Source organism: Sus scrofa, chromosome 14, assembly GCF_054392235.1.
Source record: "Sus scrofa isolate SSC_HxYL_T2T_F1_AM1 chromosome 14, Sscrofa_HxYL_maternal_Yorkshire_Landrace_v2.0, whole genome shotgun sequence".
NCBI classification, from domain to species: domain Eukaryota; kingdom Metazoa; phylum Chordata; class Mammalia; order Artiodactyla; family Suidae; genus Sus; species Sus scrofa.
In genome coordinates this window covers 8,188,394-8,260,482 of record NC_139396.1, presented here as the reverse complement: position 1 = coordinate 8,260,482, position 72,089 = coordinate 8,188,394, and the positions used below count along the sequence as shown (strand labels likewise).

The 72,089-nt window shown below is 46.2% G+C and overlaps 1 protein-coding gene across 12 annotated transcripts; it reads left to right on the top strand.

Annotated features, from left to right (window-relative positions):
- Positions 1 to 38,132: 38,132 nt before the first annotated feature.
- Positions 38,133 to 52,795, top strand: LOC146396281 (cyclin-dependent kinase 20-like). 12 transcript variants are annotated; one of them, XM_084995959.1, is made up of 6 exons: positions 38,133 to 38,171; positions 38,855 to 39,009; positions 41,728 to 41,850; positions 42,046 to 42,108; positions 43,287 to 43,429; positions 44,791 to 46,044. In XM_084995959.1, exons 3-6 carry the CDS (start codon positions 41,814 to 41,816, stop codon positions 44,986 to 44,988), a joined length of 441 nt encoding a protein of 146 aa, XP_084852085.1. In that variant the 5' UTR covers positions 38,133 to 38,171; positions 38,855 to 39,009; positions 41,728 to 41,813; the 3' UTR covers positions 44,989 to 46,044. The 12 variants fall into 12 exon arrangements, with proteins under 12 accessions (XP_084852085.1, XP_084852084.1, XP_084852075.1 ...); XM_084995958.1 differs by having other exon boundaries at positions 38,133 to 38,526; XM_084995949.1 differs by lacking the exon at positions 42,046 to 42,108 and adding an exon at positions 41,294 to 41,483 and having other exon boundaries at positions 38,133 to 38,526; positions 38,896 to 39,009; positions 44,791 to 45,127.
- The last annotated feature ends 19,294 nt before the right edge of the window (positions 52,796 to 72,089 follow it).

The following is a 72,089-nucleotide window of genomic DNA, read 5'->3' as shown; positions in this document are numbered from 1 at the left end:
TGTTGGGCTTGATAAAGAGGTCTTACACAGGACAAAAAAAATTACCCAAAAAAAGAAAAAAATGGAAAATCATATTTCATCAAAATCAAACATTTCCCTCTACTGAAATGTCCTTCAAAAGGCACATGCACCTCAAATGTCCCTGAAGCACTGTTTACAAAAGCTATTGACCATGAGAAGTAGGTTGTGAGACCTCCCTCTACAGGCCTTCACAACTTGAAGTTTGATGAAGATTTCATTTTCTTAATTGGCACAGTTCTCCTTGATCTGGAATGATCCAGATCTTTCTCTGAAAGCATCGCTGATCAAGAGTCAGGTTTTCCAAATTTAGAAGTCTTCACCTCTCAGTTCCAGGAAGGCTCTTTCTCATGCACTGTGTCCCACATAGAAGGGAAAGTAGACAGACCAGAAATCACTTGAGGTCACATTTGAGTAACAGGAAGAATAGTAGGGAGAACCCTCAGGTATGAGAGTCTACAACCCTATTGTTTGCAAAAAGGAGATCACACTCAAAAGCTCTACAAAAGGACAAGGCATAGAATTATGACTCAGATAAAGGAAGAAGAAAAAAAAACAGAAAAGCAATTAAACGATCTGAAGATTATCAACTTCCACAAAAAAGACCTTAGACTAATGATAGTCAAGATGGCTCAAGAACATGGAAATAAACTGGAGGCAAAGAGAGACAAGTTACAAGAAAACCCAACAAATAGAAGATTTTAAGATTAAGCAAGCAGAGACGAAAAACACAATAGCTGAAATAAAAAAATTCACATCAAAGGAAACAGTAACAGAATGCAGAAGGCAGAAAAATGAATAAGTGAGATGGAAGACAGCCTGGTGGAAATCACTGACGAGGAACAGAAGAGAAAAAAAGATTGAAAAGAAATGGAGGCAGTCCATGAGAACTCTGGAACAACATGACATGCACCAACATCTGCATTATAGGGGTACCAGAAGCAGAAGAGAGAGAGAAAGGGCCAGAGCACATAACAAAAACTTCCTTAACATGGGAAAGGAACCACTCACTCAAATCCAGGAAGCACAACGAGTACAATAGAAAACAAACCCAAGGAGGAACACCCCAAGACACATATTCATGAAACTGACCAAAATTAAAGACAAACAGAAAATGTTGAAAGCAGCTAGGGAAAAGAAACACATAACATACAAGCGAAGCCCAGGAAGGTTTTCAACACTACCAAACCAGCTTTACAACAAATACTACAGGAACTTCAAGAGGTGGACATGAAAAGGCCACCACTAAAATAAAAAATACTAAAAACGACACGGCTTACCGGTAAACATATACATATACATATAGTAAAGGCAGGAAATCATCCACACATAAATATGCTGAAAAATCCAGAAATCATCCAAAGAGGGTAAAAATGCAGCATACCAGAGTTGCATTTGCAACTAAGAGACCAACAACTTAAAACAATCTGTATATAGATAGAATCCTATATCAAAACTTCATGGGAACTGTGACCAACAATCTACAATCAATACACACAAAAATAATAAAAAGCCGTCCAAACACAACACTATATAGAGTCATCAAACCACAAGAGAAGAGAAGGGAAGGAAAAGAGGCCAACAAAAACAAATACAAATCAGTTCATAAAATGGTAATGTCATTGGACTAAATGCCCCAACCAAAAGATATAGACAGGCTGAATGGATACTAAAGACCCACATATATGCTGTCTCCAAGAGACTCACGTCAGTTCTAGGGACATATGAAAATTGAAAGCGAGGGGATGGAAGAAAATATTCCATGCATATGGAGTCAAAAGAAAGCTGGAGCAGCAATACTCTTTTCAGACAAATTAAACCTTAAAATAAAGAATATTATAAGAGACAAACAAGGTCATTACATAATGATCAAAGGATCAATCCAAGAAGCATGCATAGGGATGGTAAATACATATGCACCCGAAAGAGGGTTACCTCAAAACATAAGGCAACAGCTGTTAACCTGACCAAGGAGGTGAAAGACTTCCATGCTGAGAACTCTACAACTTCACTCAAGACAGTTAAAGAGGATTCAAAGAAACAGAAAGATGTTCCACACTCCTGGATTGGAAGAATTAATATCATTTACATGACCCTCCTACCCAAATCAATCAACAGATTCAAAGCAATCCCTATCAAATTACCCATGCCATTTTTCACAGAACTAGAACAAACAATCCAAAAATTGATATGGATCCATAAAAGACTCAGAATTGCCAAAGCAATCCTGAGGAACACAAACCAAGCAGGAGGCATAACTCTCTCAGACTTCAGACAATATTACAAAGCTACAATCATCAAGACAGTGTGGTACTGGTACCAAAACGACATACACTCCAATGGAACAGAATACAGAACCCAGAAATAACCCCAGACAACTATGGCCAAACAATCTTTCACAAACGAGGCAAGAATACAAAATCAGGGAAAGATTGACCCCTCCCCAAGTGGTATGGACAAAGCAGAACAATTCCACGTAAATCACACTCTCATACTAGAACTAGAACACACTCTCATACCATACACAAAAATAAACTCAAAATGGCTTAAAAATTTAACATAAGATAAGACATCATAAAACTCCTGGAGGAGATCATAGGCGAAACATTCCCTGACATCAAACATTGAAAGGTTTTCTTAGGTCAGTCCCCCAAAGCAATAGAATGAAAAAACAAAAATAAACCAATGGGAGCTAATCAAGCCCACAAGCATTTGCACAGCAATGGAAAACTTTAAAAAAAGCAAAAAGACAATCTATGCAATGGGAGAAAAGAGTTTCAAATAATGTAACTGACAAGAGCTTAATTTCCAAAACATACAAACAACTTATACAACGCAACAGCAAAAACAAAACAAACAAACAAACAAAACCCAGTTGAAAAATGAGGAGAAGGGGACTGGATTAAGATGGCAGGACAGAAGGAATGGAGTTCACCTGCTCTCTTCAAAACAACAAAATTACCACCAAATGCTGAACAACCTTCAACAAAATGGATTGGAAACTTTCAAAAAAGATATCCTACTCCAAGAAACAAAGAGGAGACCACATCAAGATGGTAGGAAGGCCTATTATGTGATATACACAAGCCCATGAGCATCATGTGGGCAGCACACAGACTGGAAAGGAACTGTGTCACAGAGACCCACCTACAGGAGCGAGAGTTCTGAGTCCCACATTGGATCCCCATACCTGGGGGTATGGCATTGGGAGAAAGAGCCCCCAGAGCATCTGGCATTGAGGGTAGTAGGGCTTCGGTGCTAAAGCTCCATGGGACTGGGGGAGACAGAAACCCCATTCTTGAAAGGTACACACAGGCTTTCATATCCACGGGGTCCCAGACAAAGTAGAGACTCCATGGGAATCTGGGGCAGGCCTGACTGCAGTTCTTGGAGGATCTCCTGGGAAAACAGGGAGTGACTGTGGATCACTGCTGGGGAAGGACACTGGAAGCAAAAGTCTCAGGAGTGCTCACTGGCATGTGTTCCTCTAGAGGTGGCCATTTTGGGGAAATCCGGCCCCACCTATCAGCGCTGAGAAGCCCCAGGTCAAACACGAATCCAGGTGAGATCACAGCCCCACCCATCAGTAAACAGGCTGCCTAAAGACACCCTAATCACACAACTGCCTCTAATCTCACCCAGAGCAAAGACCCATCCTCCAGAGGGATAAGAAGCAGCTCCACCTACCAGTGGGCAGGCACCAGTCCTTTCCATCAGGAAGCCTATAGCAAGCCCCCACACCAACTTCAGCCACAAAGGGTGCGGACTTCAGAAGAAAGAGGGGCTACCACATTGTTTTCTGGAAAAAGGAGACCACACCAAAAACCTATAAAAATGTAAAGGCAGAGAACCATAACCCAGATGAAGGAGAGAGAAAAACCCCAGAAAAACAGCTAAGTGATCTGCAGAGTATCAGCCTCCAGGAAAAAGACTTTAGACTGATGATCATGAATGTGATGCAGGGCATTGGAAACAGATGGGAGGCAAAGACTGATAATTTACAGGAAACACTGAGCAAAGAAATACGAAATTTAAGACTGAAGCAAGCAGAGATGAAAAATACAATACCTGAAATATAAAATTCATTAGAAGCAGCCAACAACAGAATACATGAGGCAGAAGAATGAACAAGTGAGGTGGAGGACACACTATTGGAAATCACTGATGTGGAACAGAAAAAGAAAAAAGATTGAATAGATTGGAAGACAGTCTAAGAGAACTCTAGGACAACATTACATGCACCAACATCTGCATTATAGGGGTGCCAAAAGAAGAAGAGAGAGAGAAAAGGCCAGAGAACCTATTTGAAGAGATAATAGGCCAAAACTTCCCTACCATGGGGAAGGAATCACTCACTGAAATCTAGGAAGCACACTGAGTACCATATGAAATAAACCCAAGGAGGAACACCCCAAGACACATATTCACGAAACTGGACAAAATTAAAGACAAAGAGAACATATGGAAAGCATCTAGGGAAAACAAACACATAACATCCATGGGAATCCTGAAAAGCTTTTCAGCTGATTTTTCAGCAGAAGCTCTGCAGGCCAGAAGGGAGTGGCACAATATACTTAATGAGATGAAAGGAAAAATCTCCAACCAAGATTGCTCTACCCAGCAAGGCTTTCATTCTGATTTGAAGGAGAAAGCAAAAGCTTTACAGACAAACAACAGTTAAGAGGCTTCAGCACCACTAACCCAGATTTACAACAAATACTGAAAGAACTTCCTGAGGCAAAGAAAAGGCCACAACTAGAAACCAAAACACTACAAATGACAAGGATCACCAGTAAAGACATATACCCAGTAAAGGCATAGACACAGTAAATGTAGGAAATCATCCACGCTTCAATATGCTACCAAATCCAGAAATTGGGAGAAGAGGAGGGTACAAATGCAGGACACTGGAGATGCACTTCCAATTAAGAGACCAACAACTTAAAACAATCAGAGAGAGAGAGACACCTATCTCAAAACTTCAGGGTAACTACAGGCCAAAAACCTACAATAGATACACACACAAATAAGAGCAATCAACTCAAATACAACGCTAAAGGTAGTCATCAATCCACAAAAGGAGAGAACAAGAGAAGAAGGGAAGAAAAAAGAGCAACAGCAACAAATCCAAAACAGTTAATGAAATGGCAATAAGAACATACAAATCAGTAAATAGCTTACATGTAAACGGACTAAATGCCCCAACCAAAAGATCTAGACTGGCTGAATGGATACAAAAGCAAGACCCATACATATGCTGTCTTCAAGAGACCCACTTCACTTTCTAGGGACACATACAAATTGAAAATGAGAGGATGGAAGAAAATATTCCATGCAAATGGCAATCAAAAACGCTGGAGTAATGATACTCATATCAGACAAAATAGGCCTGAAAATAAAGAATATGATAAGAGAAAAAGATGGGCATTACATAATGATCAAAGGACCAATCCAGGATCACTTCAATATATAAGGCAACTGCTAACAACCTTAAAAGGAGAAATTAACAACAACACCATAGAGCAGGGGACTTTAACACCCCACTTACTGCAATGGACAGATCATCCGGACAGAAAATCAACAAGAAAACTCAGGCCCTAAATGAAGCATTAGACCAGATGGATTGAATAGAGAGTTATAGGACATTCCATCCAAAAGCAGCAGAATACACTTCTTCTCAAGTGCACATGGAATTTGCTCTAGGAATGATCACTTTCTGGGCCACAAATCAAGCCTTGGTAACTTTAAGAAAATGGAAATCATATCCAGCATCTTTTTCCAAACACAACGCTATTCAACTTGAAATCAACAAGAAAAAAATTGCCAAAAACCACACACACACAAAGACATGAAGGCTAAACAACATGCTACCAAACAACCAATGGATCATCGAAGAGATCAAAGAGGAAAACTATAGCAAAAGCAGTTCTAAGAGGGAAGTTTATAGCAATACAAGCATACCTCAGGAAACAAGAGAAAGCTCAAATAAACAACCTAACTTCACATCTAAAGCAGCCTGAGAGAGTGTAACAGACAAGACCTAAAGATATAAGAAGGAAAGAAATAATAAAGATCAGAGCAGAAATGAATGAAATAGAAATGAAGAAAACCATAGAAAAGAGCAATAAAAATAAAAACTGGTTCTTTGAAAAGATCAACAAAATTGAAAAACCCTTAGTCAGACTTATCAAAAAAAAAAAAGAGGACTCAAATCCATAAAATTAGAGATGAAAAAGGAGAAGTTACAAAGGACATCACAGAAATACAGAGGATCCTACGAGACTACTACATACCAATAAATCTATACCAATAAAAGGGAAATCCTAGAAGAAATGGACAAATTCTTAGAAAACTACTATCTTCTAAGACTAAACCAAGATGAACTAGAAAAGATGAATGGACCAATCACAAGCACAGAAATTGAAACTGTGATTTAAAAAATTCCAAAAAATAAAAGTCTAGGACCAGATGGCTTCACAGGGAATTCGATTCAAACATTTAGAGAAGAGATAACACCTATTCCTCTGAAACTATCCCAAAAACTTTCAGAGGAATGAATGCTTCCAAACTCATTCTAGAAGTCCACCATCACCCTGATATCAAAACCAGACAAAGATGCCACAAAAAAAGAAAACTACTGGCCAATATCTCCAATGAATCTAGATGCAAAAATCCTCACCAAAATACTAGCAAACCAAATCCAACAGTACATTGAAAGGTTTGTACATTATGATCAAGTGGGATCTGTCCCAGCAATGCAAGGATTCTTCAATATCCACAAATCAAACAGTATGATACACCACATTAACAAACTGAGGAATAAAAACCATATCATCCTCTCCATAGGTGCAGAGAAAGACTTTCACAAAATGCAACACCCATAAAATCCCTTCAGACATGGGTACGGAAGGAACATACCTCAACATTCTAAAGGGCATATATGACAAACACACAGCTAACATCATTGTGCATGGTAAAAAGCTGAAAGAATTCCCTCTGTGGTGAAGGATGTCTGCTCTCACCACTAATATTCAACATAGTTTTGGAAGTCTTGGGCATGGCAATCAGAGAAGAAAGTGAAATAAAAGGAATCCAAATTGGAAAGGAAGAGGTACAACTCTATTTGCGGAGGCATGATACTATACCTAGAAAATCCTAAAGATGCTACCTGAAAACTGTTAGCATTCATTGATGAATTTGGAAAAGTCACAGAATACAAAATTAATACACAGAAATTCATGGCATTTCTATATACTAAGAATGAACGATCAGAAAGAGAAATTCAGGAAACAATCCCATCAACCATCACATCAATGAGAATGAAATTCATAGGAATAAACCTACCTAAAGAGACAAGAGACCTGTACTCTGAAGACTATAAGACACTGATGAAAGACATCAAAGGTCACACAAACAGATGGAAATACCATCTTTTTGGATTGGAAGAATCAATATTATCAAAATTACTGTACTACCCAAGGCAATCTGCAGATTCCATGCAATCCCTATCAAACTACCAAGGACAGTTTTTGTAGAACTAGAAGAAAATATCTAAAAGTTTGTTTGAAAACATGAAAGGCTTCAGAATAGCCAGACATCCTGAGAAAGCAAAACAGAGCTGGAAGAATCAAGTTCCCTGACTTCAGATTATTCTACTAAGCATCAAAACCATATGGTACTGGCACAAAGACAGAAATGTACATCAGTGGAACAGGATAGAAAGCCCAGAATTAAACCCACACGCCTACAGTCAACTAATCTATGGCAATAGAAGCGAGAACATACAATAGAGAAAAGACTGTACCTTCAATAAATGATGCCATGAAACCTGGACAGCCACATGGAAAAGAATGAAATCAGAACACTTCCTAACACCACACACAACAATAAATGCAAAATGGATGAAAGACCTAAATAGAAGACCAGATAACATAAAACTCTTGAAGGAAAACCTAGGCCAAACACTCTCTGATATAAACCAAAGCAATATCTTCTCAGATCCACCTCCTAGAGTAATAACTATAAGAACAAAAAAAATCAATGGGACTTAATTAAATTTAAAACTTTCTGCACAGCAAAGGAAACCCTAAACAGAACAAAAAGACAACCCAAAGAATGGGAGAACATATTTGCAAATGAAGAGGCTGACAAGGGGTTCATCTCCAAAATTTATAGCTACCCCTGCAGCTCAATTACAAACAAGAAAATAACCACATCAAAGAATGGGCAGAAGACCTAAACCGACAATTCTCCAAAGAAGACATAACAGATGGCCAAAAAACACATGAAAAGATGTTCAACAGCACTAATTATTAGAGAAATGCAAATCAAAACTACTAGGAGGAACTACCTTACACCACCCAGCATGGCCATCATTAAAAAGTTTACAAACTGGAAATGCTGAAGAGGGGTGGAGAAAATGGAACCCTTATCATACTTTTGGTGGGAATGCAAATTGGTGCAATACTATGGAAAAGAGTGTGGAGATTCCTCAGAACACTAAAAATAGAATTACCCTTGATCCAGCAATCCTACTCCTGGGCATCTCTCCAGAGAAAACATGACTTGAAAAGATACCTGTACTCCCATGTTCATTGCAGTACTAGGTACAATACCCAAGCCATGCAAACAACCTAAATGTCCATCGGCAGTGGAGGAGATAAAGAAGATGTCGTCCATATACACAATGGAATATCACCCAATCATACAAATGAATGATGGGAGTTCCCACAGTGGCCCAGTGGTCATGAATCTGGCTGGTATCCATGTGGATGCAGGTTTGAACCCAAGCCTTCTTCCGTGAGTCAGGGAGCTGGCATTGCTGTCAAATGTGGTGTAGGTCATAGATGTGGCTGATGCCATGTTGCTTGGACTGTGGTGTAGACCAGCAGCTGCAGCTGGGATTCAGTCCCTAAATGGAAACTTCCATATGCCCTAGGTTTGTCCCTAAAATGCAAAAGAATAAAATAAAATAAATCATAAAGAATGAAATAATGCCATTTCCAGCAGCATGGATGGACCTAGAAATTATTGTCCTAAGTGAAGTTAGACAGTGAAAGACAAACATCATATGATATCACTTATAGGTGGAATCTAAAAAAGGGATACAATGAACATCTTTGCAGAGCAGAAATAGACTAACAGACTTTGGAAAACTAATGGTTTCCAAAGGAGACAAGTTGGGGAGTAGGTGGGGTAGGCTGGGTGTTTGGGATGGAAATGCCGTAAAATCAGGTTGTTATGTTTGCTGAACAACTATAAATGTAATAAAATTCAATATAGCCCTGGGAACTATGTCTAGACACTTATGATGGAGAATAATGTGAGAAAAAAGATATATATGTAGGTGAGACTGGGCCACCATGCCATAGAGTAAAAAATTGACAGAATCCTGAAAAACAGCTATAATGGAAAAAAACATTATAATCTAAAATCAATGAATTAAAAATAATAAAAAAAACAAACAAATGAATACATACATACATACATACATAAACTTAGAAGGTTTTGCACAGGAAAGGAGACCCTAAACAACAAAAAAAAGACAACCCATGGAATGGGAGAAAATATTTGCAAATGAAGCAACTGACAAGGGATTCATCTCCAAAATTTATAATCACCTCCAAAAAAATGGGCAGAAGACTTAGACAATTCTCCAAAGGAGACAGACAGATGGTCATAAAGCACAAGAAAAGATGTTTAACATCACTACTTATTAAAAAAAATACAAATCAAGATACAATGAGATACTCCCTCATACCCACCAGAATGGCCATCATCAAATAGTCTGCAATAAATAAGTGCTGTAGAGGATGTGGAGAAATGGGGACCCTCTTAACAGTGTTGGTGGGAATGAAAATTGATACAGCCACTGTGGAAAACACTATGATCATGTCTCAAAAAAACTAAAAACAGAATTATCATATGATCCAGAAATCCCACTCCTGGGCATCTATCCAGAGAAATCCATGACTTGAAAAGACCTAGGCACCCAAGTGTCCACTGAAGCACTTTACAATAGCCAAGATCTGGAAGCAACCTAAATGTCCATCAACAGAAGAATGGATAAAGAAGAGGTGGTACATAAACACCATGGGATATTAGCCATTAAAACGAAAGAACTAATGGCACTTGCAGCAACATGGATGGATATAGACAGTATCATGCTAAGTGAAGTTAGTAAGACGTGAGACACCAATATCATATGCTATCACTTATATGTGGGATCTAAAAAAATATGGATACAACTTCTGTGTAGAACAGAAAATGACTTTGAAAAACTTTCCGTTACCAGGTGGGATTCACCCCAGGTTCACAAGGATGGTTCAACACACTCAAATCAAACAATGCCATGCACCACATTAACAAAAAAGTCAGAAACCACATGATCATCTCAAAAGATGCAGAAAAAGCATTTGACAAAGTCCAACATATATTCATGATCAAAACTCTTAATAAAGTGGGTCTAAGAGGGAACAATCCTTAACATAAATAAAGCCATTTATGACAAACCCGCAGAAAATATAATACTCAATGGAGAAAAGCTGAAAGCCTTCCCATGAAAATATGGAGCAAGACACAGATGCCCACTCTCAGCACCAATGTTATTCAACATATTACTAGAAGTTCTATCCACAGCAAACACACAAATAAAAGAAATAAAAGCCATCCAAATAGGAAGAGTAGTGGCTAAAACTGTCAGTGTAAAATGATCACAGTAAACCTAGTTAATAGCCATTACCACAAAGAGTTACACATTTTCTTTCTGTGATAAGAACTTTTTTTTTTCCTTTTGGCTGTGCCTGTGACATGCAGAAGTTTCTGAGCCAGGTATTGAACCTGCGCCACAGCAGTGACCTGAGCCACAGCAATGATATCACTGGATCCTTAACCCACTCTCCACTAGGGCATCCAAGGACTCTTGAGATCCATTCTCTCAGCTACGCTCCAACACACAACGTGGTATTAACTGCAGTCACCATGCTGTACATTACCGCCCATGATTTATTTTATTTTATTTTATTTTATTTTACTATCATTATTTATTACTCATCTGTAATTGCACAATGACCATAATAATCCAATTTCACAGGATTTCCATCCACAGCCCAAGCACATCCCCCCACCCCCCAAACTGTCTCCTCTGGAGACCATTATTTTCTGTCTTTTATTTATCAATCTGCTAAAAGGGAAGCTGAAGTAGGCTGAGTGACCTTTTAAATGTATGGAACCCCAAATGCTACAAAACGAGATTCCACAGGCTCCAAAGGCTGCCACAGATTCACCCTTCTTTGTGACTATGATGGAATTGTCCACCTATCAGTGTGAGCAGGGAAGATGTTAGGAATGGCTTATAAAAAGTTACTATTTTGCAAGCCCGTTCAGCTTGAGGCTCTTGAATATCATCCTAGAGGTCACTAACACTTCACTGTATGGAATCCAGGGGCTGAGTCAAAATAGAGGGGTCTATTTTGGGAAGGGAAGCAGGAGGCTGTAGGGTCAGCTGGTGGACATGGAGAGCATATGGCTCCCTGTTGGGTTGATGGCTGGATGTGGAATAAAGAAAACTAGGGTCAGGTCATCTGAGAACCAAGGACCTGAGATGAACTCGCCATTGTTAGAAGCATCCTGAACATTCAGAAAAGAACAGGGACCATGTCTAAAGGTTTGGGAATATCAGAGCCATATCTCCTCAGAGAAGGACTCCCCAGGCTCTCCAGGCCTCACTCCCCAAGCCTCCCTTAGAGACAAGGCCTCCCCACCTTTGTCCTTGTCAGCTCACTGACCCTAGAGGTCCTGCCTATCCCTGAGGACTTAGGTTTCCACAGAGATATGGTGGTGGAGAATTGCTCATACAGCTTACCAGCCTGACCAACAGTAGTTCCCACCACACTGGGGCAACTGGGCACAGGGACACATGGCTCTAGAGACTTGAACCATCTGGACCCCATGTGCACGGTGTCCTTGCCTACCAGCTGTGCCACAGAAGAGCCAGGAATACCTGTGCTTGCCCAACTGATTCTCAGGGGATTTTCCTGGGAGAACACTTGCCCACCTTACCTCTTATCCATGAATCCCCACGACTTCCTGACTGCTGCTTGTCGGCCAACCACACACCTGAGAAGGTTCTGTGCTAGAGAGTGATCTGCAATCAGCCTCACCCTTCTAGGGCCCCAGATTCTAGGACCATACAAATGCTGAAGGTGTGTCCCTGCCTAAGGTACAGATACCCTAAATCCATCCACATGATTTCCACTGGAATTCACCAGCATTTGGAGGGAGGAATTCTTGACCCTAAAGATTGAATCAACCTGAGAGGAGCAATGCTGTGATTCAGAATGAAGGGCCAAGGCACACATAAAATGGCACATCACCCAGGATGCCCCACTCACAATTCAAATATAATGTGATATACACACACACCAATGATGCCTGTATATTCTGGCTTGCCACATAATTAAGTCATAACACACAGATGAGTGATATGCTCTAAATGCATTTTTGAAGCTCTTCAAGAAACTCAGGTGACATTTCAGATGTGATATCTGCATGGTATGAACATTCCAAACATGAGCAAACTCAAATTACAAAGCTGAGGTAACCGAACACAGAGCCGATTATCCCAAGCTAGTCTGAACCAGTTCCAGTGCCCTTTCATATATGCATGTGCACACAATCCACTTACACTCTGAGGAGGACCCTCAACACCCACCAGGGGATGTAAGCAAAGGACAGCACACATACATATGTGTGTGTGTGTGTGTGTGTCTTCTGAGCACACATGTACCTTTTAATCCTCAGTGTGAATCACCATACAAACTGACCGCCTAAGTTTACATATCTCAATAGACACAAATTCTAAAGTTTTACAGACAAATTCCTACTCACCTGGAATTTTCCACTGCCTCTCCTACTGAGACAGGTTGGGACCTGGCACCCTTGGCTGCAGTGGCTGCAGTGGCTGCAGGGAATGCACCTGGACAAACATCTCCTGGGGAACAAAATACAGCAAAGTATAAACAATGAGAAAGAACTCTGCTTGCACATTGCGGACAAATCATGAGAAAAATACAACTGCCACTTCTGAAGAACAGAGAGCAAAAGCAGAGGACTATGCATGCCCCCTACATGCACCACACTAAAGGGGTGGGGTGGGCAAGCCCCCTCAGCCACCCCCCGGCCCAATCCCTGGACATGCCCCTATCCTCACCCCATAGAAGGAACTAGCTCACCGCTACTCAGTGAGAAGCTGAACGAGGGAACCTGGTGATTGCTTCAGTGCCTCTATGCTGAAGCAGGTGTCCTGAATAAAGTCTTCACTGAGTTTCTCCTCCAGCATCTTATCAACTGCTCTTGATTAAGGAAGGCCAAGAACTCTAGCTGGTAACACTCCAACTCTATACACATCCAAAACATGGGCCTGAATAAAACAGGTGCAACCTACCTACCAACCAGTTGTCCATGTTGAATACCTACATGTACAGGCTCACGAAAACCAGCAAGTCCTCAGTTGTCTCATGCATAGCCCGTATGCCATGCCATAGCCCTAAAACACAGCCAATCCAGGACTCCTGAACACACACACAGCCTACACCGTTTCTTGCTTTCCAAACACACAAACAGACTTCTCACACCTCTCAGAATACATACCACATAAGCTCCAGGAACTCAAAAACACACACAGCCACAATTAGCCTACACTGACTAAGATACATATACAAATGTCAAACACCTATGGACACACACATACAGATATTCCCAACCCTTGGACATACAGATGCCCCAAACACTAGGCATGATGCCACCTCTTCAAAATACAACCACCCTCCTCCTCCCCCAACATAGACACCAAAGGGCACTCTAAGTGTATGTGTGTCAAATGTATGTATGTTTTTGCCCTCCCCTGGATAGACACAGACAGACCATCTCTTAGTACCTATTAACAAACACATTAGCAACAAACACATAACACCTTAGCATTCTCCAAAGGCACATACTTTGCACACTCCTAACAACTCCAAGCCATGCAAACAAGACTTGGGCAGTCATGCACCTGGTGATAGACATACAAACATGGATATGCAAGTAAGACCCATGGACATATCTCCAGAAAACCACATATGAAGTGACTTCCATCTATCAAATGATAAGAGGAGCCAGCTCACACACCTGCATCTACTAACACATAACCATAGCCCATATTTCTCCTACACATCAATGCAAGTCTCCAACTCCCCTGAATAAACACAGAACCTCATCTCTCCATTAGAAACACACGTACGAACTCCTGGAAGAGCACATAGGCAAAGCATTCTCTGACATCAACCTCATGAATATGTTCACAGGTCCTTCTCCCAAGGCAACATAAAGAAGAGCAAAAATAAACCAATGGGACCTAGTCAAACTCACAAGCTTTTGCACAGCAAAGGAAACCAGCAAGAAAACACAAAGACAACTTTCACAATGGGAGAAAATAGTTTCAAACAATGCCATGGACAAGGGCTTCATCTCTAGGATATACAAGCAACATATGCAACTCAACAGCAGAAAAGCCAACCACCCAATGGACAAATGGGCAAAAGACCTGAAGAGACATTTCTCCAAGGAAGATACACAGATGGCCAACAAGCACCTGAAGCAATGCTCAACATCCCTGATTATTAGAGAAGTGCAAACCAAAACGACCATGAGATACCACCTCACACCAGTCACAATGGCCATCATTCATCAGTCCACAAATCACAAGTGCTGGAGGGGGTGTGGAGAAAAGGGAACCCTCCTGCCCTGTTGGTGGGAATGTAAGCTGGTACAGCCACTATGGAGAACCACATGGAGGTACCTTAGACACCTATACCTAGAACTACCCTATAACCCCGCAATCCCACTCTTGAGCATACATCCGGAGAAAACTTTCCTTGAAAAGGACACATGCACCTGCATGGTCATTACAGCTCTATTCACAATAGCCAAGACATGGGAACCAACCCAAATGTCCATCAACAGATGATTGGATTGGGAAGATGTGGTATACATACACAATGAAATCCTACTCAACCATAAAAAAGGACATGAGGCCATTTGTGTCACCATGAATGGCACTAGAGACTCTCATCCTCAGGGAAATAAGTCAGAAAGAGAAAAACAAAGACCATAGGACATCACTTATAACTAGAATCTAATATAAAGCACAAATGAACATTTCCACAGAAGAGAAAATAATAGACTTGGAGAATGGACTTGTGGCTGCCCAGGGAGAGAGGGAGGGAGTGGGAGGGATTGGGAGCTTGGGGTTAACAGGTGCAAACTATTGATCTTGGAATGGATGTACAATGAGATCCTGCTGTGTGGCATTAAGAATTCTGTCTAGATACTTACATTGCCACACAACAATGCGATGAAAACCTGTGCATACATGTATGTGTAACTTGGTCACCATGCTGTACAGCAAAAAAAAAAAAAAAAATGAATAAATAAATAATAAATAACAAAGAAACACACATGTGCACTTCCCCAAATATTTAGGCCTAAAATCTCCCTACTGAAAAATACAAGTGCATAGCCCCAGCAAATATTCTACCAAATGACCGTGCCCCTTGAATACACACACAAACTCATACACACAACTCCTCTCCACAAGCCCCAAATATACCCACAATTACCCAGGACACTACAAATATGGCAACGTATAACCCCTATGCATTTAGCTCCAAATACACATATAATACATGCTCTGCATATACATAAAATCACACTCCCCCCCCACCCAGCCTTCATGCAAATACAGAAGCACAGAAACACAGGACAGCCACCTATGGAATATTCACCAGTCTCATAAAAGTTTCAGACTTGCCCTAAATACATCAAAAGACACACACACAGCTCCTGAAAAACTGCTACACAGAAAAGCCAAGAAGCATACAACATGCTACAAATACACAAATAATCATCCTAAAGATAAGGATAGATTCGGATACTTAAAATACATGAAAAGTCCCACTGGGGGTGAAAGACAAGGTTTAACAGAGTTTGGGGAACTGGTGTAAGCTGAGGAGCACTCAAGGAATGGAACCCAGCTATGATCTACACTAACTTGAAGGAAGACCAGGGGCCTCTATGTGTCAGACACAAACCCCCATACTTAAAACATAGGACAACACATAGGAAGAGTAAATCCTGTTGCATGAAGTCATGGAGTTAGTAGTCCTTGAAAAGCAGCATTTTTTCACATACCCAAGACAGAAATATAGATGACAGGGGACAAAACTAGGTAAATGGGGACATTAGCTTAAAACCTGAGATGAATTGCCATATTGTACATGTTACCACACTCCTGGTAATACACACAGGACTTCAATAGCATGGTTGACTGACCTGGTTAAGCCATGTAGGGGCAAAGCGAGGGACAAAAGATGTAAGCCTTGCCATCTGCCCCCAAATGAGGAAGAAGGCAGACTTCTCCCTTCTCCTCTTTTCCTTGGATTATAGAAATGGAGCTCTCTTGGTTCTTGGGGCTGCTCTGCTCCCTTGCCAGCCTGCTTCTCTCTCTCTCACAAGTGTCTTATGCTAAAAAACTCACTCATTGCCTGCTGCTTTGTCTCAAGCTGAATTCATTCTGCAATGAGTCAGAAAAGCCTGAGCTTCATGAGTCCTGACACTGGTAGAGAGGTTTTTCCTTAAAAGACAGTGGTTTTGAGGAGTTCGAGTCATTCTTTTGTGGCACAGAAGGTTAAGGATCCAACTTTGTCACTGCAGCCATCCAGATCGCTGCTGTGGCATTCAATCCTGGGCCTGGGAACCTCCACAAGTAGCAGATAAAACCAAAAAAAGAAAAAATAATAATCATTGTGTTCCAGTCCACTCCTAACTTGGGATCTGGGTTCAAGTGCCAAACTACCGTGCAGGTTGATTCAAGTCCCACTCTCAATTTTGGCTGGGTTGAAGTACCAGCCACAGAGTTTCACTACACTCCCCACATATACAACATAAATGGATTGTACACCCAAGTGAACAGACCCCCGTAATGACCAAACATGGCCCTTATGCATAGGCAGATAATCCAAGTCCACCATTAGACACACAATCCCAAAACTCATGGGTGAAAACACCATGTGCCAAATATTCCCCTGAACACCAACTTACAAACACCTAAACACCAACTCCTTGAGAGTGCCTCTGTTACATCTCAAAACCCTTCAAATATAACACTCACCCTTAAAAAACGTTCACCAAAACACAGGCATGAACTCCCCTTATACACACATATCCATAGACCTAACCAACCCAGATATCTGACCATCCACCAGACTCCCAACAACCTATCAAATATGTCTGAACCCCATCTAGGCTTGTGCATCATTCATGATTTACATCAGACTACAAAGAGTTGGTGAGCACTACATTCAGGAAAGTTGTCCCCACCATGGACCCAAGCATGCCTTTTGAATATGAGCATTGACAGTAATTTTTATGTTCTGAAGGAGACACCAATGAAACTATGATCATGTACCTTGGCTCTTCACTGATTTTCCAGTGACCTGCGCTACTTCCTGGGAAGTGCATGAGGGTTTTCCAATTGGAAATGTTTCTGTCTAGCTTTCCTACTCTTGAGAACTGCATGCTGGAATGGCACACATTTTAATGGCCCACAAACTTTATGCACCTGCCTCTGGAGGCCCTGCAATCACTCAAGTCTTCACGCAGCCTGACCCACAGTTCTGCCAATAAACTGTGGTGAAACACTGCTCCGGACCTTAACTCCATGCTGGCATGAACCCACACAGAGGAGGGCCCAGATATCCTACAGAGTGAAAAAGAGTGCTGAGGGCTCACACCCAACACGTGAAAAGTCCCCATATGCCTTACCAGGGCCTTCACAGAATTAAGTGGAAAGGCTGCCATGTCTGGCCCACCCCCAGGCGGGCCACCCATTGGGAAACCACCCTCTGCCCTCATGCATACGCTACTGGATTCCCAAGCAGACCCACCTCAACAGATACTGGGAACAGTTGGTGGAGTGTAGTCCCTGCACCTGACAGCCCTAGCCACTAGCGGACATGTGCATGGTTGCTGGCATGGGATGTGTGAATACCTAGCCCAGGAATTCTTGCATGAGAGGAATATAATGGAGAATTGGCATCCTCTGGGGAGTTTTTTTTTTGATATGTCTTCTCATTGCGATCTTTCTGACCTTCTCCTCTTTAACCTCTCTCTTGTGAGATGATCTCCCACATTCAAATTGCAAACTTGAAAACTGTCCATTTAGATATGATCCCCATGAAAGAGTTTGGAGAGCTCCAGCCTAAGCACGGTATCCTCAATTTGGGCCAAGGGCATTCATGCCCTTTGGGCTGCAGTTCCTTAGTTTTGCTTACTGTTTTTTCTAGAAATATTAGGTCCTTTTACCTAGCAAGCCTTAGGGTTCCATTAAAAACAATTTCTAGCAATGAATTGTAGACATGGAAAACACTCTGAGAGAACTTTCTCCTGTTTCCATGCCTAGAGCTTTTCCAAATGCATTTGTTCTACTCGAATGTTTTGCTCTCAGTGTAGTTAGTTAATGCATGGAAGTTTTTCAATAAAGGTTGATTCATAGGTGTTTCCTTTGTAAGGTTTTGGTTATCCTTGTGAAGTAAACTTGACAATCTTGGCCAATTACAGCACAGCAGGTACTTTGGGAACATTTGTACTCTCCCTCCCTACTTCTTTGACTACATCACAGAATTTCCGTTGGCAATCAACCAACAAATAAATAGGAGCAGATTCAACTTACTGACCTGACATTGTCATACTTTGCAAAGAAATGTGAACCATCAGGACCGTTCTCCGGTTAGCTGCAACGTTGGAGCATTTCTTCATCAACAGGATACCTCTCATGACCCCTTACATCTAACAACACCAAGAGCTCCCAAGGGCACAGACTTGAAACCTCCACAAGACACAAACCTGGAATATCTCAGTGCCTTTAAATTTCCATCAGCAAGTGGGAGATTACCTGTCTTCTGATGCTTGTGATCCATTTCCAGAGATGTTTCTCCTCAGCTGTCAGTGCCTGCCCTGAAGCTCTCTGCAGGAATAATCAGATAAGGGTCCAAAAGACATTGAGACACCCACATGCATGACTGGTTTTCCCTAATTACATTTCAGCTAATTTGATTATCTCTGCCTCTAGGATGTAGGGTTTTGAGGTAGTAAACAAAAATTGATTGCAGAATTGGGAATGTCACTTTTCCACAATGTGATTTTCTATCAGGGTCCCTGAGAAGATGCATTCAAATACTATATCAGAGCGATGAGTGAGCATCTTGTAAATAATCGGTTGAATGGTGGAACAAGGGGAGGAGACAACAAGAAGCCTGCCCTTCTTGAGAGCCTGGGTACAATGCCTGCCTCACCAATCCTCTCATATGAAGTTATTGGTTGAAAAACATTTAAAATTTTCATTACAAGAGCTCAAATACAGAGAAATATTTCCAAATTGTTTATTTTTTCAATCCCCCATCAAGAGGTACTTGATAGAAAGCTCACCATGATATTGCTTGAAATCCTCTCACTCTCTTTTGAGTCCATTTTTCTTTGCAAGGGGTAAGAAGCTTCTGAAGCATCTTCCCAAGTCTTTTTCTCAATGTGGGACATTCCTTATAAACCTCTCTTGCCTTCCCCGACACCCTAACATCAGTAGGAATTGTAGTGGTGCTACAGCAGAGAATGAATTTCACCTCCCAAGAGATTTGGTTGCAGTCCTATTAGGTTTTCACCCCTCATCTCCCTTGATGAGTTTCCTAATTGTCCTCTCTTCTCACCACACAAAACATGAATACTCATTCATATCATTAGGAGAGTGATGAGGTGACATTAATTCCCAACATGAAAATAAGAGTCAGAGAACTGTTTCTCATTTGTGTCTCTGTTTTGTTTTCTAAGGGATGCAGATGGGACCATAGGTAATGATGAGCCTAGATTCTAAAGTGGAAGGCTATGGGATGCGGACAGGAAATTCACAACCTTATAAGCAGGGCTTGCAGACGAGGTCTTAGATGGGATTGGCTTTGTCCAAAAGGAGAGTGGACAATGGTGGATAAAATACCGGCACTCTCTCAAGGTGCACATGCATTTCATGGGTAGTTGATTTTTTAAATCCTAGAAATATAAGGAGTTCCCATTGCGGCTCAGCAGAAATGAACCTGACAAGTACACATGAGGTTGCACTTTTGACCCCTGGCCTCCCTCAGAGGAATAAGGATCTGGTGTTGCCTTGAGCTATGCTGTAGGTCACAGACACAGCTTGCATCCCACATTGCTGTGGGTGTCCATAGGCCTGTAGCCTTAGGTCCGATTTGACTCCTATTCTGGAACTCACATATGTTGCAGGTCTGGCCCTAAAAAGGAAAATAAATAAAAGACCAAAAAAAAAAAAAAAACCCAGATCTCTGGGATATTTAGTACATTAACTTGTCTTCTTGTCCCTTATTTCTGTCCTTAACCCCATGAAGCACAAACACTCAATCCTATATCCTGCCTCTTCCATTGACATTTCATCCTGCAGATTTGGGGTCCCTTTGCCATTTTATTTTGGGTTGGACCAAAATGCACATTTCAGGTTCTAGTCCAAGTTCTCATCCTCTCTAGAACTGCTCACTACTAAGCGCCTAATATGTTACCCTTTTTGGCTAGTCTTGCCAGATAAATGCTGATGCTGAGGGAAAGGTAAATTTCAGATAAATAGGGAAAGAACTTTCAGTAAAGATATGTCCAAAATGTTGCATAGGACAGAGTTAAGGCTAAAGGCAGGCACTGTGTATAGGAAATGAAAAATTCAAATGGAGCTGGATATTTACTTTTGATATTGCCTAGGTTTGAACACTCTGTTCTTTCAGTTCCTTGAATTTCAAGAAAATGTAGAAACTCCCATAATAAAGGTTAGTCCAGTAACAGAGGAGCCACAATGGCAGTATGAAGGTGACAAAAATAATATACTCAGATATACGGAGACAAGATTTAATTTTCTATTTTTCCTTTTTACTTTTTTTCAAGATGAACTCTTACCTTATAATTGTTAAGTTTTCCATTGCAGTTGATTTACAATGCTTTGTCTATTTCAACTGTACAGCAAAGGACCCTGTCATACAGACACACACACACACACACACATACATACACACATATATATACACATATATTATATATATATAATCGCTTTCTCACATTATCCTCCAACATTTTACATCCCTGTGCACATTTTAATTTTCAGAGACAAAGAAATAATTTTTGAAAAGGCAAATGGGTTGCATTCAATGTTCCTTGCCCAAAAGATCTCTGAAAAGATGTGAATGAAACAGGTAACACTGATTACCAGTGGGAACGAGGACTGAGTGGACAGGGGAAAGAGGGGGGAGGAGGACTCAACACTGCATATTCTATTTTGCACAAGTGGATTGTGAACCCTGAGAAGGGAGGTTTTGTGGAGAATATTACATTCAATCATTAAAAAGGTAAAACATACAATACTTACCAGCAATGTCATCATACGGGAAACACATCACACTGATCTCTGGTCTTGGACACGTGGGCTGTGCAGCGGCTTTTTGGATAGGCTGGGCCTTTCCAGCACAAGGGAACATGAGGAAGGTGGGTCCTGCTGGATGCTGGTTGGCACACAAGGACAGCTTCCTTAGCAAAGACGGACACACACCAATCACAAATGGTGGGTCTGCTGAGAGAAGCCAAACCATAAACATTGGGTTCCAGGTGGCCATGAAAACCCAAGTGGTTATCAGATGATAAAAGGTGAATTTTGTTCAGAAAGTCTGGCCTCTGGGGAAGGAAGCCAAGAGCCAGGACGGAAGCTGAGGGGGTTGAAAGACAACAAACAAGTTGATGAATAACGAAGGGAAAGGGAACATCAAGACAAACCTTGGTGCTGTGACTCTGAAAACCAACACATACATTGCCTGACGAGGCACTTGACAATTGTCTGGCCCCTGCATAAGGTGGAAGAAACGTCTGGTTCTTGCCTCCCTGTAGAGGCCAGCATGGAATGGCACCCCACCCCCACCCAGGCTCACCTGCCCTCAGCCCCTCCCCCACTGCAGAATGACTGGAGGCCCGCATTCTACTGTTGAGATTCAAACTTGGGCTCCTTTACTTGCGTCCTGAGCATCTGTTGGGGCAGGTCCCTCGCTGGGTCCTGCTCTTGACTGTCCACGTTGAGGCCACCAGCCCGTGGTGGTCCAGGCCCATGCCTGTGGGAATGGCTTCAGAAGGCAGTAAGCCTCTAGACAGGGGCTGTTTTCCAAGAGAAAGGGCCTCCCTCAAATCCCTGGGTTTCCATTGTGATACTTCACTGTGGACATGAAGTTGGACTGAAGGAGAGGAAGGTGAGAGCACTGCACCCCAGGGTCATCTCCCCTGGGAAGCCTGGGGGCCTATAGAAACCTGAGCCTGCCCTGGGGAGGACAGCTGCTTGGAGGTGGTTTTAGAGAACTTGCTCTGGTTGGGGAAGTAGGATGGCAGCAGGCAGGTTGGTTGTTTCTAGAAGGGAGACAAGCCACTTGGAACGTGTGTGTAGCCAGTGTCCTCTTGCTATTCAACTTTATAAAAAAACTTACTAATTTCAACCAATAGAGGAGAGTACTTTGAAATGGGGAAAAGATTAAATTTTAGAAAATTTGTAAGGAATGACATCTTGTGGAGTTCCCACTGGGGTGCAGCAGGTTAAGGATGTGGCATTTCCACAGTTCCAGCTTAGGTGGGATTCAGTCCCTGGCCTCTTTCTCTATGCAGCAGGTAGAGCCAAAAACCGCCCCCCAAAACTTGACATTTTATTCTACTCATGCCTACAGAATCTAGGCAGAGAGGCTGTTTTCACAACTAGGAAATTAATTGTTATTCTTAAGCCATTCATTCCTTAACAGTTCTAGTCTTTTATATGTATTAATCTCTTTAAAAAACATAAGAATCTTGCCAATACCTATGATTTTTATCAACGAACCCATTTTATCAACTGTCAGTGCCATGGCTATACATGTAAGAAATCTAAAATATATATGTGTGTATCTCATATACCAAGTTTGCTATTTTTCTGTCTTTTGCTTTTTACAGCTGCACTTGCAGCATGGGGGAGGTCCCAGGCTATGGGTCTAATCAGAGCTACAGCTGCTCATCACAGCCACAGCCACAGCAATGAGGTATCCAAGCCATGTCTATGAACTACAGAAGAGCTCACGGCAATGCCAGATCTCTGACCCATTTAGTGAGGCCAGGGATCAACCCTGCATCTTCATGGATACCATTCATATTTGCTTCCACTGTGCCACAAAAGGAACCCCTTGAGTTTGCTATTTCTTTTTTTTTTAATTTTTTTATTTTCCCACTGTACAGCAAGGGGGTCCGGTTATCCTTACATGTATACATTACAATTACATTTTTTCCTCCACCCTTTGTTCTGTTGCAACATGAGTTTCTAGACAAAGTTCTCAATGCTATTTAGCAGGATCTCCTTGTAAATCTATTCTAAGTTGTGTCTGATAAGCCCATGCTCCCGATCCCTCCCACTCCCTCCCCCTCCCATCAGGCAGCCTCAAGTCTATCCACGAAGTCCATGATATTCTCTTCTGAGGAGATGTTCATTTGTGCTGGATATTAGATTCCAGTTATAAGTGATATCATATGGTATTTGTCTGTCTTTCTGGCTCATTGCACTCAGGATGAGATTCTCTAGTTCCATCCATGTTGCTGCACATGGCATTATGTCATCCTTTTTTATGGCTGAGTAGTATTCCATTGTGTATATATACCACCTCTTCCGAATCCAATCATCTGTCGATGGACATTTGGGTTGTTTCCATGTCCTGGCTATTGTGAATAGTGCTGCAATGAGCGTGCGGGTGCATGTGTCTCTTTTAAGTAGAGTTTTGTCCGGATAGATGCCCAAGAGTGGGATTGTGGGGTCATATGGAAGTTCTATGTATAGATTTCTAAGGTATCTCCAAACTGTTCTCCATAGTGGTTGTACCAGTTTACATGCCCACCAACAGGGCAGGAGGGTTCCCTTTTCTCCACAGCCCCTCCAGCACTTGTTATTTGTGGATTTATTAATGAGGGCCATTCTGACTGGTGTGAGGTGGTATCTCATGGTAGTTTTGATTTGCATTTCTCTTCTAATCAGCGATGTTGAGCATTTTTTCAAGTGTTTGTTGGCCATCTGTATATCTTCTTTGGAGAAATGTCTATTCAGGTCTTTTGCCCATTTTTCCATTGATTGAATGCCTTTTTTTGCTGTTGGGTTGTATATGTTGTTTATATACTCTAGAGATTAAGCCCTTGTCAGTTGCATCATTTGAAACTATTTTCTCCCATTCTGTAAGCTGTCTTTTTGTTTTCTTTTGGGTTTCCTTTGCTGTGCAAAAGCTTTTCAGTTTGATTAGGTCCCATGGGCTTATTTTTGCTCTAATTTCTATTGCTTTGGGAGACTGACCTGAGAAAATATTCATGATGTGGATGTCAGAGAGTGTTTTGCCTGTGTTTTATTCTAGGAGATTGATGGTGTCCTGTCTCATATTTAAGTCTTTTAGCCATTTGGAGTTTATTTTTGTGCATGGTGTGAGGGTGTGTTCTAGTTTCATTGCTTTGCATGCAGCTGTCCAGGTTTCCCAGCAATGCTTGCTGAATAGACTTTCTTGTTCCCATTTTATGTTCTTGCCTCCCTTGTCAAAGATTAATTGACCACAGGTGTCAGGGTTTATTTCTGGATTCTCTCTTCTGTTCTTTTGGTCTGTCTGTCTGTTTTGATACCAGTACCATACTCTTTTGATGACTGTGGCTTTGTAGTATTTCTTGAAGTCTGGGAGAGTTACGCCCCATGCTTGGTTTTTGTCTCTCAGGATTGCTTATGATACCTTTTAAAATTGCACCTCACAAAATCAAATACCTGGAATACACCTGACCAAGGAGGTAAAGGACGTATATGCCGAGAACTATAAAAGTTTAATCAAAGAAATCAAAGAGGATGTAAAGAAATGGAAAGATATTCCATGTTCCTGGATTGGGAAAATCAATATTGTAAAAATGGCCATACTACCCAAAGCAATCTACAGATTCACTGCAATCCCTATCCAATTACCCATGACATTTTTCACAGAACTAGAGCAAACAATTCAAACATTTATATGGATCCACAAAAGACCCAGAATCGCCAAAGCAATCCTGAGTTTGCTATTTCTCATATCACACTCTCCCTCCCTCAATCAATCCAATGGTGCTGTGGGGTGATCAGTCTTGACACAGACACCTTTCCTGGGTTCCCCTCACAGAGCCCTGTTCTGGACCCCATACCCACCTTAGCGATCCCTTCCTCCACACTCCTTTCTGAACTGAGCTTCTCTAGGCCCCACTGGACAGCTGCTGACATACTCTACATGGATGAAACATCCCAGTAGGTTATGTGACAGCAGGTTATCTGGTAGAGCTGTAAGAACCAGAGGGACTCAACTCTTGGCCACGCTCAGGCTGCACACACCCCAAACACTTTGCTTCCTGATAGCAGTGACTTTCAAACAAGATTCTTACTCAAGTCCCAGAGAATAATGCAGACATGGGTGCTAGCTGCATGTACATTTCATAAGAAAGGACTTATGATCTTAGAATAAATCTAATCACAACACACATTATAAAATTCATCAACCAATAAGTGAGTCATCTGGGGGACATCTACAGTACAATACTTTCATCTCAGTCTTTCAGAGGTTTCTTAAAATAGTTTTGGAATTTATTTGACCAGGGGGAGGGGCTGGTCAGGGGATTTAGAAAGAGCCCATCACACATTCCCCATCGGACAACAATGTCCTGGAAGGCAGCAACAATGGCTTCCTGCCACCAGCACCAGAGCAGCAAGACTAGGGTCAACTCTGTACTCCCTGAAAACATGCTCAATGACTGGTAAAGAGTATTTAAGCTCCACAAACATAAGACTTCCTCCTCCAGTATGAGGACACTCCAAGAACCACTCACAGAGCCCCATCCTCTCAGATTACAATGAAGAAACAATGGCTGGAAGAAGTGGAGTCATTTGACCAAGGCCACCCAGTAGCTTGGAGTCCAAGTAAATAAATTTATTTAGCAAACAAGGGTCTGGAAACCAGTGCAGTAAAGTCCTCATCATCAGAGTGATTTTATCATTCTTCAGCCAGCCAGCCATATATTTGTTCTATTAAACTTTCACCACACAGCCTTGGCTTTAATATTGTCACATGCATTCCTCTTCTCTCCCCAGAAGAGTGATGCTCTTTGAGGCACAAGATTCCCTCCAAATTCCATGTTAACTGTCCAGGAGAGCCTGGCTCTGCTGGGTGAGGAAGGACCATCACCTGACTGAGTGCTGCTGGAGGTAGAAAGCCAGCTGAGCAATTCCTCAGGTCCTGAGTGGACTCACTGGGAAGGCTGGTCTTGTCACTTGGCAGGGGCTGTCACAGCAGCTGCATGTCTGTCATAACCACATTAGGTGTCCAGGGCTGATTGAGGGGCCAGAGTGTGGGAGGAGGCTGAGTGCTGGCTGTATAATTAAGACCTAGGAGAGGTACAGAACAACACCCACACACTCACTTCAACCCTGGGAGAAAGCCTGAGGCCAATGTGAACCATGAAGGTCAAGGGTGGATGCTGCAGGAATAAGGGGATAAAGCTCTGTCTTCCTCATTGAGCACCCTTGCTGGGTAGATCTCTCCTCTGGGACTGTGACCCTCTCTCTGTAAACCAAACTGTCACCAGTCTGAGGTCTTATGTGAAGATGGATCTTCCACATATCAAATTAGGTTCTAGGCTTAACAAGAGTCTTCTTGGCACATACTTAGTGGGATGACATTAGTGATGGGGGCCAAAACCCTGCTGTAAGCCATGGTGCTCCATGGCCTGCAGGGTCCTTCGGTGGGGGAGAACTGTGGTCCAGTGACTGCAGGGGCCTATGTCTCATGGGGAGGGACCCAGGACGTCAGTCATCACATATGTGTTTCATCAGAGGGGTCACGTGCTTCATGGTAGGCGAATCAGGAAGGAGCATGTGCCAGGAGCTAGGATGCAAGGGCAAGGCTGTCTGAGAGCCTCAGTTACTGACCGCAGCTGCATTTTCCACAGGCCACATGCTGTTGGAACTAGACTTTGGTGCAAGCAAGTTTAGAGGGGTTCTCCATGGTGGGAGCTGTGTTCTCTCCTGATGGCACTCTGCCCATGCCAGCCTTGTGGTGTGAAGACAGAATGAGGATTGGGTGGGCTCAGTTTCTCAGCTGTGAAACCTGCATAAAAGGAGCTGAAACTCAGATATTCAGGCTTATGGACTGTCAGTGAGACCATGCTCCTTGCCTCTGATCCTTTCCTGCTTCCTCATCCTATTTCTTCACCAGTGAGCCTGAAAAGTAGGCATGGATATAGGAATGGAGGATGGAGGCTCCATCCCAGCAGCACAGTGGTGCTGACCAGTGAGGCATGGAAGTCCTCATGTGTTGCCGAGGCTCATCGTCCAGCATAGATGCAGGCAAAGCCCAGTGAAGATTTCAAAGTCAAGAGGAGAGTGTACTCAGAAGGCTGTGCCTGGACATCTCTGACTCTAGAATGAAGCTTGCTCAGAGGCAGAGGGGAAACCAACCAGTCAGTTGGTTAGAGAAAAGCCTTTAGCTCTGCCACTTAAACTAACAAACTTACAAATTACCTGACAGGTTTGGGACAACACGAGGAATCCTCAGAAGACTAGGGTCAACTTCCTAGCAAGTTTTGTTCTAACAAGAGGGGGAGGAAGCCCTGTATTTTAGCAAATAGCTGGGAGAGGAGGAACGAGCCAAGTGAAAAGGCAGATGAGGCTGGCAGCCCCGGGCAATCTTCAAAAAATTACTGGGAGAAACCCAGGGGGAGCGAGGAAGCTGTTGATGGGAGGTTCTGTTCCTGGTGGGGGTGGGGGGTTGCTGTTCTGCTGCAGAACTTGGAAAGCTGAGTCAAGCCATGGTGCTTGATTTAGCTTGGCTTGGTCTTTCTCAGGTGGAGCATTTGACAGGCACCTGCAGAGCTCTCTCTGGACCCCAGAGAGCTCAGACTACAAATCGTCATTAGCAAAAGGTTCACAGCTTAGGTTAAGAAATGAGAAGGGACTAGGTCCATCTTCAGCAGATGAAGAAACAAGGAGGCACTCTTTTCTGCACAGAAGCCAAAGACAGCAGCCTTAAAATGTCTTGGGCCAGTTTGAAGAAGTATAGGGAAAAGAGCAATGGTTGTAAGGAATGCAGGACCCTCAATTTTGTTTGGAAGTTGCTTATTATAATTGCGGATTCCATCATCATCTGGGGTGTGGGAACCCTTGAGAACAGAAAAGGGGATTTCGGAAGTTTTAACGCACAGCCTATACATGGTGAAGAGACAGGAAATGCCATGAAACCTGAAGGTGCCCCCAATGCAAGTTACACACTTGTTAGCTGACAGTGGGGCTTTGGATGCCATTTTTCAGGGCGAAAGGCAGTCTGTCTAAAGGGTAGAAGGTGTCCCTAGAACATAGAAACTCTGTGTCACAACCCATTGACCGGAGACAGCTTTTAATTGACCATGGATTTTTGAGGCTAGAGTCTGGTGAAATTATGCACTTTTAATAGCAACTTGGAGGAGCTGAACCAGGACATGCGCTGCTCTTTTCTCTCTTTGATTCCTTGTCCATCGTCCTCCTCTACACACTGCAAGCCATCTGCCATAGTCTGTAACTGGTGACAACTGTGCAGATTTAAACTGCAGGAGAGGCATCAGGCTCTGCAAACTCCGCATTTCCAAAATCGCTGTTTGGACTGTAAGCTGACCAAATAGACACATTTAGGATTTGGGCTCCTGTTTCCCAGCCAGAAATGCAGGCCTGGAAAAAGATGCTTCTCTATCTTGACACAAAGCTTTGTCTTGACAATTCATTGGAGCGTTGAGAAAATGGAACACAGAAGTCTCAGAGTTGGTGCAGCCCAATTTGGAAGCACGGGGAGGCTCCACATCCATTCCGGGGAAAATGAATTATGCTGCAGGTTCCGAAGAAGATCCTGACATTATCAGGAGCCGCTCTCACTAGGGCCCTCTGGTCAGGACCAGCCAGAGGAAGAAAAAGGAGGAGAGAAGAGATGCTTTTCCGGTATCTTAGGTCTTGAGTTGATGATGGGAGGGAGCTGGGTGAGAAATTTTACAAAGTTATAACACATTGTTACGATCCCTCACCTCGTCAGCTCCTGTCTGCTTGACAAGGACAATACCCCTTCAGGAAAATATGAAATAAAATGGAAAGTGGCCTCAAGATAAAATTACCTGAAACAATGGCCTGATATGTTACAGAGTGTTGGGAGCAACATTAAAAAGGCATTTGTAACTGGCCACCTCCATGGCTCCAAGTGGAAGCTGATGCAGGCCTTCTCAGTCCCAGGGCTTTTGTGAGAGTTGGCCCCTCATGACCACTCTTGGCAAGCCAGGCCTGGGACCCTGGGGACCCCACCTGGGAAAAATTCCTTTTAAAGAGTCACAGCCCCTCTTACATGGACATTCTAGCAAGAGTCACGTCTGGGCAGAGGGTCAGAGGCATTCGCACCTGTGAGAGGACGAAGGAGGAGCCCAGCACCAAAGGGGACTGGAAGTTGGCGACTGTCACCACAATAATCTAATTATTACTCTGCTCCTGTCCCCTCCTGAATAACTTTTTTATTGAAGTAGAGTGGATTTCCAATGTTGTGTGTCAGGTGTGCAGAAAAGTGATTCCATTATACCCCTGCATGTGTATATCTAGTCTTTTCCAGATTCGTTTCCATTACAGGTTCGTACAAGATGCTGATAGGTTGTCTATTTGATATTTAGTAGCGCTGATAACGTCCTCAATCTACCATAACTGGGCCCATCTGAATGACACCCAACGCCCCTCCTTCCTGAAGGCTTTCCTCTCAAGCTGGATGCCTGTCAAGATTCCTGCGCTGTGTGACAGCCCTCTCACTGCTGGCCCTGCAGTCAGCCCCTTCTCCACTTCCTCTAGCTGTCCTCTCACCTCATCACCATCCACCCCGCCTTATTCCCACCTCATTACCGACCTCCCACTTCATCACAGCTGTCACCATCCCATCTCATCGCCATCCTCCCACCTCATCACCACCCTCCCATCTCACCACCACCCTCACATCTCATCTCCGTCTTCCCCACCGCCCCCTCACTCCCTCAGCACCACCACCTGCTCCCCACTGGCTCTTCTGGCGCCCTGGACTCCTCTGCCCCCCTCCTCAGGCCTCCTTCTCCTCAGCAGTTCAACTGTCACCTACAAAGCCCATTAACAATTCCCTGCTCATCAAAGTACAGTCTGGGAAATAAAGCAAAGTCTACCTTTTCTTTTCCTTTGTGCTTGGCCGGGTTTCAGTTGCTTGCAGGGCGCAGTGCAGAGACACCACGCCTGCACTGCAGACCCCAGTTAGGGAAGCAGCTGCGCCAGCCGTTAAAAAACGGTTCCTGAGGAAACTAAGAGCAACACCGCGATTCAAGATGGCAGCGGACTGTGAACTCGGCTGTGCCTGGGGTTGGGTGTGAGCCGTGTGCCCCCGCCTCCCGCGGCCTGCCGAGGAACCCCCCCCCCCCCCGTCAGCCCGCGGCCTGCCGAGGCCCCGCCCCCCCAGCACAGGCCCTGCCGAGGCCCAGCTCCCCTGGCACACGGCCTGGCGAGGCTCCGCCTCCCTGACACGCGGCCTGCCACGGACCCCCTGTCCGCGCGCTGCTCGTCGAAGCACCGCCTCCCCGCGCGTGGCCTGCCGAGGCCACGCCCCCCCCAGGAAACGGGCTGCCGAGGCCCCGCCTCCCCCACTCGGCCTGCCGAAGCCGCGCCCCCCAGTCTCATAGCCCGCCGAGGCCACGCCCCCCGGCAGAGGGCCTGCCGAGGCCCCGCCCACCTGGCATATGGCCTGCCCCACCTATCAGAGAGCGACCTGCCGAAGCCCCGCCTCCCCGCGCGCGGCCTGCCGAGGCCCCGCCCCCCCAGGAAACGGCCTGCCGAGGCCCCGCCTCCCCCGCTCAGCCCGCAGAAGCCGCGCCCCCCAGTCACATAGCCTACCAAGGCCCTGCCCCCCCGCCGGCAGAGGGCCTGCCGAGGCCCCGCCTCCCTGGCACGCGGCCTGCCGAGGCCCCCGCTGTCAGCGCGCGGCCTGCCGAAGTCCCGCCTCCCCGCGCGCTGCCTGCCGAGGCCCCGCCCCCCCAGGTCACGGCCTGCCGAGGCCCTGCCTCTCCGCAGGCCACCGAGGGGGGATTCCCCCCCCACCCCCCCGCACAGGGCCTGCTAAGGCCCCGTCTTCCCCCGTGTGGCCTTCCGAGGCTCTTCCCCCCCCCCCTGCCACCCCACGCCGCCTGCAGAGGCTCTGCGGCCCCCCGCCGAGCCCCAGCGCCTGCCTTGGCACCTCAACCCCCCCATGGACTGAGGAGACCCTGTGAAGCTCCCAGGCCCGCCTGGCTGCAGAGTGCGTGCTTGGAGCTCACAGCCCCCTGTCTTCGATGATGGAGAATGCTTTCCTTTCCTTCCCTGGGCAGGAGCCACAGGGGCAGTTGGACCCTTGATGCAGCCCAACTGGAAAGTGTCAGGAACACAGCCTCCACCTGGTCTCTGTGCCTACTGCTGGAAGCTACCGTGTCCAGCTCCCTTGGCCCATCCCCAGCTCTACCCACAGTGGTTACCCTCTGCTCCCCACTGCTGGCCAGGTCCCACCTAGGCCACCATCCCGGGGCCTCTGGCCGCTCACAGTCCCTCCATATACCTGCCACCTGCAGTCCCTCCCTGCACCTGCTCCCTCCAGGCCTCTTCCACCTTGTCCTCTGTCCCCCACAACCACACTGTTCCCACCCCTCCCTCACTGGTCCCCAGCTTCAGTCTCATCCACTCAGGTGTCCTTTCCTCCTCCTGGTCCCTCTCTGGAGCACACTGCCAGGTCCACCAGCAACACTCGGTCCCCGTCTCTTGTTTGTTTTCTCTTTTCTCCACTAGAATGTAAGCCCCAAGCAGGGATTTTACTCTCCTGTCCTCTTTGCTGTGTTCCCAGTACCTCGAATAGTGTCTGGCGTGAGCTGAATGCTCCATAAACACTTGGTGAGTGAAAGGTGATGTGATGTGATGTGACAAGACAGTCCTGATTGGGAGAGGAGAGAAAAGTGACCAATGGTGAGCAGTCTTCAGGGAAGTGCTGACCCTTTCATGAGTGGGATGTTGGTGACAAGGTAACCAACTTGGACAGAAGACTCAGAAAGGTAGAGAGGGTGCCCAGGAGCTGAACAGAAGGAATGATGTGTTTACATTCAGACTCTCCCTGAGGAGTAGATGGGAATGTTTTCATTGCTCACCAGAGAGTCAAAGGGCATCTAAATAAATTGCTGACAATTTTGCTAAGTACAGTGCTTTTCGCTTGGTAGATGCACAAGGCAACTAACATATATAGCATCTACCAGCTTAAAAGCAATACTACCAGAATTATATAAAACTATATTTGAAAGTTTCTTTTAATAACATCTTGGGTGTTTTCTTTAAGTCTAATTTTGTTCTGCAAAAGGGATGAGGTGTTGGTTCCTAGTAAAATAAGTCTACTTCCTCAATGTCTTTATTCCCATATACTAGATCTTGTAACTACACTGGAGCTAAAAATTGCAAAACATAATTTCCACATTTGGCCGATAAAATCTAATGTACATTTAGAGTGTTATACTTTGCAAAGCCAAAGGAAAAGAATGTAGGTTATGGGACCTGGATACTTGGATTTGAAGAGTGTATCCGACATCCTAGCCATTCTGAACCTTGGTTTCATCAACTGAAAAATGGGAATCCTGTTGTGTCTAGAACCAGTATAATTTTAGTGACTAACAGCGTGTGCTACGGGTAGTACATGCTCCAGAGTGCTGCTAACAACCTATACTTTCTCAGTTACTAAAATCCCAAACAAAACGGCCTACCTAATCTTGATGCTATTAAACAATTTTTAGGGGTTGTGATGCTATCACAACTCAAAAATTCTTTTAACTCTGAAAACCCAAAACATTCATAAAAACCATCCAAAAAGTTTTTATGCAAATGAGTCAGCTTTGAAGTGGAGAAGATATAAAGCACATATTGCATTATCTCCTGAATACTTTCATAAAGAACAGGGCTCCTGAAGTTCCCAACGTGGCTCAGTGGAAATGAATCTGACTAGCATCGCTGAGGACACAAGTTGGGTTCCTGACCTCCCTCAGTGGGTTAAGGTTCCAGCATTGCTGTGAGCTGTGGTGTAGGCTGCAGATGTGGCTTGCATCCCTCATTGCCGTGGCTGTGGTGTAGGCTGGTGGCTACAGCTCTGATGCAACCCCTAGCCTGGGAACCTCCATATGCCATGGATGCAGCCCTAAGGGGGAAAAAAAAAACACACACACACACAACAGGGTTTCTGAAATGGCATGCAAGTACCTTGTTACACAATTCCATCTGAGTTTCTCAGAATGACATTATTAATTCTTTTTTTTCAAAAAGGACTTTAGAACCATAGGATTTCCCTAAACAAATGACCTTGTTCTACAGATGAGGACATGAAGAGCAACTCCTACCTGGTTGTACAGGCAAGACCTGGCACAGTCTCTAGACTGCTAATTCATTCCTCTGTCATCTGCATGATGGCTGGGGCAGCCAGTAAACCAGACAAAAAGAAAGCCATGGAAGGGAGACAGGCCAATAATATCTTCCAGATGAGCCTTGCCCACCTCCAGTCTCCTGACGCAAGCATTTCCGTATTGCAGATCTTCTCACACGTGGCTCACCCACCAGCTGTGGATAACTGCCCTGAACATGGGGCCCTGGCTCACCCTCCACATCTGCACAGCCTAAAAGGATAACAGGTCATGCACCTGGAGAAAGCATCACTCCAACACACACTGTAGGTGCCTTGCGAGGAGGATAAAAGCCAGGGCTTGAGGAGCCAGGGAGTGGGGAGCTCATTCCCAGAGTGCTCAGAAGAAGGAAGTGCTCAAGGGACAGGAAGTGTACAGTATGTTCTGGCTGGCAGAGGTCTGCCCTGGCTTCCACATGGTTCACCACTGGATCTTCCATCTGGTGGGAAGATGTTATTGATTTTATATATATACACATACAGTTGGTTCTCATTAGTCACAGATTCCATATCAGAGAATTCACCTATTCACTAAAAATGTATTTGTCACCCCAAGTCAGGGCTTGGGGTGCTTTTGCTCACATGTGGACACACGCAGAGAAGAGAAAAATTCATCTACCTACAAATACATTTCCAGCTGAGGCTGAACAAAGCAAAACTCTGCCTTCCTGTTTCCACTCATACTGTAAGCAAATGCCCCTTCTCTGGTCTATTTAGTGCCACATTTCCCCACATTTTTGTGGTGTGTGTGTGTGTGTGATTTAACTCTTTCAAATGGCCCCCATGTTCGGTGCTGAAGTGTTGTCTAGGACTTTATGGGGGAAAATACATTGGTTAGATACATTTTGTTTACACATAGGATTACAGTGCAATTGGCTGTGAGTTCAGTGCCAATGAAACAACAGTGTATATTAAACAAGGTGTCTTTAAACAGAAACACACATAAAATAAGCTTTTGTATTTATCAAGAGACAAAAAGGTGTGACCAGAGGCTGGCAGGAACCTAACCCTGAATTTCCCATGGGCGCAGTGGTTCAGTGTTCACTGATTCCATGTTTGTGGTGACTACAGACCCCAACCACATGACAATGAGGACTGAATAGGTATGTATATACCCATGCACTCATACATAAATATGCACTCATCCATGTCCGTGTAATGATACAAACATGCATGGGGGCATATGGCATGTGGCTCCAGTCATGGTTTCATGAAGAGACTGTCATGGTTCTGTAACCTATATTGTGAAAGCAGGAAATTTCAGGAGACGAAAGTGAAAAAAGAAATGCACCAAGACTCTGTGCATTAACCATTCATCAGTGGCCTGAATCCAGGATAAGACATGAATGAGATGGGCCATTCCACATGGCTTTGCAGGGAGATTTTTATATCTTCCTGATAACAACTTGACTCCATCAGGCCTGTGAGAGTTGCAGCACACAAGCGATTTTAATGCACCTAGATGGTAATACTTTTCCCCAAATTTCAATATTCTAAGTATTTTAAGAGTCACAAATTACTTGCTCCCAAATAATTTATATGGACAAACTTTAAACAGTAATGATCTAAGCAAAATGTGCATCCCATGGGCATGACATAAAAAAAGAGGCTTTTCCAATTGTCAACCTTTTGAAGCAGCATTATCATCTTTGCAGTTCCCATAGCAACATGTTCCATTGCTTGGGTGACAGTGATCTTGTGCTAAACTAACTTGGAAAACAAATGGACATTTCCTCCTGAGTGTCCTCACATCTCACAGTTGCCTCCAAGCCATAGAGGGTTGATGTACCCAGTGCAGCTTCGTGAAGAGTTATGAGGACATTTCATAAACAAGTTTCCAGGATTTGGCCTGTTAAAGCAGTTTTCAACTTCAAGAGCTTTCCAACATGAACCACATCGCCCTTTGTGTTATGCCATGGAGATTGTCCCAGCTGCAGAACAGATGCCAAGGGAAGACATGCCATCTTGGGTGGATTTGCAGCAGTTCCACAAAGGACCTGAGGGAGAGGGTGGGATGGAAGATGCCCAGTCCTACCGTCACCAACTCAGGCAGCAGGAGCCATTCTGGGAAAAGTGGATGAGATGCAGCAACCATGAAAGGCCAGTTTCTCCTTCCACAAACCACGTGGTAGAGCCACAATGCAGGATGGTACTCCCATGTTGGTTTCATCCTATCCATATTTTCATGAGTATGGAATCTCATAAGGGAAGGTCTCATACATGCACAGGGGTGGAAGAGATAGTTATAGGAGTGGAGGGGCTATTTTAAAGTACATTTTAGCCCAGAAACCTAGAAAGGACTCCATGCTTTCTCCCAATGCCTCTCACAACTGGTTTGTTTGAATGACACATGTAGTTAGGACATTTCTTGAGAAAAAGTGAAATGTAGAGAATGGAATGTCAGTCAGTGGATTTGCAGGCACAGACACACTGTCCTAGTGCATATTTTTCTCCTGAAATAATCAAATATAATTTAGGCACTTTATAATTAACCCAAAGGGGGCTTTTAACAAAGAGCACAGAGCTCTAAGTTGAAAACGTACACTTGCAGAGTGTGTCCACAGCCAACTTTGTTTTTCAAAAGGAAAATGTGTCCTCTCACTGCTTGAATTCAACCAGAAGGATGTGAACCAGGCATAGAGAAGGAGGCCTGGCCTCTCGGGTCCCTGAGATAGTGTAAGGCTGAGTCCTATGGGAGAAGACAGGGTCTCATCTCTCAAATTGTAATGGTTAGAGAAGCCAACTGGTGGACTTTTAAATAATTATAAAGGAAAGAGAAATAATTTGAGAATAAGGCAAGAAAATATAATGAAATCCTAAAACCTGATATAGACCATACACTCCATGTGAAGGCTAGAATGAGCAGTTCCAAATCACAGAGGGCTAAAGAAGGCGGGGAGCCTTCTCACACCTGCTAGAACTTGTCACACTTCAGGCTATGTTTTCTCTGCAGAGGAGAAGTAGCAATACTACAGGACCGAGGAAGGTGGAAGGCACCTCCCCTTCCTAGTATCGAGTACTGTGACTGCCTCCTTGATTTCTGTTTCCAGTGACTCAGCCAGTTCTAAAACGCTCCTGCATACTGTGTGCCCAAGACATTGCAAATAAAATCAGAGGCCATGGTGGTGCATCACTGGGCCTCAGGGTCCAGTGTGCTAGCTTTTGCTTCCCTAAAAGCCAAGATCATTGCTATGAGCCTAGGTCATTGCCATGAGCATACTTCAAAGCTTCTTCAGCATTCTTGCCTCTTCAATACCTCGCTCAGTCTGTCTCGCTCAGACACTATTCAGCGACGCAAGATCTGAGCCATATCTTTGACATACACCACAGCTCTCGGCAACACTGGATCCTCCACCCAGTGAGCAAAGCCAAGGATAGAACCCGAATCCTCATGGATACTAGCTGGATTTGGTTCTGCTGTGCCACAATGGGAACTCCCTGAAACCCAGGTTTATATCCTGTTAGATTCTCATTCTTACTCTTTTTCCCTTGGTATGCACTCATGTTCATATTCTCCCTCTCTCTCTCTCTCAAAAAAAAAAAAAAAAAAAAAAAAAAAAAAAGGAAAAAAGAAAGAAAAAAAGGAGTTCCAATCATGGCTCAGGGTCCACAGAACAACATCCAAGAGGAGACAGGTTTGAGCCTTGAGCTTGTTCAGTGGGTTAAGGATCCAGCGTTGCCATGAGCTGTGTTGTAGGTCTCAGATGTGGCTTTGATCCTGCATTGCTGTGGCTGTGGTGTGAGCTGGCATGTATAGTTGCCATTCGACCCCTAGCCTGAGAACCTCCATATATATATATTTCCACAGCATGGCCAATGCATTGTTAGATATTGAACCAATGATAGGCGGAAAATTGTAGATTGTTTTGCATTTACCTTACTGTGTATGAGACTGAGCACTTTCTCAGAAGTTTAAAAGCTGCTTGTATTTTTTGTCAACATCTTTGGTACGTACTTCATAAAAATCACTCAGCTGCAAACTCCTCCAAATGTTCCCTCAGGAGAAGCCCTCAGACATGGACTTCCTGGGTCAGAATTTGCATTTTTAAAAATCTTTCTCCACAAATTGCCTGTTGATCCTCCTGCCAGGACACAGACCCGAGACATCTCCCTTCAGTCACCATCGGCTCTGTGTCTCATAGGTGGGAAATGACACCTCTGTGTTCTCAGAGGTGGCGGCTGGCACCTCTAAGCCTGCTCAGGGAGGGGGAGGGGCAGGCCCCGCCAGGCACCCACTCCCCCCGCAGGGCACCCCCCCATCCCCCTACCCCATCGCCTTCAGCCCCGCCCCCGTCGCCTTCAGCCCCTCCCCCATCGCCTTCAGCCCCTCCCGGTTACCTTGAGCCCCGCGCCAGCTCCCAGCCCCGCCCGCTGAGCAGCTCCACCCTCCCGCCTACGCAGCCCCGCCCCACCTGCTGTCCGGCCTTGCCCCTGGGCAGTGCGGCCCCTCCCCTTGCGTGATCTGGCGTCACTGGTCACGTGATGGCAGCGCAGGCTTGAGAAGGGGCGGCGGTGAGTGTTCCTGAGGCTGGCCCAGTCTGCAACTCGCGTGACTCCCCTTGAGTGAAGCGCCCTGAGCCGTGATGGCGAGGGCCTAAGGGAAGGCGCTGACGGGCCTAGGGCCGCCTTCCCTGGCTGCCCTCGGCCTCCCAGTCCGGAGCTCCTGCCCCTGCCGTTGCTAGGCGGCCGCCTCTGGGCGCAGAGGGCGGGGCAGGCTTATGGGGAAGGGGCTGGCTGCCTGTGCGTGGGAGGGGCTGTGACTTTGGAGCATACCTGTGCCAGGCAGAAGGCCATGGAGCAGTACTGCATCTTGGGCCGCATAGGGGAGGGCGCTCATGGCAACTTTTTCAAGGCCAAGCACGTGGAGGTGAGCACCCAGTCCTTCCTTCGGTTGGAGATCTACCCCATATTCCGACCCATGTTGGGCCATTGCTCCTGCCTCCCATCAGATTCTTGTGGCATGTGCCTATTTCTTTGGCCCCCTTGGTGGGGGTGGGGTGGGGTGCGTCCAGGTTGCGGCCAGTTACCAGCGGTGCTTTTAGATGGCAAGTGTTCCCTGTGAGCACTGTGTGGTTACCTCTGAGCTGTTTTCCCAGTACCAAGACTCCTGGGCCTGATTTCCTTCCAGAATGGGGTAGGGGGCGCGTTCCACTCTCACGAGGGCCTCAAGCCTCGCATCCCATTCCTTTTCCCAGCCCGGGATGGGGTAGCAGTGTCTGCGTCCTGTCCCAAACAGACTGGAGAGATCGTGGCCCTCAAGAAGGTGGCCCTACGGCGGCTGGAGGATGGCATCCCCAACCAGGCCCTGCGGGAGGTCAAGGCCCTGCAGGAGATTGAGGACAGTCAGTATGTGAGTAGGGCTGGTGCCCTGTGCTGGGGTTCCTGCCCTTATCCACTCACTTCCACCCTGGGGACTTGCTGTCTTTTGCTTCCTCACCCCTCACTACTCCCTTTCCTGTCCACTTGTTCACCCTTATTCCCCCCCAGTTATTTCATTCCTCACTCACTCCCTCTCTGTTCACCCACTTATTTCTTTGTGTACTTATTCATTTATTCACTAACATCCCTTTTTGCTCAAAACTTTTAATGAATTCTAATAATAAGGATAATTGCCACCCATTGAGCTCCCATTGTGTTCCGCAGGCTGGATTAGCAGCTTTATGTACATTGTCTTTCTTCTTCTTTTTTTTTTTTTTTTTTTTGGTCTTTTTAGGGCCACACCCACAGCATATGGCGGTTCCCAGGCTAGGGGTCTAATCAGAGCTGTAGCTGCCGGCCTACCACAGCCACAGCAACAGCAACGTGGGATCTGAGCCCTGTCTCTGACCTACACCACAACTCACAGCAACACCGGATCCTTAACCCACTGAGTGAGGCCAGGGATCTAACCTGCAACCTCATGGATCCTAGTTAGATTCCTTTCTGCTGACCCATAATGGGAACTCCACATTGTCCTTCTGAGTTTTCTCCTCTGATTGGGGAATCAGTACATTTTAACCTTGGGGCCCCCATAGGCTCTACCCTCTGCTGGGCACTGGTGACAAACACTGACCCTGACCTGGCTCTTGAGAACTGAAGTGAAAGTAGTAAGGAGATGGACAGAGGTGCAGGACCCTCCTGGCCTCATTTGTGCTGTGATGGGCCCAGGAGGGGCTGTGGGTACAGGAGGAGAGACACTGCACCCGCCCAGCCTCATTCTCTCTGTGCACATCTCTCTTGACCGTGTCCTGAGTAGAGAATGTGTGTAATTTCCTGGGGAATCCCAAGGGCAGGTCCACCCACCCAACAATGGGTGATACTCTGGCTTGTTGCTTATCCTCTGGAGATGTTCGTGCTATATTGGGTGCCAAAACCATATTATACAACTGCATGTGTCATCCTGGTTTTGTGCAAAAGTATTTTGTATACATCTGTGCATACATATCTGTATGTGCCATATCTGTTGCAAAGTCTGGTGGAATATACTTGTGAGGTTGACAGTAGGTGATAGGATTTTTCTTTTGTGATTTTTTTTTTATCAGTTTGTGCATTATCTGAATGTTGTGTGTTTGTTTCAATCTGTAAAATGATTGTCTCCTACTCTCAAAATCAGAAAAGCAATAATATGGCCCTTCACTTTTTTGTTTTTTTGGCTTTTAGGGCCACACCCACAGCATATGGAGGTTCCCAGGCTAAGGGTCTAATCAGAGCTACAGCTGCCAGCCCACACCACAACCACAGCAATGCCAGATCCAAGCCACTTCTGTGACCTACACCAGAGCTCATGGCAACACCGGATCCTTAACCCACTAAGCAAGGCCAGGGATCAAACCCGCAACCTCATGTTTCCTAGTCGGATTCCTTTCCCCTGCACCATGATGGAAACTCCTCCAGTCTCTTTTTCTATTCATTCAACACTTAAGTTTCTCTTGCCTGACAAGTACGTCTAGGCTCCAGGAGTACAGAGCAGCCTCCTTCCTGTTCTCGCCTCTGGAGCCCTGTGCTCACTGTCCCCCTGCCCAGAACTCCTTCCCAGATCCCTGCATAAGTGAGCCCAGCCCATCTCTTCTGTCTTCATCAGAACCTTCATCAAGATACCCAATAGATTTGTTCTTATGCCTGTCAATCATTTGTCCCCCGAACTCCTTAAAGCCCATCAGGACCCCCTCGCTCTTGCTCCTGCTCACTGCTGTGCAGCCTGGCCCTTGTGACCTGTGGGCCCTCAGGAAGTATATGTGACATATCTCCTGCTGTCCCAGCGCTGGGAGATGTGACCACCAGTGCCTTCTCTTGGTTCTGGGAGTTAATGGCTGTAGAAGAAACAGGAGGTGACCTCTGTGTGTGTGTGTGTGTGTGTGTGTGTGTTTCCAGGTGATTTTCCAGTTCGTAGGCTGGGTGGGGGACCAGACACTGCCCTAAGTGGATTTTCTTAGACGTCCTTTCTCCTGCACTTTACTGGAGCATTAGAGTAGGGTCTTGCCTTCTGTTGGGAGAGGGGAGCACATGAGAGCACCCAGCTCCCTGATTCTAAGCTCAGATCTCCTGTCACCTTTTCTGCCTGGTCTTCTGTTGGGGCAAGAGCCGAGAGTTCCACAGAGGGTGTGAGCCACATGAGTCTGGGGGCTGATGGGATGCCTCTCCCCCCTCCCCCACAGGTTGTGCAGTTGAAGGCTGTGTTCCCGCATAGTGCAGGCTTTGTGCTGGCCTTTGAGTACATGCTGTCAGATCTGGCTGAGGTGCTGCGCCATGCCCAGAGGCCACTGGCCCAGGTGCAGGTCAAGAGCTATTTGCAGATGCTGCTCAAGGGCATTGCCTTCTGCCATGCCAAAAACAATTGCGCATTGGGTCAGTTCCAGCATGGGCTGGGGTGGGACCTGGGGGTGGCTTGGCTGGAGGTAGGCCAGCCCTTGATGTAGGGCATGCTTGAGGAGGGGACAGAGGGGTCAGGGACCATGGGTGAGTGGCCAGGGGTATAGCCCTGCAGGAGGTGCGGTCCTGGGCTGACCCGGGTGCTCAGCCTGCCCAGCTCTCTTATCCTGAGGTCCCATGGGTTCTCACAGGGAACTGTTGCCTCTTTTTGTGCCCTCAGGACCTGAAACCAGCCAACTTGCTAATCAGCGCCTCACGCCAGCTCAAGATAGCAGACTTTGGCCTGGCCTGGGGCCTTTTCCCCAGATGGCTGCCGCCTCTACATGCACCAGGTGGCCACCAGGTATGGAGGACCAGTTCCCAGGCAGGACCAGGCAATGGCCAGGCCCCGACCCTCCCCCTGGGGAAGAGATGCTTCTGGATCTTCTGTCCAAACAGTGTTCCAAGAGCTGGTGTGGGGGCCAGGGTGACCTTCTGGCGCAGGCAGCTTCTTGACAGACGGGTGACTTGGCTCTGACCACCTGCCATCCACTCACAGGTGGTACCGAGCCCCTGAGCTCCTGTATGGTGCCCGCCAGTACAATCAGGGTATCGACCTGTGGTGAGCCTCCTGTGGGCTGGGCAGGTGGTGGGGTGTGGGTGCTCGAGTGTTCTGTTCCCGCTGGGCATTGAGGTCTCCAGGCTATTAGGGGCTGATTTCCTGCTGTGAGCTTAAACATACAGGGGTGCCCTGGGGGAGTCTCCCTTGGTGAGAGTATCTCTGAGGAGTTGTGGTCACTGTTCTTTTTCATGAGAATTTTGAGCTGGGTGGGGATCAGGTGGGATGGGAGTGGCTGTCCCAGGAGGAGGTCTCTGGGTGGAGGTTGGGGAGGTGGTCTGGCCATGGAACATCTCTCTGCAGGGAATGACACCCTGAGACACAGTGTCCCTGAGCCTGGGACCCTGGATAGGAAGGCCCTGAACAGTTCTCTAGGGTAGGATGGTCTGTTTCTGCCTGAAACTGTGAGACTTGGGGGCCGTTTTGGAGGTCTTCCCTGGGATGGGAGGACAGGGTGTATGTCCAGAATGGGAGGCTCTGAGAGGACTTAGAACTGCTGAGGGGTTGAGGCCTGAGAGCTGCAGAGGAAGGGGCATAAGCTCTGTGTTCTAGGCTTGAGGTCTTTCCCGGTTTGGGGGTCTGTATTCTTCACTCTGAAGCCTCTAAGCTACTTTGTGGGTGTTTTGACCCTGGTGTCAGGTGTGAGTGCTGGTGCGGGGAGATCTGTGGCTGTGCTGAGGTCTCTGAGATGTTTGTGTTCGGTATGTGCAGTGCCGTGGGCTGGATCCTGGGGGAGCTGTTGAATGGGTCTCCCCTTTTCCCAGGGGAGAATGACATCAAACAGCTTTGCTGAGTGCTTTGCCTCTTGGGCACCCCCAGCCCTCAAGTCTGACACCTGGACAGGTGTCCTCTGTCTCCCCAAGAACTAGTGACTCCCCTGGCCCACACCTTCTCTCCGGTGGCCCCACAACTCCCTGACCTTCCATTCTCTGTCCTGGCTCAGCTCAGGGGCTCCTCCTGCCCTTCTGGATGCAGGAGAGCTGATCCGTATCCCATCCCCTGTCTGTTCCGACCTGTCCCTGGCACTCACACAGCTCTTACCCAGCTGGGCACAGAGTGGGCTCCCATGAAGTAGAAGAAGGACTGAAAGACTGATTGAGTGCATGATGACAGAGTGACCTGGTGCAAGCAGGGGCTCAGCAGGGCAGGGGCCAGCCCTGACGGGCCTGCTTCTTCTCCAGGAGATGACTACAACAAGATCTCCTTCAAGGAGCAGGTGCCCGTGCCCTTGGAGGAGGTGCTGCTGGATGCCTCTCCCCAGGCTTTGGTCTTTCTGGGGAGGTTCCTCCTCTACCCTCCACTCCAGCGCATTGCAGCCTCCCAGGTAGGCAACACCCAGTGCCCTGAGCCTCCTCATTCATGCTCATGTGACCCAGCAGTTTGAGGTCCCCCAGAACCCGTGATGGGCTGGGACAGAACCCCCAGAGCCAGGGCAGGAGGGTGTGGAGCAGCTGAGCCTCTCCTGAGCAGACCCCAGAGGGGCTGCAGCAGCCAGGGGTGGCCCGTTAGAAGGGTGTGCCCACATTGCAGAAGAGCACATCTCCAAGTTATTGGTGACTCACCTCTTCATGCCTTTATTCCTTCAGTAAGTATTTACTCAGCATCTGGCACACGCCAGGCATTGTCCTGGGCCCTGGTGCAGAGTGAACAGACAGACGCAGCTCGTGTCTGTGGGGTGTCCAGCCTGTGGTGAGGCAGGACAGCCAGTCTGTGACAGCCCTGAGGAGTGATGTTGGAACTGACTTTGGGGTCACGTAAGGCTTCCTGGAGGATCAGTTTAAGCACAGGGAGCTGTTTCCCCAAGAGAAATAATGAACAGAGGCCTGGAGAGGAGAACCCAGGACAGGTGGATTGTGGCTGGAAGGCAGGGGAGGAGGGCAGGGCCACCTGCCAATGGCAGGGATGGCATCAGAGCCTCTATTGGGTGTACCTGTCCTCCCCTCCTTGCCCTTGGCACTCATACCCTGGTGAGTTCCCATGTCAGCAGTGCCTTCAGAGTGTACTGAGGCCAACTGACCCCTTCTCAGCTCCCTGCTGCTGTCCCCAGTCTAAGTCACCCCCCTGTCCTCACCCCCATTGTATGCTTCCCCTCCTGCCCATTCCCCTGGCAGAGAGGGGGATCTTGTCCAGGGAGGCTGTCACACCCTCCCCTGCAGGGCCCTCCTGTGGCTCCCTCTCAGAGGAGAAACTCAGGTCCTAGTGGCCCTCAGGCATCACACACTAGGGGCCATCCCCTTGGTGACCCTGGCAGCTCCCATTCCACTTGCTCTGGGGCCCCTCCATGTTCCTGGGCCTCACTCATTCATCCTTCAGGTCTCTTCTCAAGCACCACCTCCCGGGGGCTTCCCCTGCCCATCTTCAGGTCTGCAGCCTTTCCGCTGTTCCTCTTTCCTCCTCACTGTCCACCCCCCACAGCACTCATCATCCAATGTGCTCTTTCTCCTACTACTTTATATGATTTATTCCCCTACTCCTCTTTGCTCTGTTTGCTGCTGCATCCTGGGTCCCTGGAGCAGTGCTTGGGCAGCAAGCACTCAGAGGCTTGGAGTCAGCTGCACTGATGAGCAGAGGGAGGAAAGCCTCTTCAGGGCAATGTTGACATCTCCCCCTCAAAGGGAAGTGAGCTGAAGCTGGGATGGGGAGGTGACTGGTTTCCTTTTGCTGTCCCTTGCTTGCTGCCCTCAGGCCCTCCTGCACCAGTACTTCTTCACAGCTCCCCTGCCGGCCCACCCCTCGGAGCTGCCGATTCCCCACTGCCCAGGGGGACCTACCCCCAAGGCCCACCCAGGGTCTCCCCACGTCCATGACTTCCATGTGGACTGGCCTCTGGAGGAGTCGCTGTTGAACCCAGAGCTGATTTGGCCCTTCATCCTGGAGGGCTGAGATGCTGGGCCAGGCCCCGCCAGCGTGCTCCCCACCAGAACCACCCAGGCCTCTTGTTCCCCAGCTCTGTCCTGATTCAGCCACAGGCTGTACCTGGTCCTCCTCTCAGCTGGGTGATGAGGACATCCAGCCCCAGCAGAGGGCACCTGCGGCCTGCGCTGTCAGCTCCCATCTGTGTGCTGCTGACAGGTCCATCCAAGGAGGCAGTGAGTGCTGCTGCTGTGTCTGCCACCGTGCTGCTTCTCTAGCTGCCACCTTCTTGGTCAGGGACGGCCTCGGTAGAGCCATCTGTGGGAGCACTGAGTGTGAGATGTCAGAAACCCAAGTGGGAAGGGAAGTGTGGTTTGATTTTGTTCTCAGAGACATTAAGCACTAGTTCAATTCTGAGATTTAGGATAAAACCCAAATAGTCCTACCTGATGTGTACCCCTCTTCTGCTCCTGTTGAGGGACATGCCTGAGGTAGCATGGTCTCCTGGCCCTTGCTTGTCTCTGGTCACTTGGAAAGTAGCCCCATTCATGGCCACCTTAGTCTTGGGGACTTTCTAGGTGCTTCATGTTTTGAAGCTCCCACTTGAAGGTGAGATGACAGAAGTCAAGGCCAGGGATGGCTCAAGTTGGGGACCCAATAAGTGAACCTCCACATCTTTTCTTTTTTTTCTTTTTTAGGGCTGAACCTGTGGCATATGGAAATTCCCAGGTGAGGGGTCAAATCACAGCTACTGCTGCCAGCCTACACCACAGCCACAGCAACACCAGATCCAAGCCTCATCTGCAACCTATACCACAGCTCATGGCAAGACCGAATCCCCAACCCTCCAAGCAAGCTCAGGGGTTGAACCTGCATCCTGATGGATCCTAGTCAGGTTAATAACCCCTGAGCCATAAAGTGAACTCTGTGACCCTCCACATCTTAATCTGGTTACATCACCCTCAGGATAAGCATGAACCAGGACCACACGGGCCACCTCCTTAATCAGAGACACCAGGCAAATAGGACAGATCTTCCTGAAACTCATTTGTTAACTCAGTAAATCTCAATACAGTCTGAACTGGCTCTTGTTTTCTGTCTTTTGTCTTTTTGTTGTTTTGTTGTTGTTGTTGCTATTTCTTGGGCCGCTCCCGCGGCATATGGAGGTTCCCAGGCTAGGGGTTGAATCGGAGCTGTAGCCACCAGCCTATGCCAGAGCCACAGCAACGTGGGATCCAAGCCGCGTCTGCAACCTACACCACAGCTCACGGCAACGCCGGATCATTAACCCACTGAGCAAGGGCAGGGACCGAACCCGCAACCTCATGGTTCCTAGTCGGATTCATTAACCACTGCGCCACGATGGGAACTCCTGTTTTTCTAATTTAATAATTTGGTAAGTCAATTCTGAAATATATGCAGAAATGAAAGGGTTAAGAGGAGGAGGCAGAAGCCAAAGAAAAGGAGAAAGATGATGAATGGACTTAGCGTATCATATCCCAAGACTCAGGGCTAAAACAAATAAGAAGTGTGGTGTTGGCTTAGAGGTATGTAAAAGCAGACAAATGGAGAAACTTACTCTTAGCAATCTTTTAGTTTAAAATATTCATTTTGTTCCCATGTGGATAAACTCCTGTGAGCACAGAGTTCACAGAGAACTAATGCTGCCACAGTCACTGCCTTCCAGGTTTTTAGAGGGAAAGCACAGTTGTTGCTTACAGGGTAAAGTCTGAGTGTCTCATAGGTCTTCAAAGATATTTTAAGGATCTGGCCTCTGCCTGTTGGACCAGCCACATCTGTAGAGTCTAACCTTTAGCTCTTTCTAGTTATCTCTCATCTCCACATAAATGAAGTCTGTACCCATACCCTGACTGCTGATCTCTGGCCAGTTCCACTCACAAAGATCCTAAACCTTAGTCCACCCTGACATTGACCCTCACCTTGGCCTTGAGCCTTACGCTAAACCTCACCCTGACCCTGACATACAGTCACCCTCACTCAATTCTTTGCCAACTCCTTCCCCACCTATACTTGGCTTGAATCTTGGCATTGACTCTCAGCCTCACTCAAACTCTGACCCTGCTTGACCTAGAATTAACCTTGTGTATGAACTTGGCTCTCATCTTCACCTTAACACTGACCCTCTAATTGACACATTTGATGTTCATTATAACCCTGATCTTGACTTACCTTGACAACAACAAGTTCTCTCCCACTGATCATGACCCAGAACATTACCATGAATGAACCACTGCTGTTCTCAATCTGATTATGACCTTTAACTCTGCTCCTAGAATGTATCCTTGACAAAGACTATCATACCAACCTACCCTGCCCTTGAACTTGAGCCTTGGTATTGAACTACACTATGCCAAAGGTGAAAGAAATATCTGTACCCCAAGCCTGACCATAACCCTAATCTTAATCCTGATTTTGACCTGGACCTCAATTTCACCCTGACCTGGGTCTTCATCCAAACACAGAGCCTCATCACTGACACCCTAATCCCATCCTGACATTAAAGCTGACCTAGACCCTGATCCTGAAATTGAACTTCACACTGACATTGACCTTCATTTTTATGGTGAATGTTCATCCTCAGTCTGATCACCTTCATTTGACCCATCATATCACACTGAACCTTAACCTTGAACCTGATTTTTGACTAAACCAAACTGATCATCTCTGATAATCACAATAATGTCCCCCCAAAGACGCCCATGTCCTGACCTATGAATATATTGCCTTAAACAAAAAAGGGACTTTGCCATGTGATTAAGGGTACATATTTGAGATCGAAAGAGTATCCTGGATTATGCAGATTGGGCCAGTGTAATTGGTGGTGGGGAGGGAGAGGTGGAGGAGGACTTGATTCTTTCCAGCAGCAAGAGGAAAGGAATCCCACCTTGACTTCTAATTGACCTTGGCCTTCACTCTGATCCTGGCAGTTATCCTCATGGTTGATCTTGACTCTAAATCTGCTTTGATGCTTAATCCTGAATATCAACCTCGCCCTCACCTTGACTGAATCCTATTCAGAACTGGACATTCACTGTCAACCTGAATCCAACTTTCAATCGTTCTTTCATCCTGACAACCATAATCCTTACCCTGACCTCATCCTCTTACGGATCCTCTCCGATGATGGAGTCTCAACCTGATCCTCACACTGATCCTCGAACCTGATTCTGACACCATGAGCCTGACCATTGTCTTATCTTGCCCCCTACCTGATCTAGAATTTTACCCTGGACCCTCACCCTCATTCTGATCTTCATCACTGTCTGCCACCCTGACTGCTCTGACACTGAACTTGATCATGACACTTGCTTTTACATTACATTTACATTGTTATCATTTACACTAACTCTGATCTGATCTTGGTCAGGGCCATAACCAAGTCCAGAGTGAGGTCCTGGTATCAGGGCCAAGGCTGGGGTAAGAGCCAGGGTGGGTGCCATGACAAGGGAGGCACCAGGTTTTGGGCAAGGGCCAGTGCCATGGCAGGAGGGAGGCTGAGGGTCATTGTGAAGGTGGGAGTCAGGGCTAGGGCGAAGTGTGTGTTAGAGTGTGCCTGAGTCAGGTAGGGACAAGGGTGGGGTAGATGTCTGATGTTCATAAAATCAAGGGTTTTGATTAGGGCGAGGCTGAGGAAAAGGACCAAATTCTGCATAAGGGCCAGCACCAGGGCAAGGGCTCAAAAGGTGCTGGGTTCAGGGACACCCGAAGGTCCAGCGTGGTCTGGGTAAGGGCAAAGGTCAGAGTGAGGATGAATGTCAGTGTGAGGGAGGAGGCAAGGGTCTGCCGAGTGTTGGGACAATGTGAGAGCCAAGGGGCAGGGCAGAGACCAGTGGAAGGCCAAACAGAAGTGGGTTTGGCAAGCTTTGGGACCTGAGAGGGGATGCTGGCAAGGATCAACCTGGAAGGGCTCAGCCTATGGGGTGGAAGCAGGGTGGAGCAGGGTATGGCCTGTGGGGTGGAAACACCGGGAAGGCGTGGCCTGGCCAGAGCACCTAGGGCGGCAGGGGCCATTTGGGTTTGCATGAGTTGCTTCACGTTTTCTCGTTTCTGGAGGCCTGAGACCTTCTCTGAGCCACCCAGCTGGACAAGGTAGCGCTTCCTGTCCCAAGCGACAGGCAGGGCATGGTTCATGGTCCTGGTGTGACCATGCCAGTCCAACCCTCTGGACTTCAGTTTCCCAAATCTGGGAGGGGGAGTTGGGTGGCCCTGAATACGTACTTGGCAGAGGATATGTGTGGTCCCTAAAGTCATAACCTCGGTGGCCTTTGGAGGGATTGCTCTGAAAGTCTCCTGCCCCTCTGGCTGCCCCTGCATCTGGAGCTCCTGGGGGTTGGCCTGTTCTGGGTACCTGTAAACAAGATAAACCCCTTTGTTTGGCTTAATGATCCCACGTCTTTTGGAATATTCTGGAATTTCCCTTCTGGAGTTTTCCTGGAAGGCCATGATTTCCCCATGAGTGGCACCTTCTTCAGGCTCACTGGGTCGAACTCCCATACTGGCTGCACCAAGTGCCTGTTGAGTGCTTTAATTTGAGTAGCACTTCCCCCCAAGCTACAGGTGTGCTCAGCACACCTGCAACTAAATGATTTATAGGATCTTTGTGTCATGTCAGTTCTTCTCCCCTCTAAACTTTTTCCTAGGAGCTGAATGTTTGTCTCTTTCATCACTGTGTGTATAATCACTGTAGACACCCAGTGGACGGCCTGACATTTAATGTACTTGCAGTGAATGAATTTATTTACTTTTAAAATACATTATTGGAGTTCCCTTCCTTCCAGCTCAATGGTAATGAACCTAACTAGTCTCCACGAGGACCCTGGTTCAATCCCTGGTCTTGCTCAGTGGGTTCATCCCAAGTTGCAGTGAGCTGTGGCATAGGTTGCAGATGCAACTCGGATGTGGTGTTGCTGTGGTTGTGGTATAGGCTGGCAGCTACAGCTCGGATGCGAACCCTACCCTGGGAACTTCTGTATTCCTGTGAGTATGGCCCTAAAAGGACCAAAATGAAATAAGATAAAGTAAAATAAATTTTTAAAATACAGTATTATATTGGAGTTCCTGTTGTAGCTCAGTGGTAACAAACCAGACTAGTATCCATGAGGATGTGGGTTTGCTCTCTGGCCCCATTCAGAAGGTTAAGGATCCAGCATTGCCGTGAGCTGTGGTGTGGGTCACAGACATGGCTCAGATCTGGTGTGGCTGTGGCTGTAGTGTAGGGAAGGAGCTGCAGCTCCGATTTGACCCCTAGCCTGGGAGCTTCCATATGCCCCAGGTGTGGCCATGAAAAGCAAAATCAATCAATCAATCAATCAATCAATGCATGATTATGTAACTTTACATGATCAGACCCTTGCCTGAATTCTGTAATTATGATTTTATTTTATTTATTTGTCTTTTGTCTTTTTAGGGCCACACCCATGGCATATGAAGGTACCCAGGCTAGGGGTTGAATCGGAGCTGTAGCCACTGGCCTACATCACAGCCACAGCAACAAGGGATCTGAGGTGCATCTGTGGCCTACACCACAGGTCACAGCAACACTGGATCCTTAGCCCACTGAACAAGGCCAGGGATTGAACCCACAACCTCATGGTTCCTAGTCGGATTTGTTTCTGCTGCCACCAGGACGGGAACTCCTCAACTTCACATTCTTACCAGCCAAAAAAAAACTTATTAAAGGCTGAGAGAAACTTTGGTCTTGGATGAGTGAGGGCTGTGGAAGTGGGTCCTGGGCTCAGAGAGGATGGTGGTTATTTCTGCCAGAGCTTGGAGAGCCCCATATGTGGATGGCATCCTCAGAGGGTCTGGACCATAAGAAAGCTCCGGAGGGTTTCCACTGAAGCTGTGTAGGCTCTAGAATCCAGGGTGGACCAGCCAGAAAGGCCACAAAGTTGGAGGATGCAGGTGTGGGCTTGAGGGAGGGGGAGACATGGCTCTCTGACCCCTTACCAGGGCCACCCTGAGCCTCTTCTTAATACTTCTACAGAGAGCAGTGTGTGGGAACAGGGCCTGTGTGCCCTCGCTGAGCTAGCAGTTCCATTCCACCACCTTGGCATCTCTGCCACATGCTTTAAGCCAGTGCCTAAATTTACTCCATTGAAGCCACCTGCTAATGGGCTCTGATGCTCTGATGGAGATCAGGGAGTTCCTGTCAAGGCACAGTGGAAATGAATACCACTAGGAACCGTGAAGTTGTGGGTTTGATCCCTGCCCTCGTTTAGTGGGTTAAGGATCTGGCATTGCCATGAGCTGTCATATAGGTCATAGATGCAGCTTTGATCTGGTGTTGCTGTGACTCTGGCATAGGCCAGTGGCTACAGATCAGATTAGACCCCTAGCCTGGGAACCTCCATAAGCCATGGGAGTAGCTCCAGAAAAAGAAAAAAAAAAATGACATGACAAAGTTATTCATTGAATCATAGTTTAAATAGCAAAAGATTGGAAGCACCATAGATGTCCATCCATAAGAGACTGTCTAAATTTTGATCCACCTATCAAATAGAAAACCATACTACCTCAAAAATGAACAGGCATGCTTTTTTTTTTTTTTTTTAGGACTGCAGCCACGTCATATAGAAGTTCCCTATGCCACAGTCACAGCAACGCTGGACCCTTGACCCACTGAACCAGGCCAGGGATCAAACCGGAGTCCTCATGGATACTAGTTGGGTTTGTTACTGCTGAGCAAGAACAGGAACTCCCCAGGATGCTTTTTAATGTATAGTAATAGAAAGATGTCTAAGATATATTATTAAGTTAAAAAAGGTAAGATGAGGAGTTCTTTTGTGACACAGCATGTTAAGGATCAGGCATTTGCACTGCAGTGGATTAGGTTGTTGCCATGGCCTGGATTTGATCCCTGGCCAGGGAAGCTCCGTACACTGTGTGCACGGTCAAAAAAAAAGGCAAGATGAAAAATAGAGCATAGAGAGTGCCACTAGCTGTGTAAAAGGAAAATAATATAAATAATACTTATTTATGCATCATACATAATATGTCTGGAAAAACTACTGAAAAATTTCATGATTGTGGTTACCTGATAGAGGGACTAGAAGGATTGTGGACAGAATAAGAGGCCAACTTTTCACTGGACCTCTTTGTAGTCTTTGAAATGTGAACTGTAAAATTTATTAATTCTTCTTCTTTTTTTTTTTTTTTTTTTTTGGTTTTTGGAGCCTCACCTGCAGCATATGGAAATTCCCAGGCTACGGGTTGAATCAGAGCTACAGCTGCTGGCCACAGCCACAGCAACAAGGGACTCAAGCCACATCTATGACCTATACTGAAGCTCATGGCAATGCTGGATCCTGGACCCACTGAGCAAGGCCAGGGATTGAACTTGCATCCTCATGGATACTAATCATATTTGTTTCTGCTGCTCCACAATGAGAAATTTCCAAAAGAAGTACCAGAAGGGTCTTGAAGAGGTATTTGCACATCCATATTCATAATCACACTGTTCACAGTAGGCAGATGAAGGAAGCAACGCAAGTGTCCATAGACAGATAAATGACCAAAAAATGCAGTATATCCATGCAATGGAATATTATTCATTACGCTTGGTGGGTTTTTTGGGTTTTTCTTGTTTGTTTGTTTGTTTTTTCTTTTTAGGCAAAAGACCTGTGGCATATGGAAGTTCCCAGGTTAGGGGTTGAATCAGAGCTGCACTGCTGGCCTATGCCACAGTTCACAGCAACGCTGGATCCTTAACCCACTGATCAAGGCCAGGGATCAAACCTGAGTCCTCATGGATACTTGTTTCTTACCACTGAGCCACAAAGGGAACTCCCTATTCATTCTTAAAAAGGAAGAAAAATCTGACACATGCTACAATATGAGTGAACCTTTAGGATATTATGCTAACTGAAAAAAGCCAGTCACAAAAAAAAAAAAAAAAAAAAAGCGTGTGATTTCACTTATATAAGGTGTGTAGAGAAGTCAAATTCATATTGAGAGAAGTTAACTGATGGTTGCTGGGGCTAAGGAGAGGAGGAAATGGGATGCTGTTTAATGGGTATTGGGTTTCAGTTTTACAAAATGAAAAGTTCTGGATATTGGTTGCACAATACTATAAATACACTTCACACTACTGAACTGAATACTTGGAAATGGTTCAGATGGTAAATTTTATATGTGTTCTTTCCCACAATTAAACTTTAAAGAAGGAAACAGAATCTGAAGGGCTGGTAGGACAACAACAGTATATCTAATATTTAGGAGAGGAGGACGAGATCAGGGCTGACAAAAAGCTGGAAGCTTCACAAATTTGAGGAAAGGCAAAATCTGCAGATTCAAGAAGCTGTGTGAGGAGTTCCCATCGTGGCACAGTGAAAACGAATCTGACTAAGAACCATGAGGTTTCGGGTTCAATCCCTGGCCTACCTCAGTGGGTTAAGGATCTGGCATTGCCCTGAGCTGTGGTGTAGGTCGCAGATGGTTCGGATCTGGCATTTCTGTGGCTGCTGTGTAGGCCAGCAGCTGTAGGTCTGATTTGAACCCCCAGCCTGGGAACCTCCATATGCTGCGCATGCAGCCCTAGAAAAGACAAAAAAAAATTAAAAGTTAAAAAATAAAATAAAAAAAAAGTATCCATACAGAGATGCCACATTGCTTACTGGGGCAAAATATCTCTAATTCCTGTGATTTCTTGTTAGAAGCCATGGAGGCCAGAAGGAAATAGCACACCATTTTTTAAGTGCTAAGAGAAAGGAACTGTTAACAGAATTCTATATCCAGTGAGAATATCCTTCAGGAATGAAAGTGAAAAGAGATTTTCTCAGATGAAGGAAAACCGAGTGAATTTGTTGCCAGTGGATCTAATCTGAAAATTCCTAAAGGATCTTCTTGAGACAGAAGGGGAATGATAATAGAAAGAAGCATGGAATATCAAGAGTGAAAAAGAGGAATATCCAGGGTTGGTATTTGATGAGGATAAAATTATTCTCCACTGAGGTTTTTCTTTCTCTTTCTTTTTTCTTTCTTTCTTTCTTTTTTTTTTTTTTTTTTTTTTTTTTGTCTTTTTGTCTTTTCTAGGGCTGCTTCCCGTGGTGTATGGAGATTCCCAGGCTACAGGTCAAATGAGAGCTGTAGCCACTGGCCTATGCCAGAGCCACAGCAATGCCAGAGCTGAGCCACATCTGCAACCTACACCACAGCTCACAGCAATGCCAGATCCTTAAGCCACATGAGCAAGGCCAGGGATCGAACCCACAACCTCATGGTTCCTAGTCATATTCATTAATCACTGCACCACAACGGGAACTCCTCCACTGAGGTTTTAAAAATGATGTTTGATGTTTCAAAACAAAAAACTACTGTGGTATTTGAAGTGGTTCTCAATGTATTTGCAAACAATATTTAAAACAAAGTCAGAAACTACTAAAAAAAATGAGGTGTACATGGGCCAACTGAAAGAGCTTCCAATGGCCAAAGTGAAGCAATTTGACCAAGAAAATAAGTAATATAGTAGTAGTTTATAACCCAAAGTATAAAATAAATGGCTATGAATCCCTATTAATAAATAAATGACTAAATTAATAATTCAGACAATCAATAAGGAATAATAAAAATATTTTGTACAGAAGAATTCCAAATAACTTATGTAGGTACTCTGTTCTCAGGACGTGCAGCACAATTTCCTGCTTTTAACTGTAGACTGATTATCATGTCTTATTGTTAAAAAGGACAATATAGAAAGGGAATAAAAAAACAGTGGAAAAATCTAACAGGAGTCAAGGTCAACAACACAAGTGCTAAGTCCTTCCTAGAGTATGTGTATCATTGATATGTGAAGAGAATGGCACTTTACCTCTGTGATCTTCTCCCCAAAGTCCATAAACTGCATCTAATCATGAAGAAACATCAGGCATATTCCAAGTGGGGGACATTCTACAACCTAAGTGACCAGCATCCTCAAAACTGTCAAGGTCATCAAAAAAAAGGTGTCTGAGAAATTGTCACAGCCCAAGAGGGGCCTAAGGAGACATGACAACTAAAAGTAACTTGGTATCATAAATGGAATACTAGAACAGAAAAAACACATGAGGTGAAAACTAAGGAAGTTTGAATAAAAAGTATGGATTTTAAAGTATGGACTTCAGGAATTCCATACTTTAAATTGGCTTAGTGGGTTATGAATCCGACAGGGTCCATGAAGATGTGGGATCTATCCCTGGCCTTGCTCAGTGGATTAAGGATCAGAATGTAGCATCACTGCAAGCTGCAGCATGGGTTGCCATTGTGGCTGGAATCCAGCATTGCTGTTGCTGTGGCTGTGGCATAGGCTGGCAGCTGCAGCTCCGATTCGACCCCTAGCCTGGGAACTTTCTAGAGGCCCTAAAATATATATTTTTAAAACAGAAAGTATATACACATTTTTGTTTGTTGTGGTTGTTTTTTTGTTTTTTTTTTTTTTCCCCAGGGCCATACTCGCAGCATATGGAGGTTCTCAGGCTAGGGGTCGAATGGCAACTATACCTGCCAGCTCACACCACAGCCACAGCAATGCAGGATCAAAGCCACATCTGAGACCTACAACACAGCTCATGGCAACGCTGGATCCTTAACCCACTGAACAAGCTCAAGGCTCAAACCTGTCTCCTCTTGGATGTTGTTCAGTGGACCCTGAGCCATGATTGGAACTCCTTTTTTTCTTTCTTTTTTCCTTTTTTTTTTTTTGAGAGAGAGAGAGAGGGAGAATATGAACATGAGTGCATACCAAGGGAAAAAGAGTAAGAATGAGAATCTAACAGGATATAAACCTGGGTTTCAGGGAGTTCCCATTGTGGCACAGCAGAACCAAATCCAGCTAGTATCCATGAGGATTCGGGTTCTATCCTTGGCTTTGCTCACTGGGTGGAGGATCCAGTGTTGCCGAGAGCTGTGGTGTATGTCAAAGATATGGCTCAGATCTTGCGTCGCTGAATAGTGTCTGAGCGAGACAGACTGAGCGAGGTATTGAAGAGGCAAGAATGCTGAAGAAGCTTTGAAGTATGCTCATGGCAATGACCTAGGCTCATAGCAATGATCTTGGCTTTTAGGGAAGCAAAAGCTAGCACACTGGACCCTGAGGCCCAGTGATGCACCACCATGGCCTCTGATTTTATTTGCAATGTCTTGGGCACACAGTATGCAGGAGCGTTTTAGAACTGGCTGAGTCACTGGAAACAGAAATCAAGGAGGCAGTCACAGTACTCGATACTAGGAAGGGGAGGTGCCTTCCACCTTCCTCGGTCCTGTAGTATTGCTACTTCTCCTCTGCAGAGAAAACATAGCCTGAAGTGTGACAAGTTCTAGCAGGTGTGAGAAGGCTCCCCGCCTTCTTTAGCCCTCTGTGATTTGGAACTGCTCATTCTAGCCTTCACATGGAGTGTATGGTCTATATCAGGTTTTAGGATTTCATTATATTTTCTTGCCTTATTCTCAAATTATTTCTCTTTCCTTTATAATTATTTAAAAGTCCACCAGTTGGCTTCTCTAACCATTACAATTTGAGAGATGAGACCCTGTCTTCTCCCATAGGACTCAGCCTTACACTATCTCAGGGACCCGAGAGGCCAGGCCTCCTTCTCTATGCCTGGTTCACATCCTTCTGGTTGAATTCAAGCAGTGAGAGGACACATTTTCCTTTTGAAAAACAAAGTTGGCTGTGGACACACTCTGCAAGTGTACGTTTTCAACTTAGAGCTCTGTGCTCTTTGTTAAAAGCCCCCTTTGGGTTAATTATAAAGTGCCTAAATTATATTTGATTATTTCAGGAGAAAAATATGCACTAGGACAGTGTGTCTGTGCCTGCAAATCCACTGACTGACATTCCATTCTCTACATTTCACTTTTTCTCAAGAAATGTCCTAACTACATGTGTCATTCAAACAAACCAGTTGTGAGAGGCATTGGGAGAAAGCATGGAGCCCTTTCTAGGTTTCTGGGCTAAAATGTACTTTAAAATAGCCCCTCCACTCCTATAACTATCTCTTCCACCCCTGTGCATGTATGAGACCTTCCCTTATGAGATTCCATACTCATGAAAATATGGATAGGATGAAACCAACATGGGAGTACCATCCTGCATTGTGGCTCTACCACGTGGTTTGTGGAAGGAGAAACTGGCCTTTCATGGTTGCTGCATCTCATCCACTTTTCCCAGAATGGCTCCTGCTGCCTGAGTTGGTGACGGTAGGACTGGGCATCTTCCATCCCACCCTCTCCCTCAGGTCCTTTGTGGAACTGCTGCAAATCCACCCAAGATGGCATGTCTTCCCTTGGCATCTGTTCTGCAGCTGGGACAATCTCCATGGCATAACACAAAGGGCGATGTGGTTCATGTTGGAAAGCTCTTGAAGTTGAAAACTGCTTTAACAGGCCAAATCCTGGAAACTTGTTTATGAAATGTCCTCATAACTCTTCACGAAGCTGCACTGGGTACATCAACCCTCTATGGCTTGGAGGCAACTGTGAGATGTGAGGACACTCAGGAGGAAATGTCCATTTGTTTTCCAAGTTAGTTTAGCACAAGATCACTGTCACCCAAGCAATGGAACATGTTGCTATGGGAACTGCAAAGATGATAATGCTGCTTCAAAAGGTTGACAATTGGAAAAGCCTCTTTTTTTATGTCATGCCCATGGGATGCACATTTTGCTTAGATCATTACTGTTTAAAGTTTGTCCATATAAATTATTTGGGAGCAAGTAATTTGTGACTCTTAAAATACTTAGAATATTGAAATTTGGGGAAAAGTATTACCATCTAGGTGCATTAAAATCGCTTGTGTGCTGCAACTCTCACAGGCCTGATGGAGTCAAGTTGTTATCAGGAAGATATAAAAATCTCCCTGCAAAGCCATGTGGAATGGCCCATCTCATTCATGTCTTATCCTGGATTCAGGCCACTGATGAATGGTTAATGCACAGAGTCTTGGTGCATTTCTTTTTTCACTTTCGTCTCCTGAAATTTCCTGCTTTCACAATATAGGTTACAGAACCATGACAGTCTCTTCATGAAACCATGACTGGAGCCACATGCCATATGCCCCCATGCATGTTTGTATCATTACACGGACATGGATGAGTGCATATTTATGTATGAGTGCATGGGTATATACATACCTATTCAGTCCTCATTGTCATGTGGTTGGGGTCTGTAGTCACCACAAACATGGAATCAGTGAACACTGAACCACTGCGCCCATGGGAAATTCAGGGTTAGGTTCCTGCCAGCCTCTGGTCACACCTTTTTGTCTCTTGATAAATACAAAAGCTTATTTTATGTGTGTTTCTGTTTAAAGACACCTTGTTTAATATACACTGTTGTTTCATTGGCACTGAACTCACAGCCAATTGCACTGTAATCCTATGTGTAAACAAAATGTATCTAACCAATGTATTTTCCCCCATAAAGTCCTAGACAACACTTCAGCACCGAACATGGGGGCCATTTGAAAGAGTTAAATCACACACACACACACACCACAAAAATGTGGGGAAATGTGGCACTAAATAGACCAGAGAAGGGGCATTTGCTTACAGTATGAGTGGAAACAGGAAGGCAGAGTTTTGCTTTGTTCAGCCTCAGCTGGAAATGTATTTGTAGGTAGATGAATTTTTCTCTTCTCTGCGTGTGTCCACATGTGAGCAAAAGCACCCCAAGCCCTGACTTGGGGTGACAAATACATTTTTAGTGAATAGGTGAATTCTCTGATATGGAATCTGTGACTAATGAGAACCAACTGTATGTGTATATATATAAAATCAATAACATCTTCCCACCAGATGGAAGATCCAGTGGTGAACCATGTGGAAGCCAGGGCAGACCTCTGCCAGCCAGAACATACTGTACACTTCCTGTCCCTTGAGCACTTCCTTCTTCTGAGCACTCTGGGAATGAGCTCCCCACTCCCTGGCTCCTCAAGCCCTGGCTTTTATCCTCCTCGCAAGGCACCTACAGTGTGTGTTGGAGTGATGCTTTCTCCAGGTGCATGACCTGTTATCCTTTTAGGCTGTGCAGATGTGGAGGGTGAGCCAGGGCCCCATGTTCAGGGCAGTTATCCACAGCTGGTGGGTGAGCCACGTGTGAGAAGATCTGCAATACGGAAATGCTTGCGTCAGGAGACTGGAGGTGGGCAAGGCTCATCTGGAAGATATTATTGGCCTGTCTCCCTTCCATGGCTTTCTTTTTGTCTGGTTTACTGGCTGCCCCAGCCATCATGCAGATGACAGAGGAATGAATTAGCAGTCTAGAGACTGTGCCAGGTCTTGCCTGTACAACCAGGTAGGAGTTGCTCTTCATGTCCTCATCTGTAGAACAAGGTCATTTGTTTAGGGAAATCCTATGGTTCTAAAGTCCTTTTTGAAAAAAAAGAATTAATAATGTCATTCTGAGAAACTCAGATGGAATTGTGTAACAAGGTACTTGCATGCCATTTCAGAAACCCTGTTGTGTGTGTGTGTGTTTTTTTTTTCCCCCTTAGGGCTGCATCCATGGCATATGGAGGTTCCCAGGCTAGGGGTTGCATCAGAGCTGTAGCCACCAGCCTACACCACAGCCACGGCAATGAGGGATGCAAGCCACATCTGCAGCCTACACCACAGCTCACAGCAATGCTGGAACCTTAACCCACTGAGGGAGGTCAGGAACCCAACTTGTGTCCTCAGCGATGCTAGTCAGATTCATTTCCACTGAGCCACGTTGGGAACTTCAGGAGCCCTGTTCTTTATGAAAGTATTCAGGAGATAATGCAATATGTGCTTTATATCTTCTCCACTTCAAAGCTGACTCATTTGCATAAAAACTTTTTGGATGGTTTTTATGAATGTTTTGGGTTTTCAGAGTTAAAAGAATTTTTGAGTTGTGATAGCATCACAACCCCTAAAAATTGTTTAATAGCATCAAGATTAGGTAGGCCGTTTTGTTTGGGATTTTAGTAACTGAGAAAGTATAGGTTGTTAGCAGCACTCTGGAGCATGTACTACCCGTAGCACACGCTGTTAGTCACTAAAATTATACTGGTTCTAGACACAACAGGATTCCCATTTTTCAGTTGATGAAACCAAGGTTCAGAATGGCTAGGATGTCGGATACACTCTTCAAATCCAAGTATCCAGGTCCCATAACCTACATTCTTTTCCTTTGGCTTTGCAAAGTATAACACTCTAAATGTACATTAGATTTTATCGGCCAAATGTGGAAATTATGTTTTGCAATTTTTAGCTCCAGTGTAGTTACAAGATCTAGTATATGGGAATAAAGACATTGAGGAAGTAGACTTATTTTACTAGGAACCAACACCTCATCCCTTTTGCAGAACAAAATTAGACTTAAAGAAAACACCCAAGATGTTATTAAAAGAAACTTTCAAATATAGTTTTATATAATTCTGGTAGTATTGCTTTTAAGCTGGTAGATGCTATATATGTTAGTTGCCTTGTGCATCTACCAAGCGAAAAGCACTGTACTTAGCAAAATTGTCAGCAATTTATTTAGATGCCCTTTGACTCTCTGGTGAGCAATGAAAACATTCCCATCTACTCCTCAGGGAGAGTCTGAATGTAAACACATCATTCCTTCTGTTCAGCTCCTGGGCACCCTCTCTACCTTTCTGAGTCTTCTGTCCAAGTTGGTTACCTTGTCACCAACATCCCACTCATGAAAGGGTCAGCACTTCCCTGAAGACTGCTCACCATTGGTCACTTTTCTCTCCTCTCCCAATCAGGACTGTCTTGTCACATCACATCACATCACCTTTCACTCACCAAGTGTTTATGGAGCATTCAGCTCACGCCAGACACTATTCGAGGTACTGGGAACACAGCAAAGAGGACAGGAGAGTAAAATCCCTGCTTGGGGCTTACATTCTAGTGGAGAAAAGAGAAAACAAACAAGAGACGGGGACCGAGTGTTGCTGGTGGACCTGGCAGTGTGCTCCAGAGAGGGACCAGGAGGAGGAAAGGACACCTGAGTGGATGAGACTGAAGCTGGGGACCAGTGAGGGAGGGGTGGGAACAGTGTGGTTGTGGGGGACAGAGGACAAGGTGGAAGAGGCCTGGAGGGAGCAGGTGCAGGGAGGGACTGCAGGTGGCAGGTATATGGAGGGACTGTGAGCGGCCAGAGGCCCCGGGATGGTGGCCTAGGTGGGACCTGGCCAGCAGTGGGGAGCAGAGGGTAACCACTGTGGGTAGAGCTGGGGATGGGCCAAGGGAGCTGGACACGGTAGCTTCCAGCAGTAGGCACAGAGACCAGGTGGAGGCTGTGTTCCTGACACTTTCCAGTTGGGCTGCATCAAGGGTCCAACTGCCCCTGTGGCTCCTGCCCAGGGAAGGAAAGGAAAGCATTCTCCATCATCGAAGACAGGGGGCTGTGAGCTCCAAGCACGCACTCTGCAGCCAGGCGGGCCTGGGAGCTTCACAGGGTCTCCTCAGTCCATGGGGGGGTTGAGGTGCCAAGGCAGGCGCTGGGGCTCGGCGGGGGGCCGCAGAGCCTCTGCAGGCGGCGTGGGGTGGCAGGGGGGGGGGGAAGAGCCTCGGAAGGCCACACGGGGGAAGACGGGGCCTTAGCAGGCCCTGTGCGGGGGGGTGGGGGGGGAATCCCCCCTCGGTGGCCTGCGGAGAGGCAGGGCCTCGGCAGGCCGTGACCTGGGGGGGCGGGGCCTCGGCAGGCAGCGCGCGGGGAGGCGGGACTTCGGCAGGCCGCGCGCTGACAGCGGGGGCCTCGGCAGGCCGCGTGCCAGGGAGGCGGGGCCTCGGCAGGCCCTCTGCCGGCGGGGGGGCAGGGCCTTGGTAGGCTATGTGACTGGGGGGCGCGGCTTCTGCGGGCTGAGCGGGGGAGGCGGGGCCTCGGCAGGCCGTTTCCTGGGGGGGCGGGGCCTCGGCAGGCCGCGCGCGGGGAGGCGGGGCTTCGGCAGGTCGCTCTCTGATAGGTGGGGCAGGCCATATGCCAGGTGGGCGGGGCCTCGGCAGGCCCTCTGCCGGGGGGCGTGGCCTCGGCGGGCTATGAGACTGGGGGGCGCGGCTTCGGCAGGCCGAGTGGGGGAGGCGGGGCCTCGGCAGCCCGTTTCCTGGGGGGGGCGTGGCCTCGGCAGGCCACGCGCGGGGAGGCGGTGCTTCGACGAGCAGCGCGCGGACAGGGGGTCCGTGGCAGGCCGCGTGTCAGGGAGGCGGAGCCTCGCCAGGCCGTGTGCCAGGGGAGCTGGGCCTCGGCAGGGCCTGTGCTGGGGGGGCGGGGCCTCGGCAGGCCGCGGGCTGACGGGGGGGGGGGGGGGGGTCCTCGGCAGGCCGCGGGAGGCGGGGGCACACGGCTCACACCCAACCCCAGGCACAGCCGAGTTCACAGTCCGCTGCCATCTTGAATCGCGGTGTTGCTCTTAGTTTCCTCAGGAACCGTTTTTTAACGGCTGGCGCAGCTGCTTCCCTAACTGGGGTCTGCAGTGCAGGCGTGGTGTCTCTGCACTGCGCCCTGCAAGCAACTGAAACCCGGCCAAGCACAAAGGAAAAGAAAAGGTAGACTTTGCTTTATTTCCCAGACTGTACTTTGATGAGCAGGGAATTGTTAATGGGCTTTGTAGGTGACAGTTGAACTGCTGAGGAGAAGGAGGCCTGAGGAGGGGGGCAGAGGAGTCCAGGGCGCCAGAAGAGCCAGTGGGGAGCAGGTGGTGGTGCTGAGGGAGTGAGGGGGCGGTGGGGAAGACGGAGATGAGATGTGAGGGTGGTGGTGAGATGGGAGGGTGGTGATGAGGTGGGAGGATGGCGATGAGATGGGATGGTGACAGCTGTGATGAAGTGGGAGGTCGGTAATGAGGTGGGAATAAGGCGGGGTGGATGGTGATGAGGTGAGAGGACAGCTAGAGGAAGTGGAGAAGGGGCTGACTGCAGGGCCAGCAGTGAGAGGGCTGTCACACAGCGCAGGAATCTTGACAGGCATCCAGCTTGAGAGGAAAGCCTTCAGGAAGGAGGGGCGTTGGGTGTCATTCAGATGGGCCCAGTTATGGTAGATTGAGGACGTTATCAGCGCTACTAAATATCAAATAGACAACCTATCAGCATCTTGTACGAACCTGTAATGGAAACGAATCTGGAAAAGACTAGATATACACATGCAGGGGTATAATGGAATCACTTTTCTGCACACCTGACACACAACATTGGAAATCCACTCTACTTCAATAAAAAAGTTATTCAGGAGGGGACAGGAGCAGAGTAATAATTAGATTATTGTGGTGACAGTCGCCAACTTCCAGCCCCCTTTGGTGCTGGGCTCCTCCTTCGTCCTCTCACAGGTGCGAATGCCTCTGACCCTCTGCCCAGACGTGACTCTTGCTAGAATGTCCATGTAAGAGGGGCTGTGACTCTTTAAAAGGAATTTTTCCCAGGTGGGGTCCCCAGGGTCCCAGGCCTGGCTTGCCAAGAGTGGTCATGAGGGGCCAACTCTCACAAAAGCCCTGGGACTGAGAAGGCCTGCATCAGCTTCCACTTGGAGCCATGGAGGTGGCCAGTTACAAATGCCTTTTTAATGTTGCTCCCAACACTCTGTAACATATCAGGCCATTGTTTCAGGTAATTTTATCTTGAGGCCACTTTCCATTTTATTTCATATTTTCCTGAAGGGGTATTGTCCTTGTCAAGCAGACAGGAGCTGACGAGGTGAGGGATCGTAACAATGTGTTATAACTTTGTAAAATTTCTCACCCAGCTCCCTCCCATCATCAACTCAAGACCTAAGATACCGGAAAAGCATCTCTTCTCTCCTCCTTTTTCTTCCTCTGGCTGGTCCTGACCAGAGGGCCCTAGTGAGAGCGGCTCCTGATAATGTCAGGATCTTCTTCGGAACCTGCAGCATAATTCATTTTCCCCGGAATGGATGTGGAGCCTCCCCGTGCTTCCAAATTGGGCTGCACCAACTCTGAGACTTCTGTGTTCCATTTTCTCAACGCTCCAATGAATTGTCAAGACAAAGCTTTGTGTCAAGATAGAGAAGCATCTTTTTCCAGGCCTGCATTTCTGGCTGGGAAACAGGAGCCCAAATCCTAAATGTGTCTATTTGGTCAGCTTACAGTCCAAACAGCGATTTTGGAAATGCGGAGTTTGCAGAGCCTGATGCCTCTCCTGCAGTTTAAATCTGCACAGTTGTCACCAGTTACAGACTATGGCAGATGGCTTGCAGTGTGTAGAGGAGGACGATGGACAAGGAATCAAAGAGAGAAAAGAGCAGCGCATGTCCTGGTTCAGCTCCTCCAAGTTGCTATTAAAAGTGCATAATTTCACCAGACTCTAGCCTCAAAAATCCATGGTCAATTAAAAGCTGTCTCCGGTCAATGGGTTGTGACACAGAGTTTCTATGTTCTAGGGACACCTTCTACCCTTTAGACAGACTGCCTTTCGCCCTGAAAAATGGCATCCAAAGCCCCACTGTCAGCTAACAAGTGTGTAACTTGCATTGGGGGCACCTTCAGGTTTCATGGCATTTCCTGTCTCTTCACCATGTATAGGCTGTGCGTTAAAACTTCCGAAATCCCCTTTTCTGTTCTCAAGGGTTCCCACACCCCAGATGATGATGGAATCCGCAATTATAATAAGCAACTTCCAAACAAAATTGAGGGTCCTGCATTCCTTACAACCATTGCTCTTTTCCCTATACTTCTTCAAACTGGCCCAAGACATTTTAAGGCTGCTGTCTTTGGCTTCTGTGCAGAAAAGAGTGCCTCCTTGTTTCTTCATCTGCTGAAGATGGACCTAGTCCCTTCTCATTTCTTAACCTAAGCTGTGAACCTTTTGCTAATGACGATTTGTAGTCTGAGCTCTCTGGGGTCCAGAGAGAGCTCTGCAGGTGCCTGTCAAATGCTCCACCTGAGAAAGACCAAGCCAAGCTAAATCAAGCACCATGGCTTGACTCAGCTTTCCAAGTTCTGCAGCAGAACAGCAACCCCCCACCCCCACCAGGAACAGAACCTCCCATCAACAGCTTCCTCGCTCCCCCTGGGTTTCTCCCAGTAATTTTTTGAAGATTGCCCGGGGCTGCCAGCCTCATCTGCCTTTTCACTTGGCTCGTTCCTCCTCTCCCAGCTATTTGCTAAAATACAGGGCTTCCTCCCCCTCTTGTTAGAACAAAACTTGCTAGGAAGTTGACCCTAGTCTTCTGAGGATTCCTCGTGTTGTCCCAAACCTGTCAGGTAATTTGTAAGTTTGTTAGTTTAAGTGGCAGAGCTAAAGGCTTTTCTCTAACCAACTGACTGGTTGGTTTCCCCTCTGCCTCTGAGCAAGCTTCATTCTAGAGTCAGAGATGTCCAGGCACAGCCTTCTGAGTACACTCTCCTCTTGACTTTGAAATCTTCACTGGGCTTTGCCTGCATCTATGCTGGACGATGAGCCTCGGCAACACATGAGGACTTCCATGCCTCACTGGTCAGCACCACTGTGCTGCTGGGATGGAGCCTCCATCCTCCATTCCTATATCCATGCCTACTTTTCAGGCTCACTGGTGAAGAAATAGGATGAGGAAGCAGGAAAGGATCAGAGGCAAGGAGCATGGTCTCACTGACAGTCCATAAGCCTGAATATCTGAGTTTCAGCTCCTTTTATGCAGGTTTCACAGCTGAGAAACTGAGCCCACCCAATCCTCATTCTGTCTTCACACCACAAGGCTGGCATGGGCAGAGTGCCATCAGGAGAGAACACAGCTCCCACCATGGAGAACCCCTCTAAACTTGCTTGCACCAAAGTCTAGTTCCAACAGCATGTGGCCTGTGGAAAATGCAGCTGCGGTCAGTAACTGAGGCTCTCAGACAGCCTTGCCCTTGCATCCTAGCTCCTGGCACATGCTCCTTCCTGATTCGCCTACCATGAAGCACGTGACCCCTCTGATGAAACACATATGTGATGACTGACGTCCTGGGTCCCTCCCCATGAGACATAGGCCCCTGCAGTCACTGGACCACAGTTCTCCCCCACCGAAGGACCCTGCAGGCCATGGAGCACCATGGCTTACAGCAGGGTTTTGGCCCCCATCACTAATGTCATCCCACTAAGTATGTGCCAAGAAGACTCTTGTTAAGCCTAGAACCTAATTTGATATGTGGAAGATCCATCTTCACATAAGACCTCAGACTGGTGACAGTTTGGTTTACAGAGAGAGGGTCACAGTCCCAGAGGAGAGATCTACCCAGCAAGGGTGCTCAATGAGGAAGACAGAGCTTTATCCCCTTATTCCTGCAGCATCCACCCTTGACCTTCATGGTTCACATTGGCCTCAGGCTTTCTCCCAGGGTTGAAGTGAGTGTGTGGGTGTTGTTCTGTACCTCTCCTAGGTCTTAATTATACAGCCAGCACTCAGCCTCCTCCCACACTCTGGCCCCTCAATCAGCCCTGGACACCTAATGTGGTTATGACAGACATGCAGCTGCTGTGACAGCCCCTGCCAAGTGACAAGACCAGCCTTCCCAGTGAGTCCACTCAGGACCTGAGGAATTGCTCAGCTGGCTTTCTACCTCCAGCAGCACTCAGTCAGGTGATGGTCCTTCCTCACCCAGCAGAGCCAGGCTCTCCTGGACAGTTAACATGGAATTTGGAGGGAATCTTGTGCCTCAAAGAGCATCACTCTTCTGGGGAGAGAAGAGGAATGCATGTGACAATATTAAAGCCAAGGCTGTGTGGTGAAAGTTTAATAGAACAAATATATGGCTGGCTGGCTGAAGAATGATAAAATCACTCTGATGATGAGGACTTTACTGCACTGGTTTCCAGACCCTTGTTTGCTAAATAAATTTATTTACTTGGACTCCAAGCTACTGGGTGGCCTTGGTCAAATGACTCCACTTCTTCCAGCCATTGTTTCTTCATTGTAATCTGAGAGGATGGGGCTCTGTGAGTGGTTCTTGGAGTGTCCTCATACTGGAGGAGGAAGTCTTATGTTTGTGGAGCTTAAATACTCTTTACCAGTCATTGAGCATGTTTTCAGGGAGTACAGAGTTGACCCTAGTCTTGCTGCTCTGGTGCTGGTGGCAGGAAGCCATTGTTGCTGCCTTCCAGGACATTGTTGTCCGATGGGGAATGTGTGATGGGCTCTTTCTAAATCCCCTGACCAGCCCCTCCCCCTGGTCAAATAAATTCCAAAACTATTTTAAGAAACCTCTGAAAGACTGAGATGAAAGTATTGTACTGTAGATGTCCCCCAGATGACTCACTTATTGGTTGATGAATTTTATAATGTGTGTTGTGATTAGATTTATTCTAAGATCATAAGTCCTTTCTTATGAAATGTACATGCAGCTAGCACCCATGTCTGCATTATTCTCTGGGACTTGAGTAAGAATCTTGTTTGAAAGTCACTGCTATCAGGAAGCAAAGTGTTTGGGGTGTGTGCAGCCTGAGCGTGGCCAAGAGTTGAGTCCCTCTGGTTCTTACAGCTCTACCAGATAACCTGCTGTCACATAACCTACTGGGATGTTTCATCCATGTAGAGTATGTCAGCAGCTGTCCAGTGGGGCCTAGAGAAGCTCAGTTCAGAAAGGAGTGTGGAGGAAGGGATCGCTAAGGTGGGTATGGGGTCCAGAACAGGGCTCTGTGAGGGGAACCCAGGAAAGGTGTCTGTGTCAAGACTGATCACCCCACAGCACCATTGGATTGATTGAGGGAGGGAGAGTGTGATATGAGAAATAGCAAACTCAGGATTGCTTTGGCGATTCTGGGTCTTTTGTGGATCCATATAAATGTTTGAATTGTTTGCTCTAGTTCTGTGAAAAATGTCATGGGTAATTGGATAGGGATTGCAGTGAATCTGTAGATTGCTTTGGGTAGTATGGCCATTTTTACAATATTGATTTTCCCAATCCAGGAACATGGAATATCTTTCCATTTCTTTACATCCTCTTTGATTTCTTTGATTAAACTTTTATAGTTCTCGGCATATACGTCCTTTACCTCCTTGGTCAGGTGTATTCCAGGTATTTGATTTTGTGAGGTGCAATTTTAAAAGGTATCATAAGCAATCCTGAGAGACAAAAACCAAGCATGGGGCGTAACTCTCCCAGACTTCAAGAAATACTACAAAGCCACAGTCATCAAAAGAGTATGGTACTGGTATCAAAACAGACAGACAGACCAAAAGAACAGAAGAGAGAATCCAGAAATAAACCCTGACACCTGTGGTCAATTAATCTTTGACAAGGGAGGCAAGAACATAAAATGGGAACAAGAAAGTCTATTCAGCAAGCATTGCTGGGAAACCTGGACAGCTGCATGCAAAGCAATGAAACTAGAACACACCCTCACACCATGCACAAAAATAAACTCCAAATGGCTAAAAGACTTAAATATGAGACAGGACACCATCAATCTCCTAGAATAAAACACAGGCAAAACACTCTCTGACATCCACATCATGAATATTTTCTCAGGTCAGTCTCCCAAAGCAATAGAAATTAGAGCAAAAATAAGCCCATGGGACCTAATCAAACTGAAAAGCTTTTGCACAGCAAAGGAAACCCAAAAGAAAACAAAAAGACAGCTTACAGAATGGGAGAAAATAGTTTCAAATGATGCAACTGACAAGGGCTTAATCTCTAGAGTATATAAACAACATATACAACCCAACAGCAAAAAAAGGCATTCAATCAATGGAAAAATGGGCAAAAGACCTGAATAGACATTTCTCCAAAGAAGATATACAGATGGCCAACAAACACTTGAAAAAATGCTCAACATCGCTGATTAGAAGAGAAATGCAAATCAAAACTACCATGAGATACCACCTCACACCAGTCAGAATGGCCCTCATTAATAAATCCACAAATAACAAGTGCTGGAGGGGCTGTGGAGAAAAGGGAACCCTCCTGCCCTGTTGGTGGGCATGTAAACTGGTACAACCACTATGGAGAACAGTTTGGAGATACCTTAGAAATCTATACATAGAACTTCCATATGACCCCACAATCCCACTCTTGGGCATCTATCCGGACAAAACTCTACTTAAAAGAGACACATGCACCCGCACGCTCATTGCAGCACTATTCACAATAGCCAGGACATGGAAACAACCCAAATGTCCATCGACAGATGATTGGATTCGGAAGAGGTGGTATATATACACAATGGAATACTACTCAGCCATAAAAAAGGATGACATAATGCCATGTGCAGCAACATGGATGGAACTAGAGAATCTCATCCTGAGTGCAATGAGCCAGAAAGACAAAGACAAATACCATATGATATCACTTATAACTGGAATCTAATATCCAGCACAAATGAACATCTCCTCAGAAGAGAATATCATGGACTTCGTGGATAGACTTGAGGCTGCCTGATGGGAGGGGGAGGGAGTGGGAGGGATCGGGAGCATGGGCTTATCAGACACAACTTAGAATAGATTTACAAGGAGATCCTGCTAAATAGCATTGAGAACTTTGTCTAGAAACTCATGTTGCAACAGAACAAAGGGTGGAGGAAAAAATGTAATTGTAATGTATACATGTAAGGATAACCGGACCCCCTTGCTGTACAGTGGGAAAATAAAAAAATTAAAAAAAAAAGAAATAGCAAACTCAAGGGGTTCCTTTTGTGGCACAGTGGAAGCAAATATGAATGGTATCCATGAAGATGCAGGGTTGATCCCTGGCCTCACTAAATGGGTCAGAGATCTGGCATTGCCGTGAGCTCTTCTGTAGTTCATAGACATGGCTTGGATACCTCATTGCTGTGGCTGTGGCTGTGATGAGCAGCTGTAGCTCTGATTAGACCCATAGCCTGGGACCTCCCCCATGCTGCAAGTGCAGCTGTAAAAAGCAAAAGACAGAAAAATAGCAAACTTGGTATATGAGATACACACATATATATTTTAGATTTCTTACATGTATAGCCATGGCACTGACAGTTGATAAAATGGGTTCGTTGATAAAAATCATAGGTATTGGCAAGATTCTTATGTTTTTTAAAGAGATTAATACATATAAAAGACTAGAACTGTTAAGGAATGAATGGCTTAAGAATAACAATTAATTTCCTAGTTGTGAAAACAGCCTCTCTGCCTAGATTCTGTAGGCATGAGTAGAATAAAATGTCAAGTTTTGGGGGGCGGTTTTTGGCTCTACCTGCTGCATAGAGAAAGAGGCCAGGGACTGAATCCCACCTAAGCTGGAACTGTGGAAATGCCACATCCTTAACCTGCTGCACCCCAGTGGGAACTCCACAAGATGTCATTCCTTACAAATTTTCTAAAATTTAATCTTTTCCCCATTTCAAAGTACTCTCCTCTATTGGTTGAAATTAGTAAGTTTTTTTATAAAGTTGAATAGCAAGAGGACACTGGCTATACACACGTTCCAAGTGGCTTGTCTCCCTTCTAGAAACAACCAACCTGCCTGCTGCCATCCTACTTCCCCAACCAGAGCAAGTTCTCTAAAACCACCTCCAAGCAGCTGTCCTCCCCAGGGCAGGCTCAGGTTTCTATAGGCCCCCAGGCTTCCCAGGGGAGATGACCCTGGGGTGCAGTGCTCTCACCTTCCTCTCCTTCAGTCCAACTTCATGTCCACAGTGAAGTATCACAATGGAAACCCAGGGATTTGAGGGAGGCCCTTTCTCTTGGAAAACAGCCCCTGTCTAGAGGCTTACTGCCTTCTGAAGCCATTCCCACAGGCATGGGCCTGGACCACCACGGGCTGGTGGCCTCAACGTGGACAGTCAAGAGCAGGACCCAGCGAGGGACCTGCCCCAACAGATGCTCAGGACGCAAGTAAAGGAGCCCAAGTTTGAATCTCAACAGTAGAATGCGGGCCTCCAGTCATTCTGCAGTGGGGGAGGGGCTGAGGGCAGGTGAGCCTGGGTGGGGGTGGGGTGCCATTCCATGCTGGCCTCTACAGGGAGGCAAGAACCAGACGTTTCTTCCACCTTATGCAGGGGCCAGACAATTGTCAAGTGCCTCGTCAGGCAATGTATGTGTTGGTTTTCAGAGTCACAGCACCAAGGTTTGTCTTGATGTTCCCTTTCCCTTCGTTATTCATCAACTTGTTTGTTGTCTTTCAACCCCCTCAGCTTCCGTCCTGGCTCTTGGCTTCCTTCCCCAGAGGCCAGACTTTCTGAACAAAATTCACCTTTTATCATCTGATAACCACTTGGGTTTTCATGGCCACCTGGAACCCAATGTTTATGGTTTGGCTTCTCTCAGCAGACCCACCATTTGTGATTGGTGTGTGTCCGTCTTTGCTAAGGAAGCTGTCCTTGTGTGCCAACCAGCATCCAGCAGGACCCACCTTCCTCATGTTCCCTTGTGCTGGAAAGGCCCAGCCTATCCAAAAAGCCGCTGCACAGCCCACGTGTCCAAGACCAGAGATCAGTGTGATGTGTTTCCCGTATGATGACATTGCTGGTAAGTATTGTATGTTTTACCTTTTTAATGATTGAATGTAATATTCTCCACAAAACCTCCCTTCTCAGGGTTCACAATCCACTTGTGCAAAATAGAATATGCAGTGTTGAGTCCTCCTCCCCCCTCTTTCCCCTGTCCACTCAGTCCTCGTTCCCACTGGTAATCAGTGTTACCTGTTTCATTCACATCTTTTCAGAGATCTTTTGGGCAAGGAACATTGAATGCAACCCATTTGCCTTTTCAAAAATTATTTCTTTGTCTCTGAAAATTAAAATGTGCACAGGGATGTAAAATGTTGGAGGATAATGTGAGAAAGCGATTATATATATATAATATATGTGTATATATATGTGTGTATGTATGTGTGTGTGTGTGTGTGTGTCTGTATGACAGGGTCCTTTGCTGTACAGTTGAAATAGACAAAGCATTGTAAATCAACTGCAATGGAAAACTTAACAATTATAAGGTAAGAGTTCATCTTGAAAAAAAGTAAAAAGGAAAAATAGAAAATTAAATCTTGTCTCCGTATATCTGAGTATATTATTTTTGTCACCTTCATACTGCCATTGTGGCTCCTCTGTTACTGGACTAACCTTTATTATGGGAGTTTCTACATTTTCTTGAAATTCAAGGAACTGAAAGAACAGAGTGTTCAAACCTAGGCAATATCAAAAGTAAATATCCAGCTCCATTTGAATTTTTCATTTCCTATACACAGTGCCTGCCTTTAGCCTTAACTCTGTCCTATGCAACATTTTGGACAT

Excerpts from the sequence above, each read along its gene's own strand:
- LOC146396281 (XM_084995949.1), top strand. The coding sequence starts at position 38,452 with ATGGAGCAGTACTGCATCTTGGGCCGCATAGGGGAGGGCGCTCATGGC. Across the intron at positions 38,527-38,895 it reads TCAAGGCCAAGCACGTGGAG|ACTGGAGAGATCGTGGCCCT; the intron begins GTGAGCACCCAG and ends TGTCCCAAACAG. Across the intron at positions 43,430-44,790 it reads AGCGCATTGCAGCCTCCCAG|GCCCTCCTGCACCAGTACTT; the intron begins GTAGGCAACACC and ends TGCTGCCCTCAG.